The 71,417-nt window shown below is 40.8% G+C and overlaps 2 protein-coding genes across 6 annotated transcripts in view; both read left to right on the top strand.

Annotated features, from left to right (window-relative positions):
* septin3 (septin 3) overlaps nucleotides 1-10,014 on the top strand; it is an 11,827-nt gene extending 1,813 nt beyond the window's left edge. The window contains exons 1-10 of one of the 2 annotated variants that reach the window (XM_053418945.1): nucleotides 1-71; nucleotides 2,660-3,058; nucleotides 3,195-3,323; nucleotides 5,091-5,172; nucleotides 5,351-5,488; nucleotides 6,025-6,142; nucleotides 7,075-7,170; nucleotides 7,332-7,428; nucleotides 7,538-7,589; nucleotides 8,018-10,014. The exon at nucleotides 1-71 is cut by the window's left edge and continues 102 nt beyond it. In XM_053418945.1, coding sequence (XP_053274920.1) covers nucleotides 2,662-3,058; nucleotides 3,195-3,323; nucleotides 5,091-5,172; nucleotides 5,351-5,488; nucleotides 6,025-6,142; nucleotides 7,075-7,170; nucleotides 7,332-7,428; nucleotides 7,538-7,589; nucleotides 8,018-8,147 — 1,239 coding nt within the window. In that variant the 5' untranslated portion in view covers nucleotides 1-71; nucleotides 2,660-2,661 and the 3' untranslated portion in view covers nucleotides 8,148-10,014. The remainder of the gene's footprint in view (nucleotides 72-2,659; nucleotides 3,059-3,194; nucleotides 3,324-5,090; nucleotides 5,173-5,350; nucleotides 5,489-6,024; nucleotides 6,143-7,074; nucleotides 7,171-7,331; nucleotides 7,429-7,537; nucleotides 7,590-8,017) is intronic. The other variant, XM_053418944.1, reaches the window with a different exon arrangement.
* Nucleotides 10,015-19,526: 9,512 nt separating this feature from the next.
* Nucleotides 19,527-47,868, top strand: atf7ip (activating transcription factor 7 interacting protein). 4 transcript variants are annotated; one of them, XM_053418554.1, is made up of 15 exons: nucleotides 19,527-20,111; nucleotides 37,481-37,533; nucleotides 38,449-38,964; nucleotides 39,117-39,174; nucleotides 39,364-39,579; nucleotides 40,469-40,647; nucleotides 40,785-40,922; nucleotides 41,070-41,141; nucleotides 41,246-41,304; nucleotides 44,270-44,331; nucleotides 45,388-46,053; nucleotides 46,291-46,368; nucleotides 46,501-46,578; nucleotides 46,750-46,814; nucleotides 47,000-47,868. In XM_053418554.1, the coding sequence occupies exons 3-15, from the start codon at nucleotides 38,455-38,457 to the stop codon at nucleotides 47,450-47,452; spliced, it is 2,634 nt and encodes an 877-aa protein (XP_053274529.1). In that variant the 5' UTR covers nucleotides 19,527-20,111; nucleotides 37,481-37,533; nucleotides 38,449-38,454; the 3' UTR covers nucleotides 47,453-47,868. The 4 variants fall into 4 exon arrangements, with proteins under 4 accessions (XP_053274529.1, XP_053274525.1, XP_053274526.1 ...); XM_053418550.1 differs by having other exon boundaries at nucleotides 19,529-20,111; nucleotides 39,117-39,579; XM_053418551.1 differs by lacking the exon at nucleotides 19,527-20,111 and adding an exon at nucleotides 34,568-34,635 and having other exon boundaries at nucleotides 39,117-39,579.
* Nucleotides 47,869-71,417: the final 23,549 nt, after the last annotated feature.

The raw sequence follows: 71,417 nt of genomic DNA, 5'->3' as shown, positions 1-71,417 counted from the left end.
GGTCGGTGAAGAAGCAGAAGCAGCTCGTCCTCACCTCCAGCACATTTCTACCGTCGGTTGACCGGGGGTCGGTGAGTGTGACGTCTTTACGTGCCGAGCCCACCGCCGCAGCTAGCAGCTAACGTGGGGCTGCTGCTGCTGCTAGCGGCTGTTACACAGCATGGCTGCGCGGAGACAATGGGGTCGACAGGCTGGGATGGAGACAACCCAGTGTTTTCTAGCATAATACAAACAAGCTGCTGAGGAGCGTCTGCTATGAGGGAAACAGGTTCAGCAGAGCACCAGCAGCTGGAGTCCGCCTCAGCCCTCTTGGTCTCTGCAGTGCAAAATGAACGATGCTCTAATTCTGTCCATGTGTGAATGTGCATGTGAAGCAGGGAGGGATTAGAAAGTGTAAAATAAGGTGAGGTCAGACAGATGTAAATGTGCTAAGCATGGCTGCAGCTAATGTTTATTCTCATGATCAACAAATCATTTCCCCCATTGATTGTTGATCAGGTCTATAAAACAGAAAATCCCCATCATAATATCCCTGAGCAGCTTAAATGTCTTGTTTTGTCCAGTCGACTGTCCAAACCTCCAGTCTATGGTCCAAACCCTTAAATATACAGTTTGATTTATAAGACTGAATGCAACACAGAGATTTATCACGTCGGAGTAATCAAGTTATTGACGTTTTTAACTTAACATGTGAGGTAAACAAGGCCTCACGGAGACTGACACATAGCAGAGCGCAGACTGTACCTCCACCGAGGGCCCAGAGATATCACGTTCACCGTGATCAGTCCTCTAGACCTGACTGATTCTCTCCTTCAAGATCCATGAATTATTCCCTGGGAGATTGGGGGAAAATGCATCTCACCATGTTAAAGAAAGGGATGTGCAGATCTGCGACTAAATGGAATGGGCTCTCTCTTGGCCCATGTCCCATCCCTCCACCAATTTATATGGAAATCCATTCCGTAGTTTTTGTGTAACCCTGCTGACAAACAAATGGACAGGGGCAAAGACATATCCTCATTGGTGGAGGTTATTATCAAAACAGTTGCTCGTGGACTTACCATAATTCAATGTTGCAGCTCTAGTGTCAAGACTGTCGAGACTAATAGTTGCTCTTTGTAACACACTTTTCTCTTAAACAAATGTATTTTTGTGGTCATTTTGCATCTATTTTTGGTTGTATTGTGTCTCTTTGTAGACGTATTATGTCTCTTTGTGTCTGTTGTTGTTTTGAGTCTATATTGGTTGTATTGTGTCTGTTTGTGGGTGTATAATGCCTCTTTGCAGTTATTTTTTTCTCCTTTTTGTTGTTTTGTGTCTTGTGTTTTGAGTCTCTTTTGGTTGTATTGTGTTCCTTTGTGGTCGTACCCTGTCTGTTTATGGTTGTATCCTTTCTCTTTGTGGTTCTTTTGAGTCTCTGTGGGTGTATCCTGCCTCTTTGTGTTTGTATCCTGCCTCTTTGTGAGTCTTTTTCAGTTGTATAGTGTCTGTCTGTTGTGCATCTTACTGTGGGCTGTTGATGTGACTTTCCAACAAGACGTATTTCCCAGTCCCTTCATATGGGGGCGGTGCACTGAGCGGAGCTGAAGGTCTGCTGTAGTGAATCAAAGTGACAGCCATTTCTTCAGGACTGTGGCTGGGCTGCAGTGACTTGGAGCGTGGCAGCAGGCTGCTCTCTGTGTAGAGCCTGGAGGGCCGAGGCTATCCACAACCTGCCTCATCCTCACGTCTGTTCCTGTTACCATCTGTCTGCACCGCTTGCTTCACTTGAAGAGCTGATTTAGAAAAAAAAATGCTGTGGTGTCAAACAGGAGTGTCAGAATCTTCTCAGAGCAGTTGACTTCATATGAGAACAGTAACAGTGGCTGAACAAGTATCTGCTGATTGAATATTTGATTAATAGACAAATTGTTGCAGCTCTACTGATCACAGTCGGAAGAAGTTACAATGAACTGACCTACATTGGATTTTAGAGGACGATACTGAGATAAAAAAAAAATCGTACAATGATATATTGACTGATTTGTTTCATGAAACCTCTTCAAGTATTTTCATACAGGCTTTTTAAACTGTGACTAAGATATAGTCTTATCACACAATTGCAGTGAAACTTGTAATTGCTCTTTGTAGGACAGATTATATAATGCTGAAAGTTAATAATTATCTCTATCTATAATGAAAGCATATTGTATATAATCCTTATGCACTGTGCAAGCACGGTGAGGAGATATAATTGATCTACGTCAGATGTGTTAAATGTTTTGTTGTTTATCAAGTGTTGCCATTCTGTGCCGGTACAGCAGAGTTTAAAACTACAACCTTCACTCATAAGCAAATATTAGTCTTTATACTTAAAAGCAATGTATCGGTTGATACTTAAAAGAAGTATGGGATTAGATTACTAAAATCAGGATCTTCACCAATTTCTTTATCCAGTTATGTACAAAAGTTCAACAGTATCTGTTTTTAGAAACAAGGAATATACATGAGTAAACGTGTATTATTGTAATAATAAGCCAGCTGCAACAACCCACTTCTCGAATGTAGAGCGTAAAAGGAGGAGAGGCTTCAGCCGCTCTTCTGACCTACTTCTACTAATGAAGCAGATTTTTCTGGTCATGAGAAAGTCCTATTATCGTCTTCTCTATTTTCTCCATAGACATGTCAGACGTGGTTCCTCCAGAAGTGAGACCTAAACCTGCCGTCCCTGCCAAGCCCCCAAATGTGGGGGCTCCTTCCCCCTCCAGCCCCTTCCCACCCCAGGGGCTGGGCATCGGAGGAGGCGTGGGCGTCCCTGCTCCCCTTCCAAGTGGTATTCCAGTTCCCATCGGGAGTCATGGCCCCGTAGCCAGTCATGTTATTGGTCATAGCGTGGGCCACGATGCGGCCAATAGAGGGGGTCACGCTGCAGCGCACAGTGGAGGTCATGGCCACACTGGCTCCCACAGCTCTGGTGGGGGGTCCACACTGCTGGGATACATTGGTATCGACACCATCATTGAGCAGATGAGGAAGAAAACCATGAAGACAGGATTTGACTTCAACATCATGATGGTTGGTAAGTCACAGTGGGATTTGTCTCGCGATCTTGTTCTTGGTGGAAAGAAAAGAAAGAAAAATAAGTTCTTCCTTTACACCTGCACTGTTTCACGTCTCATTTTCTCTCACCTGTGGGGCCCTCCCTCTCGTCTCAGGTAACAGCGGTCTGGGAAAGTCGACTCTTGTCAACACCTTATTCAAGTCCCAGGTGAGCAGGAGGAGCGCAGGATGGTCCCGTGATGACAAGATCCCCAAAACTGTGGAGATAAAATCAGTGTCTCATGGTGAGTAAACGGGGGGGAGAGAGAGAGAGAGAGAGAGAGAGAGAGAGAGATTCACAACATTTGTGTGTTTGTGTGTGGAGAGTTGTGTTAACATATTCCAATACGTTTATCTTGTCAAATTTGTAAACATGTCATAGAATCTGTTTACATGTGCTGAGATTTGCAAAAGCATATAGGAATCTGTAATGAGGTTTAAAGTGTATAGGCTAAGTGAAATGTTACCAAGGGGCATACGTGAGCGTTCCCCTGAATTTCTTGTATCTTGTAGGGGGGTCCTTGGTTGAGTAAAAACGGAGAACCTCTACATAAAGACATGGCTGTCGACATCCGCTGTGATTTATAGCATTCGGTTGAGTGAAATTACGAATATTGACATTCTGTAGCGTTATTTGTTCAAACTCCATCATGACTAATGATAGATTTTACTCAGCTGTCAGTACAGATTGTTCTTGGACCTACCGATTGGATTGCTGACAGCTTTGACTTGATGTAAATGAATCAGTCCTGGGAGTCACACAGAACCCATCGTGTGTATTCACACATACAGTAAACTATAGGTGCATCAGAAAGTCTTTTAATGACCTTTATTTAATTTACATTTGGAAATGGTCTCTTCTGGCTCCGATTTTCCTCACCTACTTTCTCAGACTGGAGACTTTAACCCAGCAAGTCTACGTTTGTCAATCTGTTCCATTAAAATAGGGCTTTTTAAATGAAAAACACATTCAGCAGTTGGTAAAAGGAGGCGCACCTTATCTCCATTATGCAAATAGAGGCTAGTTTCACAAAGAAATTAGAGATTGGTTTGTAGATTTAAGCTTTGTTAGTTTGTCTTGTCTTATACAAGTTGGACATTTTCATAATGGGGAAGATTTAAAGCCTGAAGCGTTGACAGTTTATTGAGAATGGTGTGAGGAATCACGATTGTTGAACACACGACACACAAAAATTCTTCCATGAAACACGAGCTTCCTGCTGGAATAAACAGAGCCAAGCAGCAGCACTCAAAGTCCAGGGTTCTTAACTAGCCGCCATTGTTTAGTAATCCATTTTAAAGCTATTGTGTGTCACATTTTTCGACAGTGGCCCCCCCTCCCCCTATGCAACACTTTGGCATACAGCTTTGTACGACATTTAAGATATCAGCTGGTGACTGTTCTCTGTGTCACACAGTGTTGTGCTTATCATGACATCTGGGACTGCTAATGTGGCAGATCTGGCATTCCAGTTGGGAGAGATTTAACAAATTTAACAATAAGGGGGCGGGACTGTGAATCTAGAATAGAACCCCCCCCCCCCCCCCCAGGGTCAAGACAATGGTGGTGGTTGATGGAATAGAGAGAACACTGAAGATCTGAATGGGACGATGACTGGACTGGCTGATTTGGTTTGTGGCGAAAATCTGATCTAATTAACAAAAGCACATAGAGTGAGCTGACCAGAATAAAGCCAGGTGATCGAGACAGAGAATTGTGAATAAATGAGTAATAGAGGAGACTCACGCTGTTGGCGTAATTAACATACAGTATGTCCTTTATGATTTATCTGATTTGATCTGCATTTGTTTGTTTGTTTTATCTGTGTTTCAAGGACTGATATTTATGACTGTGTGACCTTTGGTTTGGATCCAAAATATGGTTTCATAAGGGGACCGTTGGGCCTTGGCAGAGTGAGCAGTGCTCTGAGTGCCTTTCTAGTTTTTCACTGTGTGGAAGTGTCCAATATCAAATACACATTAAATACAGATGTGTTTTCTTTTTGTTACAGTTATTGAGGAGGGTGGTGTGAAGATGAAGCTGACTCTCGTTGACACTCCAGGCTTTGGGGACCAAATCAACAACGACAACTGGTGGGTTCTCAAACTCCTGGATCAATAAAGCCTCAGAAATATCATCATTATTAACTTATTACATTACTATTTTTCTGTTTACATCTTTCAAAACTTTATTTTTAGTTCAATTTCCCCAAAACGACTTTCTTAACCAACCTTTATGTCCCACGCTCACTTGTTTCTCATGTATCTGAAGCTGGGAGCCCATTTCCAAATACATCAATGAGCAGTATGAGAAGTTCCTGAAGGAGGAAGTGAACATCACCAGGAAAAAACGCATACCCGACTTCAGGGTGCACTGCTGTCTCTACTTCATCTCCCCAACTGGACACTCGTGAGTCGAATAATCTTAATGTCAGAGCTAGAGATGAGTAGACTAGAGATTCCACACACGCACACACACCCATTTACTTGAATGCCCAAAAGCCTGATGTCACGTCTTTGTATTAGAGACAACACACACCTCTATGTCTCCTCTGAACACTTTACAATTAGATGTGGCTGACAACTGTTAAATTGCTTTTTAATGGATAAACGGATACAGTCTGTTGTGAGTTACGGCCGCTGTATCTGATCCCTCTTAGCCAGGGGTAATCGAGACAGACAGGAGGTTTTGTGTGCTGTCAAACTAGAACTGCGATATAACCTTTCTGGAGTTATAAGCCCCACTCTTCCAAAGCATCCATGCTGTAAATCTTTTGTAATTGCTACAAGACCAGGGAAAGGTATGAGACATGTCAAATAAAATGGGCCTCCGTCTGCTATTTGTTACCCTGCGTTCAAGCTCTAGAGGAGAAACGGGGGGGGGGGGGGGTTCATAAATCTACCTGCTAACTCACTTCCCTGTCTCCTCTATCATCTCTCTCTTAGTCTTCGGCAGCTAGACCTGGAGTTCATGAAGCGCTTGAGTCACTCGGTCAACATTATCCCCGTCATCGCCAAAGCAGACACGATGACCATTGAGGAGCGACAGGAATTCAAACAGCGGGTGAGTTCCATCGAAGATTGTCCCACTATAGCTAGATGGTAATAATTCAGCTTATTGCAGGGAAACTAGATTCAGTGTAAACTTCCTCTGATGAGTAAACCACAAAAGTCCAGAAAATGTTTCCATTACTTTGTTTAACCAGAAAACTGTCAAGGTTTTCTTGGTCTTAGTCTTTACAGCTTCTTTAATCAATGTATGAAGCAAAAATGTACAATATATTAACAATAGCTCTAATGACAATATACAATATGAAATGAGCAGCTACAGAGAATAACCACCTATGGCTACAGTTTCCCTCAGCTCTACAGAGCTACTATTAACTCCTTTTTTTAATTCTACAGGTCAAGACTAAAACCAATTTCAGATTAGAGTGAAGATTAGATTACATTTTTTCAGTTAACTAGAAAAATGAATCCATTTGAATGCTAATGTTACTCTGCAGCCACTGGATGTGTAAATAAGCCTCGGTTTGTTCATCATATTGACTTAACAAGGTTGATTATATTTCAATGCTGTGTTTTCACTGCCCTCAAGTGTCCAAAAATATAATTTAATGCAAGTTAATAAACAGTTTAATTGATCTTTATATTAAATGTTGGTTTTGTCTATGTACAAAATATCAACAGATATCAGCTTATTGTATTAATTAATTCTGAGTTATCAGTATCAAAATGGATTTGTACAGGTGTCAGATGAAGATAATAATAATAATAATAATAATAATAACTTTTTTAATTGAGCCGCTTCTAGAACCTGATTCTGTTACAAGTGCTTTACAAAGAATGGGAACTTAAAATAACAAGTGAACAAAATATCAACTAAACCAACTAATACAACATTTGCAATCGAAGACAAATAGCGATAAAGCACATAAAACAGTTGAAAGTAAAGGGATGAGGATTAAGATTTTTTTGCGTTGTGTCTTTCTCTAGGTAAGAAAGGAGTTGGAGATGAGTGGGATTGAGTTTTACCCCCAGAAAGAGTTTGATGAGGACATGGAGGACAAGAGCGACAATGACAAGATCAGAGTAAGTGGTTCTGTTGGTTCTTCTTCTCTCTCTCAGCCGCATGCCCTGCTTCCTCTGAACATAATGTCAGGGCTGTGGGAAATGTTGTGCGTCTGTTTCATTTCATGAACCTTGTGCGACTCTCTTCAGCCCAATGAACAGTGTTGAACGTCTGTCCACAGGAGGCGATGCCCTTTGCTGTGGTCGGCAGTGACAAAGAATATCAAGTGAATGGCAAACGGGTTCTGGGAAGGAAGACAGCATGGGGAATCGTGGAAGGTGGGTGACGTGGAAGAAGTCCCATACAGTCATGATATTGTTTATCTGAGGTAAAACACGTGAAATAAGATATGATATTTGATTCCACGTCTTTTTGTTGTTGTTGCAGTTGAAAATCCCAACCATTGTGAGTTTGCTCAGATGAGAGATTTCCTGATCAGGTAAGAAAAAGTGTTTTAAGTGGTAAGTATTGAAATCTCAAATTAAATCGGTAAACCGGAAGAAATGAGCAAATTAGAAGCTATGACATTTAATTAGGATTTGACTGATACATTGATCTTTTTTCTTCTTCCTAAATGTCAATCATTCCTTAGATGACCACATAATTTATAGCTATAAATTAATTTTGAAAACATAACGTATAGTTGTTGGCTTGTGAGAGGGTATGAATTATATATTTGACCCTTTTACAAATTCCCTTGGTTCATATTATTTCCTAAATCCAGATCTTCTTTTGGAGTTGAATTTCAGCACTGTAATAAACTATAAACTATATTTAAAAAACACATTAACACAGATGCCTCTCTGGTCCAAATAGATCAAAACTAGTAACATGCTCCCTCTGTGTTTATGTATTTCTTTCTCTCAGGTCCCACCTCCAGGATCTGAAGGAGGTCACCCATAACATCCACTATGAAACTTACCGCGCCAAGAGACTGAACGAGAATGGAGGTCTTCACCCCATCACCTCTAACGGCACCCAAGAAAGCAACCTGTAGTCAGTCAGGGGAAGAGTTAAGGCAGAGTGAAAATTATGTTGTGCAATGAAGCTCATAGATGAAGCCACTGAATAATATCCTCACATAGATTAGTGTCACTTAATTAGTTTTTTCTCCAAACTTCCAAACCATCAATTTACTCCTGAAACATATCCAAACCCTTCAGCTCGATTTCAGAGTCATTCCCCCAGAATATTTGAATGAAATGTGATTCCCACACAGAGATTTAGTGCCATTATAAAGAGGAACATTTTATCTACTGCCAAAGTATTTTCACTCATCATTGTCTGGGTAACATGAGCTTAGAAAGTGCCACTTTATTGTGTGTATAAGAGGCTTATTTTTATGTTTTTGTGTTGTGAAGCAAATGATGTCTAAATTCAGACACATGATCTACTTTGCTCTCAATATGAAAAATCATAATTCCTGTGTAGCCAGTTGACTCTATACTTAGGTGTTTTTTCAATCCTCATTTAGCCACTGCTCATTTGAAGAAACCCTGCGGCTCTGTTGTCATGACGACTTAACAAACGTTGCAAGCTCGGCTCCTTCTGTATTCAGATGGGTTTTCTCTAATCAATGTTTCCCCGTGCTGTTGGATTTTATCATTTTGAAATAGTTTGTGCAGACCTGCGAAATATGACTAGAGACAGCTGGAACGAGGCCGCAGTGTGCGTGACTGAGCTCACTCCAGATTCTGTGACTCCATGATTCTCCACAATAGAGCAAAACGTGAAGAGTTTGGGACAGAGGAGTCGTCAAATGCATTTATGCTGTGTTCACCTGGATTATTTGGTGATTTGTTTTAACACTGATGATTGAGAATAATTATACAACGAATCAGTTGTTTTATTATTATAAAATTTTAACTTTTTAGACAGACTAGAATGAGCTATTTTATCACTTAAATGAACTACATGCACCCAGTTTTGATGTTGATTTAAAAGCCTGTTGTAGTTTCGTTAAAATTATTTTATTAATATGAATAAATAATAGCATGGCTAATAAAATTCTAATTTCACATAAAAACTCATCCAACAAGAATTGTCATATATAGTGAAAATGAATGAAAAATTGTTGCTCAATTTTATTTAAGTTTGCTGTCAAGTGCCATGCAAAGTTTTACTGAACGCAACGGGATTCTGACGCAGTCACAAGGACAGTGTTGTGCTTGGTTTGGTGTTGAGGCCAGTTTAAACTTCCTCCTGTTCACCACTTGGTGGCAGCACTCTGCCGCATAAAAGCAGTGACTGAACAGAACAACAAACGGGTTTTCAAATCCAGCTTTGATTCATGCTGATTCAACTACTTATTTTCTCTGCATTTTTTCATATATGAAACCTGATTTCATTTCCCAGTGATATTTACAGAGTTTTGGTCCTTGGTTGCTGTCCGCAAAAAACTACTATCCCTCTCCAGGTCCTTGTTTACATAAAGCTTTAAGCTTTAACCCAATGGTATGCACTCACACCGCAGGTAATAAACACGTTTACCAAATTTTCACACAACATTGACACTTTTCTGCCACGTGCAGCCTGCAGTACAGCGCAAAGGTGCCAAAACTATTCGTTATTTAATCTTTTCAATACCTATCAACGTTTTTGTTTGAAGTTGAATCTTGATTTTATACAATCATACACGTTTGTGCGATTTTGACATGAAGTGTTGTGTCTGCAACAAAAACACTGTAGTCGTCTGTGGTTTTAGTGCAGTCAAAAGTTTTCAAGCAGAAATTTGAAAGTGTTTATGTGTGCATGCGTGTATCCATGTTGCCTGTTTGCCTATACAGCCAATGTGTTCACATATCAATGCAACTTATCAACTATTTCTGAGTGTGTGACGTGTACATTAAATTGTTACATCATAAGTTTGGGCGCTGCTGTCTTAACTCGTGTAACTACACCGACGGCTCACCAGCCACATATCACCCATCCCTTTGAATCAGTAGAACCTCACAGTGCACATTTGTTCAATTACCACTTTTGTCAAAGTTGCTGCGACACATTTAGAGATAACTTCCGGTGTCACAATGAGTTATTTATACATGAATGTTTTATTGTAATTTATTCTTTATTTAATAAAAACACATATCCATGTTTCTTTGAAATAATTGTGTCATGGATTGAAAAATTATAAATTTACATTCAGTATAATACAAACATTCACATCATACCATTAAAATGATGGAATAAATATGTGTGATATTTCTCTGCAGTTATGAGAAATATTCATCTCAATTTGTCATAAATAATCAGAATTATAAACTTTTTTTGAACCATTTTTGTGTTTGTATGCAAAGAAGTAACTTTCTCTCTAGTGTCAAGGGAAATAACTCCTCAGAGATGCACCAAACTGCTTTAATGTGTAATGAAGACATATATCAACAGGTTATTGTGGGTAAACAGCTCATAGCTGCCTGGATGCAGAAATATCCTATAAAATGTCATATATAAAAATAAAGATTCTAGTTGTTTTAATTGGATGCACTCCACTGGCTTGTTGTGGAGTGATAACATGATAGTCCATGTTTTTATAACAAAGAGGGTGATTATTATTTGACCTCATCACTGCTTTCCAATGAGGTAGAATTGGGGGGGGGGGGGGGGGGGGGATTTTAGGAAAGATCTTCAAGTGAGTTATAGGGGATTTTTTTGATTTGACACTGGTATAGCGGCACAGACAGGGTTTTTTCACGCCTGTCTGTGTGTGTGTTTGTGTCTGTGCGTGTGAGTGTGTGTGTGTGTGTGTGTGTGTGTGTGCACAAAATAACTCAATGCATTGATGGAATTTCACCAAACTTGATGGGAAAATTACTTGGGAGGGTGTCTCTCGATGATTAACCTTTGAACCTGAACAGTCTATCTAAGTGATATAATTAGAAAGTAAAAAAGAAGTAATGAAAACATGCATGTCTATATAACTATAGACATGGACCAAAGCATTTATGGATCGACAAATAATTAATGATCATATTGTAAATATGATTTCATCAGGATGTCACAACTTTACAAACACTAACATTAAAGACAAAATCTACAGCTTATTTAGTTTAACCAACCATCCTTCATCATATGGTATAAATTATGTTATTATGAAATTTAATGTTTCATAAGAGCTAGCATTGCCTGGTGGGTATGAAGTGTGTACAGAGGCGCTGCATTACCCCCTCTGATGTTTGTCATTACTTTTGTGCTATTATAGTTTCTTTTGTGGTGTTCCACAGGGTTCCATCTTTGGACCGATACATCTTTTCCCATATACAGTTGCAATCAGAAATATTCAACCCCCCAAAGATTTTAAGGATTTATCAATTAAAGTTGACAGAATCTTGCTCTTTGAGCAAGATTCTGCTTCGGATGACTTCTTTATGAGTTGAGTGATACAGAAAATCAACACGGAAAATGCATGATGTAGTATTTGTGTGTAGCAGTATATTTTGTTAAGATAGCCATGTCACAATTATTCAACCCCTATATAATATTGTTGTTTTTAAAGCTGTCTGACAGTTTTTTTTGTCCTGAAAGTTGAGTTGAAACATTATTAAGCCTTTGGGAAATCTATACAGATCCTTCATCTGCTTCCGCTGTGATGCATATATAAACCCCACCCATGAAGGTATTCAAGGTGAGTTGCAATCATGGGAAAGACAAAGGAGCTTCCACAAAAGCTGCGAGAGGAGATTATTTCATCACACCTGAAAGGCCTTGGGTAGAAGAAGATTTCCCCCAAAAATTATATTCCAAGAGACACAATTGGGAACATTATAAGGAAGTTTAAAACTGATGGAGCAGCTTCAAACCTGCCTGGCTATGGAAGAAAGTCCAACATTTCGTCAAGGACCCTCAGCAACTTAGTCAGAACAACTCAGATAAACCCCTGTGTGACTGCAAGACACCTACAGGATGACCTGATGAAGGCTGGTACAAGTGCGTCAGTGGCAACTATAAGACGTGCACTGAATAAAAAAGGACTTCATGGCCGGCTTCAAGACACACTCAGCTCTTGACCACAAGGAACATCAAAACTCGACTAGAATATGCCAGGACGAATTTGGATAAGACTACTGAGTTTTGGGTGACAGTTCTATGGACTGATGAAACCAAACTGGAACTGTTTGGACGTATCGACCAGCGGAATGTCTGGCATGTGAAAGGCCAGGCTTATGACCAGAAGAATACCATCCCCACAGTCCAGCATGGAGGTTAGTCAAAGATGATGTTGGGCTGTTTTTCTGCGGCAGGAACTAGCAATCTTTATTGTGTACATGGCATCATGGATTCACAGAAATACCAGGCCGTTTTGAAGAGGAATGTGATGCCTTCTGTTGACAAATTAAACCTTGGTGATCATTAGACTTTCCAGCAAGACAATGATCCAAAGCAAAACCTACAAGTCCACCAAAGCTTGGTTGAGAAAAAGATCCTGGAACGTCCTGGAGTGGCATTCACAGTCACCAGATTCAAATTTGATTGAAAATCTTTGGTGGGATTTAAAGAAGGCAGTTGCAGCATGGAAGCCATCAAACATCACTGATCTAGAGGCTTTTGCACTTGAAAAGTGGGCAAAGATTCCAATCGAGAGGTGTAAGAAGCTTGTCCGCACTTACCGAAAACATTTTTTAGAAGTTATAAAAGCTAGAGGATGCGCCACAAAGTACTGAAGCTGGGGAGTTGAATAATACTGAACATGCACATGTGTTGAAAGAGTTACATTTTTCATTTGAACTTCAAAGTTAAGTCAAATTCTGTTGTCAAAATAACTAAAATACGAATCAATAAATATCTTTTGTTGTTTGATGAGGTTTTTTTGTCATTTATTGTCATTATCTGTCATCCACATCACTATAATGTCTATTGAGGTGAGGGGGTTGAATATTTCTGATCGCAACTGTACATTTAAACTTTAAAGGGATAGTTTGGCTGCAATAATCTTTACACCTGAGACTCCAACTGTGTTTTGTGGACTCAAACACTTCACCCACCCTTCATCAGTGGGGAGTAGATAATGAGTGAATTCTCATTTTTCATTGAACTATCCCTTTCAGATAAATTTGAAGGCAGCAGTTCGTGGAGCTGTTAAGCTTTATCTAATTATGTAGTTTTTCTATTACTGAGCCCACCCCAGTGATGTAAATAAGATACGGTGTTGTACACCTGCTAAGTTGGGTTAGTGATTTTGGACAAACAGATTGTCCTTGTGAATTGAAGCAAGCAAAAATACTGTTGAATCAAGAGTTGTTACACACATCATTATGCATTTTTGTTTTAGTTTTATGTCAGTATAGTAGGCTACTTACTGTAGGCCCTGTGGAACCACAGTGCTGCATATTTTTCATTTCTGTCCTCACTGTATTGGAGTCAGAGCAGCGTTTTCAGTTGAACAAGAGATGGTTCCCTCTAAGTGAACCAGCTAATGTGGTGTCGAGGTTCACCAGGATCAGGAGTGAGTACCACTTGTTGGGATTTTAAATCTACAGCCGTGGCCAAAAGTTTTGAGAATGACACAAGTATTGGTTTTCAGAAAGTGTGTTGCTTCAGTGTTTTTAGATCTTTTTATAAGATGTTACTATGATATACTGAAGTATAATTACAGGCATTTCATAAGTGTCAAAATATTGTATTGACAATTACATTGAGTTCATGCAAAGAGTCAATATTTGCAGTGTTGACCCTTCCTTTTCAAGACCTCTGAAATTCAACCTGGCATGCAGTCAATTAAATTCTAAGCCACCTCCAGACTGATGGTAGCTAATTCTTGCATAATCAATGCTTGGACTTTGTCAGAATTTGTGGGTTTTTGTTTGTCCACCCGCCTCTTGAGGATTGACCACAAGTTCTCAGTGGGATTAAGGTCTGGGGAGTTTCCTGGCCATGGCCTTCCCCGAGCCACTTAGTTATCACTTTTGCCTTATGGCAAGGTGCTCCATCATGCTGGGAAAGGCATTGTTTGTCACCAAACTGTTCTTGGATGGTTGGGAGAAGTTGCTCTCAGAGGACGTTTTGGTACCATTCTTTATTCATGGCGGTGTTCTTAGGCAAAATTGTGAGTGAGCCCACTCCATTGGCTGAGAAGCAACCCCACACATGATGGTCTCAGGATGCTTTGCTGTTTGCAAGACACAGGACTGATGGTAGCGCTCACCTTTTCTTCTCCGGACAAGCTTTCGTCCAGATGCCCGAAACAATCTGAAAGGGGATTCATCAGAGAAAATGACTTTACCCCAGTCCTCAGCAGTCCAAAACCTGTACCTTTGGCAAAATATCAGTCTGTCCCTGATGTTTTTCCTGAGGAGAAGTGGCTTTTTTGATGCCCTTCTTGACACCAGGCCATCCTCCAAAAGTCTTCGCCTCACTGTGTGTGCAGATGCACTCACACCTTCCTGCTGCCATTCCTGAGCAAGCTCTGCACTAGTGGTGCCCCGATCCCGCAGCTGAATCAACTTTTGGGGACGGTCCTGGCACTTGCTGGACTTTCTTGGGCGCCCTGAGGCCTTCTTCACAACAATTGAACAGCTCTCCTTGAAGTTCTTGATGATCCGATAAATGGTAGATTTAGGTGCAATCTTACTAGCAGCAATATCCTGGCCTGAGAAAGCCCTTTTTGTGCAAAACAAACCATGGTTAACAGAGGAAGAACAATGATTTCAAGCACCACCCTCAGTTTAAAGCTTCCAGTCTGCAATTCTGTCATCAGCATGACAGAGTGATCTCCAGTCTTGTCCCGGTCAACACTCTCCACTGTGTTAACAAGAGAATCACTGACATGATATCAGCTGGTCCTTTTGTGGCAGGGCTGAAATGCAGTGGAAATGTTTTTTTGGAGATAAAGTTAATTTTCTCAAAACTTTTGGCCACGGCTGTATGTTCGTCTGTGTGTGTGTGTCTGTGAAGATGGCAATAGAACTGAACTCTAAACAAATGCAGGAGGTAGGGGGCAGGAGCAGTTTGGGCCAGATATATGGCCTTCACACAATGACTTATAATAACCATTGCTGCTTGGTGTTAATCTTGAAGTTAGTTAGAGTGTGTGTGTGTGCGTCATCGCTGTACAATCTCACACCTGTCTTGTTAAAAGTTCTCTGATAAGAGCCGCTGCCTGTTGTGGAGGCTGTTAATCTGTGGCATTCGATACACTGTACTTTAACTTGTTCTCATACCTAACTTTTCTGTATTAAAGCATAACTCCCTTAGCTGTAGTCAACATCGCACAGTGTTCAAGCAGCTGCCCCAGGTTCTGGGGGGTAGATAGAAAGGCGTTGTTTTGTTTGGAGGATGTGAATGTTTGCACAAACAGAACATACAGCCGATAGAGCAGAAACATAATATTCTTTACTCCAATGAACAACAACACCGACCCACAAGGTGTCAGCTGAGTCAAGGCTTGTTTATGTGAAAATTTGCCCAGCAACTTTGATGAGGAGCTCCGGCTCCTGTCATTTCCTGATTCCAGTGCCAAGAGGCTGGAACTCCGCCTGTGCACCATCGAGGAAGAACCAAGTCTCGACTCCCCTTCATTATTGACCAATCAAATTCTACCTACTGTTATAAAATATTACAACTGCCGTCGTGCGGTGCGACTCTTGACTGCCCTGTGCTGCGCGTTGGGTGCCCATTGCTTTGCTGTAAATTTTCATATCTTTTCATTGCTTCTTAATAAATACTTGATTGTACCAAACCGAGACCGGCCTTTCTCATATTTGGGATAAAGGAACACAACACACTGCATTGCATGATCGATATTCAGAGCCACACGGTGCTGCACTGAGGTCCAATGCGGGCCACATCAAATGGGCCTGTAGTATATCACAAGATCCTTCACTTCTCGTAGTGGCAGTTTATTTTTAATGTGGCTCATCAGACCTCAGTACTGGTTCTAAGGCATCAAGAAAACCTTTTAACCACAGGTCTTTATGCCATGTAGCCATCAGATCTCAGGCATCAGGTCTTCAAGCTTGGGTGTCTGTTAGCGTTAACCTTGGTCAAACCATAGAGATGATGTGAAGATGACATGACTGCTCCTCAAAAGTGAAGCCAAAGCGTCTTGATCGCCACCTGGTGGCTGGCTGCAGTTCAAGTCATAATCACCTCCTCCTCCATGTTAGTGGATGGGACATGGACAAAAATAAAAAAGTTTAAGTACATTTCAAACTAATGTTTCCAATTTCTGACATTTCAGGTGGTTCTTATCCCACTGATGTATGTTAGATTAAAATTTTTCTCCCCAAATTTCGGTTTTAATTAGTTATCTGATGCTATAAAAATAGGGTGAAACATTGTGATTGACAGCTGAGACTGACTCACGATTGGTTAAACATGTGAAAAGTTGTCACAGCTCCAAACCCCAATCGCTACTGCGCAGAATATGCCTCCAATGGCGTGAAATGGCAGTTTGGCTTAAACTTTGAGAAAGTGGAGATGTGAAATTATCATGAAGCATCTTACCATAAAACCCACAGAGATCTCATTCAATTAGCCTTGTTTGGAGAAACAGTCCTAATATCAGCTTGATACTATCTTTACATGTGGGTTATTGTCAGTGTCATGAAACAACAAAATGCCCACCACTGCCTCTGGATGTCACTAAACCAAGTAATTCTAAGCATTTCTGTCTATAAGCATTTCACTTTTTTTTTTTATAGAAAAACCATCAAGTCAAAATCTGACACAGAATTTTCTTGCTTATGTGGTAATGTGTAATAAGGTAACCGGGCTGTACTTCTTTATTCATAAACAGTAGATTTTTTTTCTGGTCAAATGGATGAGGTAAATATGACGGTAATGAAAAGTGACACATTCATTTAAGTCTAAGTTAAAGAGATCAAGTCATACGTTCAGAAGAGGCCAACTGGAGAGGGAAACCAGCTGCATGTCTCAACGAGTACCAAGACCAAAATATTTTCATCCCTAAACAAACAATGAAGACACAGCTCAAGGTTTGGAACAGGATGGAGTAACAGACGCTGTATTTATTTCTGTATGTCCATAAAAATCTTTATTTGACTTTCACTAGGAAGATTGTTGTTTATTTTAGCAGTCTAGCAGGAGGCTATCCTTTTCAGCATGGAAACTTGTTTGATTTAATTCGTTGTGCAACATTCATAAATACGAATACTTTTTTTTATTTCTGTGTCATGTGGCATTTGGTGGATCCCATTCTGTGATAAGAAGACAGAAAGTTAACAAAACAATATACATCTTCCTCTTTATTACATTTAAAATATTTAGAAACATACACAGAAAGTAAAGTCAATAGATATCCCCAATGAACGTATCGCATACTGAACTATTATATATACTTGATAATGAGCTTTTCTCCTCTTCTTCTTCTTTCGGGCTTTATCGGGATAACTAGCTACTTCTTATGTTTCGTACGTAATCAGCTAACTCTTTCTTTGCCCGTCATTCAAATTCACAAAAATCAATATCTTTTTTATCCCACAGCTCCTAAACATGGATAAGTCAATATTGACATTGTAATTACATTCAGAAATTGAACATCTTGTACAATTACAAAGATTTTACTTACAGTGGGTGAGCATGTTTAAAGGCAGAACAAATGTCACTGGCATTTTGTTATTTAGTACTGTTGTGCCCTCTGCTGTTCTGGTGGTAAATTATTTTCTTTTCTTTTCTTTTCTTTTTTTTGAGATGTGGGAGTTTCCTGCTTTTACTGAAAGCCCTGAAATTCATGGTAACATTGATTGCACTGTTGTGAAACGTTGCGTGTAGGTTTGTGGTGTGACTATCTCAGTTGTAACTACTCTGCTCTTATCAGTAGTTGATTCATTATGTTGAACTGGCAGTCTGTCTCTCAGCCGGCTGCTCAGCATGGCTACTTTTTTAGTACGATTTCTCCCTATTCTTCACGTCAACCTTTTTACTTCTCCTACCAAAAGTAAAAACTTGGCATGGCCGCTTGATCTGATCTTATATTCTGATCGTACACCAATATTTTTTACATATTTTGCTGACACGTGGAATAGAGAATACTTACTGTAACAACGATTTCTCCTCCAAGTTTATGTGCATGTCAGTTGCCAATATACTGTGGTCTTATAAATTAATAAATGTGAGACATCATACTGTAATTTCAAATAATTAGTATGAGCAGACTGCCTTTGACTGGGTCGATTAGACAGGGTAGATCGCTTTGGTAAATGTTTGGTAAATGTTTGGTAAACATGCTTCCTTCCTCACATTACACCATGTTGCACAAAACACTATCACATTGTTGGCTATATTAAAAAACGTGCGTACGAATTCTTATTCAACCATTGCGATAAATTTGTTTCCTTAATTGGATTTTTATCGTGATTTACTGACGATTCGAAAAAAATAAAAAAAAACACATAGGGTTTTGTAGCAGCTCCTGTTGTATCATTGGTATCACCGGCTGTATCTTGTGATCATCACGCCGGTTGTATTGTCTGTGATCTGCAAAAAGCTGTCATATAGAGTAATGCACATTGCCATTGATTCCATGGAAGAGATGCATTACAGCATATCCTGGCTGGATTTCACCACGTGTAGGTGACAAGAGGGACTCTAGCGTCTTTCTGTTAGACCAGCTCTCCAGAACTTGTTTGATGTGTGCGGGTGTGTGAGAGGAGAGAAGAAGAGCCCAGGGTAAGGGAGCGCACGGCTTTCCTAGCAACCCCCTCTCCTGATCACATGGATGTTTATTTCATGTTATGAGCGCACAACATGTAAGAGTACTAGCCATGATGACACACACGACAGTGGGAGCACAGGCTATCCCTTGTGGCCAGGGTCATACATATAGCTCTCGAAGATCAGACCATCACCATGGCGAGCCCTCTGCTGGCCAGCTGGGGAACGACAAGTTTCAAGCTCACAAGTGAGTTAACAAAATGGCTGACATGTTTAATGTTCCATGTCAGGAGACCACTAGAGATTATAAGCTCTTCATTAATGTAATGGGGTTTTTCAGGAAGTTGAGAAGGACAGATCATTCTGTCTCCCTCATTCTGTGTTATAATCCATTCATAAAAGTGTCACTAACAAAAAAGCTGCGCTGTAAAATCTGACTAAAATGTATTTTACATTATAATTTGAATTATTTATATCGAAGGCTCTTTAAATAGGCTGGTATTCTCCCTATTAACCTTTGGTTTGCCTGTTTCTAGTTTCAAATGAGCCATTTTTTTGTGCACCATCATTAAAGCCCTACCATCAGAGGAAACTGAGATGTTGTCTGTAGTGGCTCACAGACAGCACCGCGCTCACACATCAGCAATAAGACCCGCACTGACGCCAGTGTCGGTGCGGAAGTTTGCAGACACCGACGGTTCAGTCTGTTGTTGCTCTGGCTCCTCCTCCTCCTCCGTCTAACCCCTCCCCCCTCAGCCCGATTCTCTGTCGGCCGTGGTTGAATCAAACACCCCTCCCTCTCCATGCTAATGGTCCCTGCTCCATACCGTCGCCTGTGTGCGGTTGTTTCCTCCACGCTGCTGCAGTTAGTCTACACCGGTCTGAGGTGCTGCTGCTGCCTGAACCACACACACACCGACCCAGCCCGTCCAGTAGCGGTGGATACCTACCTTACCGCCTCCAGCCTGTGGAGAGACCGAGAGGAAGAACTTAGTGTTAGATCGCGACGGCGGATCGACGCGACTGCTCTGCGTCTGTGGACCAGCCTCCCCCTTTCTTCCTCCTGCCGCCACCACCGACGCTGACGTACGTCCGTGGTGCACATTTTGAGTACGAAAGGAGGAGGAGTCTGTCTGTGAGCGCAAGGGGAGAACAGCCGCCGTGGATGCACAACTACACAGTTGTTGTCGGGGACCAGCTCACTAGTTTTCCCGGTGTTTTCGATCCGGTGGATTTGATGCAGCGCTGATTCCACATCCTGATCGCGACGGATCCCAGCACAGCAGCGGTGTGTGCAGCAGGAGGAGCCCGGTGGTCACAGCCGGATAATCGCGGGAACATCGCTCGGCGAGCGGTAAGTCATGGTATTGCAGCTAGCATGCTAGCTTAGTAGCTCTGACTTGCCATTTTATATAACCTAAATAGAAAATTAACTTTTTGCAATCTTGGCTCATGAATATGAACAGGTGGCTATGAAATACTCAAAAGCGTCTTTCCCTCTGTCTTTGTTTCATGTGGGTACAGTTAGCCCGCACTGGTTGAGGCTGTAGCAGAAAGCGATGTTAGCTAGCACTTGCGATGTTAGCTGAACGGCTACTGCACAAGTGAATAAAAAGTTAATAAATATGTAATATTTGTTTGTTTTTTTACTTTTCTACCTTAACAAAGACTTTCACAAAGCAGAAACGCTCTTTAAATTTAAGTTTTATGGAAATGGTTTTCGCCATTACGTAAATTGGTCTCGTAGAAATGTCTGGATCGCCTATTGGGTATAAGTTCTTATTGACATTACCCTACAACTCCCATTTAGGTGTTTTTTTTCTTCGTATTACGCTGGTATGGTGCCCCACATTTTTTTTTGTTTAATGTAAAAAATAAAGCAACTCACACATAGCTGCTCTTTAGACGTAACTCCACGTTGTTATATTGTGGAGGACGAATGCTCCCACACAAATTTATACACAATCCATGTGACTCTACCTCAGTCCATTTTCTGTTCAGGTGTGAGAAACCCTCACACCAGTCATGTTGGCTGCAGTGTGACCTAAGACATCAAATACTTTCTTCATGTAAATCAGTGACTTCCTCGTAAGGCGACTTGTGAAGCAGGTTTTGGTTTTGGATGTATTTGTTCTTCACTAAAGTTTCTGAAGTGGCCCAACTGTACCATGTGGCTGAAGCGGCCATGTTGTGTTGTGCACAGCAAGCATACTGCAGAGGTGTCAGATTGGGGGACGGGCAGGAAGGACAATAGATTATGATTAGAAGTAGTTTTCACTGAGAAAATATGAAAAGTAGTTTGTGTTTGAAATACTACATTTGTTTTATTACTTTATAATCACCCTTAAGTGAGCTTTATAAAATGCTTTTGCTTCATTTTATATACTTCTGTGATTTGAAACAAATAATGAGAGGGAGTGTTTCTTAAATGAAACTCATCACTAAGTGGGGGCCTAAATAGCAAAGAAGACTAAAATGGTCAATAGTGATAAAGAATCTGCTGCATTCACTTCAATGCAGCTTAAACCCCCCTCTTGGTGTAAAGTGGTACGGCCCAGTAATTTTCCATGCGCCACCCTGCTCTAGGATGTGGGTGTGGCCTAATGTCAGTGGTAATACAAGAGTTCAGTTGTTTTTGACCCTGTCTTGTGGGTTTCTGAAAGAGGGAAAAAATCTGGATCTGTTTTGATTTAGGTAAATTGACGTACAGATAACTGATCAATGATTGTTCTTTCAAACTGAGCGGGATCATTCAGCCACAGCACGGGGATTTCAGGCAGTCTGCAGAAACTGAAAATGTTCAGTTTATTTATGATGTTTTAAAAAGTTAACTTTATTCAGTCCATAAAGAAGTGAGGTGTTTCAGGTTTGCATTTACCTCATGGATTATGGTACAGCCCTCTTTATAGCTTCCCCTCCCCCCTTCACCCAGTGGGAGCGCTCATGTTGTGCTCTTGTAATTCATTACAGCGTGTTCTTTTCTCTGCTGAAGAGGAAGCAGCCTTGAGAGGCTCCACCCACATTTTTCAAGAAGCATTCGTGTAGATTTTAGGATTTTTTTTTTCTTCTCATTGGCTGAAGCTCTCATCCAGGACTATTGATGAGAACTTCCTATTGACCCTTCACCTTAAACAACAATTTGCTTAGCTAAGCTCTTCTAGTTGATAATGAGGAAGTAGGAAATATTTAGGTTCCCATTGGCAATCATTTAAAAGCAAGACCTCCAAATGTCCTCCACATGGAGAACAATGACAGTGTATGTGCTTGGTAGTTGAATTCTCTCAATCCTGCTTTAAAAAGGTTTGTTGCAGAGCGTTTGTGAGTGCGGTGCAAAGTGTGGATCCATGACCCCCACCGGGTTCATTAAAAGGAAATAAAAAAAAAGAAGGGTTTATTCAGCTATAAATGCTAATGGTGAATTCTACCACATAGCTGAGATGCTTGTGACTGTTTGGGGTTCAGGAAGGATTGTTAAAGGGGAAGAGGCAATGCTAATAATTTCAGCTGCATCTTTGTCACTTATGCTCATTGGTATTGTATATTGGAGAACATATGGATATCCTGCCCAGATGTTTTGTAACTGTAATTTATATGATAAGAAATTGTCACACACAATGGCTGAGTGGGGAACCAGCCACTTGATAAAACAGCTGCAATATGCACACACTTAAGGGAATCTATGACCATGGTCTCTAATCCGCCATTGCAGCTTTTCATTGTTTCGCACACGTAACAAACTGTACTGTCTGAATACTGTTGGTTTTGAAACTCAGCCTGGGTTATTTTTATTTATGAACAAAGGGTTCATATTATGCAATACAAACACTTGTTGCGCTATTGGTATATAAATACTGATTAAAATGTTAATAAGGCTCTGACCATATAACTTGGAGCAGGATACAAGCCGCAATTTGTTGGTGTCTGATCTTATCTTTGTTGCAGGATTTTACGTTGTTTTATCGCCATTTTACAAAAACTGTAGATGTTAATCAGTTAAGGGGTGATAGCTGGTTCCAATTCTCGTTTTATTGTAGAAAGTTCGTTTTTTCTCTTGTTGAAATTGTCTATCTCTAAGTTTTTCCAAGAATGCCAAGTCAACAAGAACCAGTTTCAACCAGTTCCAGCCGGTTCCTTTGCTTGCGCTGAACATGAGAGAGATAAGAAATAAGAGCTCGGTTTACTCTCCATATGTCCTTGTTTGTTATTCTTCATTTATATCTTTTCATGCTGATAATTAGTCAATCATTAAAAAGTGTTTTTCATTCTGTACATAGGCCATTATATATAAGACAAGCCCCTCTATATTGAAATATAGAGGGGCCTGTCTTGTAGCACAGATTTGATCCTGATATTAGATTTTATTGGACTACAGTGACGCTTGCAACATGTATGTGTTACACATCAACAATTCAATTATGTTGGAGAGTGGTTGTCTTCAAAATGTGTTCAACATTTTCTCAAATGTTTTAAGCCACTCTAAAAGACAACGGTTTTCCAGTGTTTGTACTTTTAGTGATAGGTTTGGACAAGAGCAGATATATGTGCAGGCGTGCACACATGACCACCTCCAGTTCTCCAACCACTCTCATTGCCTAAGGCTTTATAGAACCAGCTTTGCTTTCTTGAGTGTGTAGATACCTGGTTGTGTCAGTCCATGTTTGGGATGGTGGTCTTCTCAAGGGTTGGGAATGCTTGAAACAAACGAAAAGAAAGGTGTTCTAAATGGCCACACTTGAAGGCATGGCAAAAATCCAGTCGTTAACGGGTCTTCCGTGTTGCAGCACTCTGCTCTCCTGATCTCTTTTCATTGTGGCTTTAGGAGACCTATGTTGTCTTTACGCGTATTGTTCACATGTGAATAAACATTCCTTCCACCCTTCCTCCTCAAAGGTGTAGCGCTGCTCTTAATTTAATCCATAAAAAGAGTCAGAAGTAGGTACAGTTTGTGAACAAGAAAACAAGAAAACAATTTCAGTCATATCAGAATTGGCTGCTCAATACTTTTTCATATGCACTATCAAGCAATACTTGAACAATGGGGGATGGGGTTCAGCAGGACATTCAGGGATGACATTAAAGACCTAATATGAACCAGAGACTGTATTATATTATGTTACTGTTGGTTAGAAATTCACTACTTTTGAGCAGAAGGAAGAAGATGACTTTTTCGTGGAGACAGATTGAGCAAGGCCTGTAATTAAGTGGGTTATGTTGGAGTTGGAACTAATAAACCTTCCACAATAACTTCTACTGATATTATTGCAACACAGACATGGAAAGATATTGGACAAGATCATATGTACAACCAATGAACTTATTAAGGCCACAGGAGTAGATTTGTGTAATTGTCTGGACAATGAGAGACATGAACGAGACATGCTACCAAACTTTGATTCGTACGCATGGTACTTCTGGTATATGGCAGATGCCCCTGACAAAAAGTGCTTTTACACTCAATAGCAAAAAGATATGCCACACAGTCCTCTAAGTGACAGTAGCCAGTCACTGAAGGAGAAAGAATTTCTATGGTTTTGTCAGAGTAGAGCATTTAATCATGGCTTGGCGAGGGAAAATAGGGTTGCAGCAGTTGACATATAATTGGTGTTGCGCAGGGTTCAGGCAAACACCGATTACATAACTTGCCCACCAGCCCTACTGTCTATTCCATTTAAAGGTATAAAACCCATTTTGCTAATACTCATGAATCATTGGTCGTGCCCACATTCAATAGGTCCTTCTCTTAGCAACAGCAGAGCAGAACCGTATCACAGAATGGGGGAGTTGACCTATTAGGAGGAGAATTTTGTTTCAACGCGAAAACCAAAAGATAAACTTTGTTTAATGAATGTGGCAGATTCTGAATACATGCTCTCATTAGCACCAAAAGGATGGTCTAAACAAGGCAGGTAGTAGGGACGGGAATCGTCAGGGACCTCCCGATACGATACTTAGGTGGCGATACGATATTGCGATTCTGTGGGTAATGCGATTATATAAGTATTGCGATTCGATATTACAATTTCCTTTTTTTTGGAACCATGGAAAACAGTTGTATCATACCTTCAAATACAACACAGTCAAATTCACTTAGAGCGTGAAGTCGTCCAGGGGGAGGGGCGTAGCGTGGCGTAGGGTAAAAAATGCGGTGGGGTACGAAGCCATTATGCTATGTTTTAGTGGTCTGGCCCACTTGAGATCAAAGTGGGCAGTATGTGGCCCCATAACTAAAATGAGTTTGACACCCCTGATGTAGGCTATGCAAAGCTAGTGCTTGGTATGTTTAGATTCTTGTGCAAAAACAAGAGCTGGTCAACATGCTCTGGGGTGAGGTTGCTCCTCCCCCCCATATATCCCCCCCACCCCCCCCTGTATAAAACGCCAAAATATATGTTTAAAAACTAAAATAATAATTATTTGGGAGACAGCGTCGCGATTTAGAATTCGTCATTCACAAGAATTGTGATTCGTAACTGAATCGATTTTTCCACCCATCCCTAGCAGGTAATATTGTGAGTTCTGCCTCTATCCCATGTATGATAGTGTGACACTCTGCAGTTCCATTCACTGCCATGAAGACTAGCACCAGAAATTCATGCGAGCTGCAACATGAAGCCAGCAAGCTAAATAGGGCTGCAACTAACGACTATTCTGATAGGCGATTTATCTATCGGTTATTGAAACGATTAGTCGACTAATCGGATTATGAATGACAGAAATTCTTAATTGCTCTTATTTAGCCAACAGCTTTTTAATTTAGCTTGAGGTTGTATGATGTGATGACTGAAAATAAAGACAATAAAGATCGATACTACTATTGATAAAAAACAAAGAAAAAATAAGTTTTTGTCCATTTAACACCAAGGACGGGCCACGTGCCATGTTTTGTCGCTATTGCACATGCGCGACTTTCAGACATAGGAAGGGAGCGAGATGGCTCACTCCTCAGCAACTTCCATCAGCACCTCCGGTAAATTAACATTTAGTTCAGCTTAGGGATGGGCATAATTAATCGACGATCGATTAATTGATCATTAAGAATTTCCTCGATGAAATAATTTTTTCAGCGAGGAATTCGCTAATTACACATTTGACCACGGGAGAAGGGAGGTCAGAAAAGAAAACTGGAGAGCGAGACTGAGGTGGTGACAGAGTCTCCCTCATCCTGGACTCTGCAGCCGCTCATAGTGAAGAGAGTAGTTGCTAATCCTGCAAAAAAAAAAAAAAAAAAGTAGACTGTCAAACTAAAGACATCTGCCTGGATATTTTTGGACCACTCCTGTGTTATTTCATGATTTAGCCCAGACGCTCCCTTATTTTTTCCTTTTTAAGATCATTTAGTTTTAAGAACTTGGGCAGTGTTTGAAAAAAAACGCCACAGTCCTACTCAGTTACCTGCGACTGGCTGCGAGTTACCGTGTAGTTCCATTTCCAAAGTAAACATGAAGAGGTCACAGCGAAGTGTTGCATGGGACCATTTTGAGTTAAAAAATGACTTGGTTCACTGCCAACAAGGCGAAGCTATCCCAGAGGCTGGGGGAGACAAGGAGCCTGCGTTGTCTGACACGGACGAGGGGAGCGCAAACACCGGAGCCGCGGCCAGGCTAGCCAAGTTAGCACGGAGCTACTTGTGTATCACGGCGACGTCAGTCCCCTCAGAGCGGGTTTTTCGGCGGCTGGACTGACGCTCACCAGGCTGCGTTCGCGTCTGACCCCAGAGCATGTTAACAAGCTTATCTTTCTCAACACAAATCCGTAGGCTGATGCTGAAGTTGTATGTGAGTTACTGGTTATTTTTATGAAGCTTTCTCGACTCGGTACCTTGTTTGATAGTTTTGAGTTACATTTGGCAAAACCTGTCAGACCTAGGTATTATATATTTGTAGTTGTTGTTTAACATTGTTTTTTTATATTATTATTATTTTATTTTGGAGGGGAAAAAAACGAGGGTCAGTTGTGTTGAGTAGCATCGGCTTCTAGCTGTCGGCTCCGCTGCTTAAGATTACGGCAGCGCATATTTTGTTCATCTTGTAATAAATATCTCAATGAGGAAACACGCTTTTTTTTCCCACTGCATTTTAATGTAGCTTATAAATAGTGAATTTATTAACTTGAAAATCTTAATGATTAATCGAAAATTCGTCATTAACTCTCCCGACGATCAACGAAGACAATTTAATCGAACGCCCATCCCTAGTTCAGCTACACGGCACGAAAAACACGCAATATGACGTAACCAACGAATCATCGACGATTAAATTTGTCGGCGACAATTTTTGTTTTAAATTTGTCGACTACGTTGATTAATCGTTGCACCCCTAATGCTAAATAGGAAAGGTTTGCAAAAAAATGTATGGGCACCAATATTCTGGACAAGTTCAAAGTGGTACGCCCTGTGTCATATCCAAGTACTCATAAGGGCGGAGTTGGATTGGTCAAGGTATGAGCTGCATGAAGTGCAAGAGCACCTGGCTGGATCACTATTGCCCCATTCTCTGCTAAGAAAGGGAAACTGGCAGTTATTTGTAGGTCTAGTGATTCTACGGTCATCTCCAGTTCTGATCAGGAGGGATGTAAACATGACACACCGGTCGACACGCTAGTTTATCTTTTCTTGCACAATGTTATGATATGCATCATGGTAAAAGGGAGTTGTGTCACCTACTTTCCTTACCAATGCATCATTAGCTACTTTGAGTTGCTGCACTTACTGCAGCTTGACTGTCCTCATAGCTACCTTTTTAGCTTCATCACTGATCCGCAATTTATGCTGGGATCAGTTGCTCCAAGAAGGCCTGAACCCCCTCAGGAATGGAAGGACTCATATGTCAGCCACATTTGAAGGCGCCCTCAAAGTTGGAAAGCCTTGTCTTGCTACTGTGAAACAATCTGGCATGAAATGCAGCCTTCAAAAGGTGCAGCCCCTGAATTGGGACACAGTTTTTGTCCTCTTAGCCATATACTCAAGCAATGCTTGAACATTGTGGACTTGATCATTGTTTAAAGAGATTTAAGTACAAGATATAAAACAAATATCTCTGTAACATAGTCTACACCCTAACCCCCCTGCCGTTTTCATCTGTTTATATCCATTTTTTTTGCATAATGAGGACAGATTATATAGCAAACATAGTTGATTTTGTTTATCCATGCAAGGCAACTATTGTAAGCTAGCAAATTACAGATATTATTTCTGATACTAAGCTAACACGTTTAACTGTATAGAGATTGTTTTCATTTGAAAAGAAGTGTATTGGACATGAGGACATAGCTTCTGTCCTACTTAATAGCAAGAGAAGAAGATTTTGACAATCATAGATCCCAAATCTTTTCCCCTTGCCGTCACCTCGAAAATAATATATCGCAAGCAGGGATGATTGACCAGTTTGTCATTTCAAGAGACAGTAGCAATACCTTGATTTTGTATCGCTTGCACCACTCCTTACCACTTCGATATTCAGGTATTGTTCATGTGTCGCAGGTGATTGAAATGTGACATTTAATAGTATAATTTCAGCCCTAAGCAGTAATATTAACGAGTAGAGCAAATCATGGCACTTCTGGATGAAACAAATAGCGTGTGTATGCATTCCACTGTAAATGGGAGGGATGGCCTTGCCTCCAGATCTCCATACTTCTCCAACCCACAGACTGCAATATAGATATTGGATTTATTTTCTATGATGTCCAAAATGTTCATTACTTTTATGTAGAAGATGGTAGCACAGTTGTACCCAGAGCTGAAAGTCTTAATTAATATTCAACAAGTGCTGTAGATAAAATAAATCTTCCTCAGATACACAAATATGTTACCCTATGAAGATCAAAAGAGTCACGCAGGCAAAGTCAGCCGTGTTCCTGCTAAAAGGGATCCTGTCTGCTCTTACTGCGTACTGCAGCAGCCATTTTGAGCTAGAGCATTCACTGCAAGCAATCCATCAAAGGGAAAGGAGTGGGGGAGGGGAATGTGTGTGGTAGGCTAGCTTGTTGACTAATTTAAATCATTAATTTAAGGAAATGTTTTTGCCATTTGTTATGATGAAAATCATAGTAACTCTCTACTCTACCCAAATGTGTGCTTTAGGCAGTTAGGGAGAAGGCAGCTTGTAGCATTGGATTTCAATTTCCAGGATAAATGTGATGTCTTTCTTATCTGGATTTTCATGTAATAAACTTCTTAATTATGTGCCACAAACAGAGAGAAAATCTAAGATGAGTAACTGCAACAGAGACAGAGATACTATTTTGTCAAATTGCTCCTTTTCGTGACCAGGGTGGAATATTCATCAATATAAGAGAACAAGAAAAAACAAGAGAAGTTTCCCTGCTTAACAGAGGCTAATTTAGTTTTGAACGTCTAGCTACAGAGCTTGAATTGCTTGCAACGTCTAGCTCCCTCCCTTGTTGGTGAGAACACCTTTCTACTGCAATGGTTTGATCCATGCTTGGCTGTAAAACTCAGTCTGGAACAGCCTGCTGGTGTGGGGGAAGGGCTGTTGGCGCTCTGTGTCAGGCTGTGGACTTAGATCTGACAGTGTGGTGCTAGCTATAGCTCATGCAATACTTTTTGTGGAGCACAGTATATTCGGGAATGGCTTCTAGGATTACATTTTTACCTGACATGCAGCAAATGCATACAAATGAATTCAGTTCTGAAATTGACCGAAGGTGTTTTCTAACTATAATCTCATAGAACATTGCTGGATTTTTTTTCTGTTATTTGTTATAAGTTTGACAAATTTTTGAAGCCATGGAACGAGTCTCACCATGTGCTTGCTTTCTTCACAGGGAAACACTTGGTTGCGTCCCCTACCCAACCCCCCCTCCCCCCTATTTTTCTTCCCCCGTTTTCCTTCTACTCAGTCTTTGCTAGTCTCCACTCATGTAAGGGAAAGAAAAAACTAATCACGCGTACAGCGTCTGGGCAATGGTTGGCTAAGGATCACTGCTTTTAGACCATTGCTGATCAGTTTAAAATATGTTTGGAAAATAATTTTTTGCTAATTTAATAGGAAGAGGAAATGCCCACACCTGGCTGCGTGGAAAATGTGACACAAACAGACATATATGAACAAATGTCAGGGGGAAGATCAATAATCAGCTGTAGCTTATAATAACACAAAGTGTTTGATCTATGCAGGTTCTTAGTTGTCAGATAGCAGCAAACTTAAGGAGTCTGGTCTTACAGAGAAAGCATAAAAAGGACTGCAGTAGGTTAAATGGTATGTTGTGTGGTCCAAGTTTTTTCTTTATGCCATGAGTGCAGTTAATATCAAGCGCACAGTTCACATGATTAATGTTTTTCCAGTTAGTTCATTGAATTTGTTTACATGTCTCTGAATTGTTCAAACTTGATTAATGGAGCTCTGGTACAGATTACGTCTGCTTGCGTCATTGCACAAATGTGTAAATCTTTGACTTTTAGAATATCAAGGATGTTTTATCCCAGTTAATACATCTGTAGAATTACGTTTCACTTGACTCACGTGATATAATTAATATACAACTACCACACTGTATCTGTTAGTTTTATAGTTTTAGAATAGTCTAAGCTATATGCTTGTGGGGTTTCACATTTGAGTGATTAGTTGAATAATAGTTTTGATATCTCTTACCGTGTTCAAGGTCATAAGAAACTGTATTCCCTCGTTGAACGTAAAGGGAGATAGACAGGGTACCGTCTTCTGCTGGTTGTCAGTTGCACAGAGATAATCTATTACTAAAAGATTTAAATATCCTCACATTCCTGCGCAATTCAGAGTTTTCAGTCCATCTATTGACAATGGAGCTCAGAGAGAGAAATTAACAAAACAAAAGAGGTGAAGATCATGCAAAAGGAAGGTCCGATGTGGCTAAATCTAAAAGACGCTCAGCAAGCATCTCCCTTAACATTTAAACTCATAGCTGGATTTTGAAAAAAAAAGAAAAATAATCTCATTGCTAACAAACCAAAAGAGGCCATGCATATTCACCGATCTGATCAGTGTAAACAGAGATGATACTGACCATAATAATGTTTGTTAGAAACAGCCTTTACAATAAAGACAATGTATAATTAAACAAGGCAGTCTTACTAATAGGGATTTTGTGGTCAAAATAGGAAATGCAAATAGCCTTGTAGCATCTTACAGCGTGAAACTGACGATGTTTGGGTCAGCCCTTTACAAACCCTTAAAATAGACGGTCGGATAGGTGTGACACCCACATAAGCTAGCTGCTAGAAGCATTGTGTAAAATGTGTTTTTATTTCATTCAGCAAAAAATATGGTGGGTCCAATCTCCTTTTTGAGAATAATGCCTATTGGAGTTATTTCCACTGATGTGGTGCTGACGTAACATGAGAGGATGGTGTAGGAGAAGTAGCACTCGCCAAAGGCTCAGTGTGGCTGCAAACAGCAGACCAGGTGGCCATTTTGAGTTTCAGTGGATCCAGATGCAGGCAGGGAGGCTGGGAAAGGTTGGAATGCGGGCTCTGCTCTCACAGGCTGACATCTTGTTTATCTCTCAGTGTTTAGCATCTACAGAAAATGTCTCATAACTCATAACTGTTCATTTTTTGTGAATAAGTAATTTTGACCAACAGCATCCTCGATCTGACGAAGTGTCAGGCGTAACGATCACAGTATTTTAGAAAGCCTGACGGAGGAAAGGAATGTGGATTTAAATTCCTAAGACATGCAGCACAATAGATCTTATTGCAGGGGAAATTTCTGTTAACTATTCTGTTACAAGCTCAGGATGTTGCTGAACAGTGAACACAAGACATTAGTGAAAACCTGAACCAGGACTAAAGTGACAGAGATTAAATCCTCTAAAATAAATGTGCTGCGGTAGAAGATGGCTTTTGTTCAGTTGTCCCTCAAGATTCCCGCACAAGTATGGAGCTTTCTGCAGTCACTCGGTACTTGTTTTTTTCTCAAGTAGGCGGAGTTTGTTATAGGATCTGCTCATGCCTGTGCTCAGCATGCTTCTCGCAGCAGCGCTGGTGGCCATTTTGTGTTTCTGCAGTAGCAGAAAGGGGGGATGGGCAGACAACGCACAGCAAGGTTTTAGTTGTTCTCACAACAGGGTTTTAGATGAAGACAGGTAATGTTTTAGAATAAAAGTTAAATGTCATCACAAATCACATTTCATGTCTACTACTACCTGTGCTATTTATCTTTTGGTTTTTAATCTCAACTAGTCAAATCAGGAAACTGCTTTTATATGATAATAAAAGAAAGTGTTTGGTGCAATCATTAAAAGGAAGATATTGGAGTATATATATTTTGTAGCTTGTAAGTGGGTGTTCTTTGTTACTCTTGTGTAGAAAAACACCCCCCTGCCGGAATGGTTCAGTCTGTTTAACAGCAGCCCTCCTTACTGCGGGAGAGGCTGGGTGGATAGAGGCTGCTGACTGTGACAGCCTGTGCTCTAATTTCTTGATTTGCGCAGCTAGCATGGGACTGTGACTTCTTGCATTTTATGAAGACTACTTTATACAAAGATTTGATTGACAAATCTATCAGTCTACAATGTGGTAATTTTTGTTAATTTTTAAAATTCGTTATATTTTTGTTTCTAAAAAAGTTCTTATTTGGCTTATACTGACTTATATTAAGAAAAACATCAAAGCACCACACCCCAAAAAAAAAACTTAACAGTAGCATTTCACATTTTACGTGGAATTTTTTAATTTTTGTACTCTTTTGTTAAATCTGTACCTGCATTTCACTGTTAAAATACATTTTGTACTTGCCTTTTCTTTTCAATGCTCCCACACCCACTCCCCCACCTCATCATAATGGTTCAGTCCATGCTTGACTAAGAGAAGCCCGTCCAGAGAGTGAAAGAGGGCGACAATGTGTGTGTGTGTGTGTGTGTGTATGTGTGTGAGAGAGAGAAGGAGAAGGAGATGGGGGAGGGGGGGTGCAGCTGTTTCTAGGTTGAGTGTGCTGTGGGTATGCAGTTTAGCGCTGGCTGAACGCTGCTAGCTAGGCACTGACTACAGTTCATGTTTGGCTGTTTTTCAGGTTTTAAAGTGGTTTTATTTGATGTGTGTCTTGCTGGTTGTTATGTGATAGAACATATAATTAGATAGTTAAATTATTTGGTTTGTCATTGTTGCCACAGAAAGGCGTTTTTGGAGGCATCGTTGTTTAAAAAAGGATATTCTGGCTTTTAGTTGAATGGAACCATGTAACAGTGGCTCACTTCCCTAAACCTTTGAGCTTCTCTGGCTTGTTAGCCACGTGGTCAATTGATAAGCTGAACAGATTGGTTATCTTACATCTTAGGGATGGTTGTAGTCTCTTACGTCTTCTTGTCAAACGTGAACGTTTTATCATTTATTTAAGATATTTTCCACCGTTATTATTTTACGTTGAGTTTCTTTTTCTGTCATTAATTTGCTCTAAGCCTTTGCAGGACTGGGAGACAGAGCCGCTTGAAACCTTACGGAAAACTCTGTCGATTAGATTTCAAGACATAATATTCTACTTACTCAGAAAGTAAAAACTAAACTTTATCATGTGTTTGTTTTGAAAGTGGTAACTTAACTTGACTTGGTAAATCAAACAAGAATAACCTAGGATGTGCAGCGGGACGAGCAGGATAAAAGAGGATGTTTTTATGCCGTGGAACATTCGAATTAAGCTGTAAAACCATCTGTGCCATCAATTTTCCTGAGTTCTACTGAGACATAGTGACTTACCAGACCCTTGTCCAGAAAACACCACAGTGGCCAGATAGGGATCCTTATTAACAATTCCACAGTTTAGAGACTGTATGATTTAGTTCTTCCAGGTCTAGTGACAAAGCATTCATTTAACTTATTAATTATAATTTTTTTAATTCTTCACTTCACATAACCGTCGTTGAATGGGATAAATATGAGAGATCCTATTACAGCCTTAGGTTGGTCCTCTGCAGTCCACACTGGTCAAGTTTTAGGGGGATAACAGCAGGCTGAGGCTAACGAAGTACTGACTTTAGTTCTCGTAGTTCCACGGGTAACCATGTATGCAGTACAGATCGAATCTGTCAAAGATTGAGCCGAAAGAGTAAGAGGAGATAGTGTTAACTCTAGTGAAGTGGTTAATTTAAAGTTATTTCAGGGTTTCTAGTCGCATCTTTTTTTGACTATGCAGAAAAATAAACTCTTGCTTGACCGGAAAAAATATCTTAAAACAATTACATTGAAACAAAAGAAATACAGTTCAACATTTGTAACTGAGTTTTTTGAGAATGTTCGCACAAAAAGCACTGTACTCATTAAAATGTTCTGTGTTACAGTGTCCTTGACCTTTTTTTATCAATCAGAACACTTTGTTTGCCTATGGTGTTATGTAGAAAGGACAACCCCCCTCCATCCTTAGTCAGAATGGTTTAGTCCGTGCTGGCTGTAGATTTCCATACTGTGGACTAGTTTGTGCTAGAGTTGGGGGAAGGGTGTTGCCTAGCAACAGCTTGTGCAGTGTACTTCCCCTCTGTCTGTGCGCTGCTAGCTAGGGTTGGTATTGTACACCACGCTGTGCTTGAGAATGTTGACACAAACATTGATTTGTGTGTATTTGTTGTACCTGCAAGTTATCATGCACTTGATAGATGTTATCAGACAGAAAATAAAAAATTAATTGAAAAACGATTTTTCATAGTATGCTTTACAGCACACTGCTTTGTCAGGAGTTAAAGTATCTTTTTAGAAGGTTTATTTATAGGTTATAGACGCAGGTAGACTAGAAACACTTTTATAGAGCATACCTTTGCAAGAAACAAGATGGATTAGCCCTAATCGAGCCCCTCCTCCCTTCCTCTATGTTCTCCTGCTGGTCTTTCAGCTGTTCTCGGCTCCCTCAATCAGCAAATACGTGGAAGGCCCAAACCCACACATCCTGCCTAAGGTCACCATTTCTTCTTTTTCAAGCATGTTTCACATTTCTATCTCTCTTGGCATCTGTGTAAGCGTCACTCATTTTCTCAAGGTTGGCTTTTGATACATGAAGAGGATGTTATGCTAGTTGAAGAAAGCAGAGGTTTGGCTTATATTTCATTGGTTTGGTTTGGTTTTTCAATAAGAAACACTCGTGTCAGGGAGTTTGCCGACAATTCTCAGAAACTAACTGCAACAATATCCCAAGAGGCTTTCTGTCCCCTGCATGATGTCAGGAGGAACCATGCTGTCTTAAACATCACTGTAACTGCTGGCATTCACATTGGGATCAATAATTGAAGTCATTGCTTCGAGTCTTCATGCACACAGGAAATTCTACATGTATATATTTATAGCAATGTCAACACATTTGTTTTGGTGCGATATTCGCTCTTTTTGTAAATTTCACAAATATCCTCCTGGTATAAAATAATTCCAGTGCGTGCGATCATAATGTTGGCCATTCATTCTCTTATTTGTCTCATATAATCCTTATGCAGTTCTGTTGGGCTCCATATTAAATCCACAAAATCGCACTCACTCATTTAGATAGACGCCCATTTGCTACCCTAGTTCTTTAATGGGATGTCATGGTGGTAGATTTATTGTGTGAGTGTTAGATACCAGTGTGTTGCGGTGGAAATCTTTGACGAAGATGCAGGAAACCTCTCATAACTTGTGAGATGGACAAACTGGAGAAAACACCTGCAGTTTTCACAAAACCACACGTCAGAGCTACAATTCACCTTTAAAATGGTGCTCGATTTTATTTCAGGCAAAACTGGCCTTAATTGATCGGTCGGTGACATGCAGTTAGTGTGGACATCAATGAACCTTTGGGATGCTCTTTATTTGTTCAGGCCACACCGCGGTTCACTCATACTCAGAGAGATCTGCGTGCTCGTAACTCGTTCCATTGGTTTATAATAAATCAAGATTGGAAAAGTATCCACAGGTCCGAGACTCAGTCATTGAAATGGTCTAATTTGTACCGGTACCTCTTTAACCTGTTAGCCATGGGAAACAACCCGACCAACCTTTCTTGGTTGCAAGTTGTAAATGCAATCAAACAGGTTTTTAAATAAATAATGAAAACATCCAGAAAGGTTGGTAAGCCTCCTATTCTGTGTGTTACTGTCGTCACATTGTTGTTCGACCAGTCAGGTTCAGCGGAGGACTCACTGACGTAGCTGCACAAAACTCTATTTGTGATTATGGGCTTATGAAGTGGTAATTTGATGTAAGCTCAATTTCAAAGGAGGTCACTATGGTTTCATAGCTAATGAACATTGTATAAATAAATCATATAAAAACTGATTTATACTGCACCTGTCAACTTGGAAAAATACTGGTTGTGGCTTAACTGCAGCTTGTATTATAATATTAGACAGATGAACATTTATGATTGTTATTTGTAGAATTGTAACATCGCTTATAATCATATTTTGTTTAGTATTATTAAGTTTACATTCATTCTTCACTTTGTTTACCCTGCGAGCTTGGTGAAGCTTCGGGTTCAACAGCAAAATTCTAATTTAGCAGGGTGCTGCGGCCACCTGATACATCTGATGGAGAATCCTTCTCAGCTAGCTACAGAGACCTCAGGCTGGCAGCAAAAAGCAGAGCTGACGGCCATTTTGAGTTTCTGCACTGAATCCAGGCGCAGTAAATGAGGCCGTAGGATGGGGGAGGGGGGATTGGGCTCTGCGCAGTGTGCAATAACATTGGAATGTGGAGTGTAGCAGAGATCGTGCTCGCCTTTTGCACAGTTGACTTTGCATGATGCTTTTTCAGGTTCCATTATTTCATGCAATAAATTTAGTCTCACTTGTTTTTTTACAATAAGGAATTTTAAGGACACTGCAGGGAGCCTACTTACTGATATGAAAGCAGAGTAGGGAGGTTGTGTGTATGCACCCAGCTTTACAGTGCCAGCATACACCCAGTCCATCTCTTCTCAGTTAATGTTGCCTTGTTTTTCATCGCGCATGTCAAGGCCTGCTAAGTTGCAGAATACACATGCTAAATGAAACATTGTTGGACATAGGTGCCTTTACAGGTGGTCTACTCTAGTCTTGCGGGTAAAGCATGCTGTAAAAGTAAAGCTAACTAACTTGACAGTGTGAGACTGAGGCAGCTTATTGCTCTCAGCAGATACGATTTCATAGATCGCTAGAGTAACCACTGGTGCCTGATTTGTCTTATTACATTTTGGGAGTATCATTAGACAGACTGTTGAAATACCACAGCCAACATGTTATCAGATGAAAAACAAACCTTCTTCTTCTTCTTCTTCTTCATCTTCTTCTTCTTTGTCTTCTTCTTCTTCGTCTTCTGGTTTATTGGCGGTGGCAACCAACATCAAGGTGCATTACCACACTGTATCATCAAACCCCTGTGGCTGCACATTTATGAGGTTAAATTCAATGAAATATGGTTAAAGTGATTTGTGTGAAAGATTCTATGATCTTTGTTTCTGCTCAAGAGAAATACGAATGAGTCCTTGTTTAATGTGTTGTTTGCAAAACTCAGTTGTGACACTTTGTAAGCAATGCCTAATTCCTGTAGTCCAATGTGTTTTAGCCTGAATTGACATATTTTATTGTCATCAACAGAATTGAATGTCCAGTTTGATTAAATGTGTAGTTGCACTTCAAATATATATATATATCTGTCTTTGAAGTTTAGGGCTCTTTTTTTTTTTAAAGTTAATGGCTCAGTTGCTAAATATAGGGCAACACTTTGATTTGGTTGGTCTGGTGGTTTTATACCTACTTGATACTGTTGTCAATTTTCCATTTTTTCTCTTTTTTTAGGTTGTCAAAGAATTCTCATCTAAATCTATGACTGCGGTCCTTTCAGCTTGACGGTGAGTTATTCATGAATGTTTTAATTAGTTTACATACTGAATGTTACTTAATATCATAGCCCTTTTCTTGAGTGGTGCTGAACTTAGAAATTATATTTTTTTGGCAGTTAAGCACAGTCCCTTACAGCACACGTGCTCCCTTGATATAAATACTTTATACATGAAATGAATGATTACACTTAAAACAGGAGACCTAGCCTCAACACTGCAGTTTGTGCAACCACCAGAACTCTGTACGGAAAATCCTTCCATGCTTTGCATAACCTCTTTACTGCTGCCAACACGGTCCGTGTTGGTCCACTCTGATTTGCTGGGGATTACACCAATAGGAAGGTGGGGGGATGGGAGAAAGGTCGGGTTGCTGCTGCTGTTAACTTCAATGTCATTTCTGTTCTCTGGATCGGGGCTTAGGTAAACATGAAATCAATGAGTTCAACCAGAAAATGAAGGCAAGGGGAATTTGTCAGACCAGTTGCAGTTTTTCAGACTGACATGAAAAAGGGTCTTTTGGCAAACTGAGCTGCACCTTGACTGTGCTCACCTCAGGACAGAAACAGCATTCTGTAATCAGGCAGTAAAGATCTGGCTGATCTGGCTCAATTACAGAGTCAAATTTTTGGTAAAGAAACAGGTTTTTGGGGAACCGACCAGTTTGGTATGCAGGTAACTGAGAAGGAAGAACGTTCTAGAAAAGAAAAAAACAAGGAAGCCACAGTGCTCTACAGTGACCTCTAGTGTTTCCTCAGAAACTCTGCAGCCATTTCTGTGCTTTGCAGTGCGTAACGTCCAGGACAGGTTTCTAAGTGGTAGATACTGTGCTGTCTAGTCTTGCAGCTCTATTTGGGGGAGTTTTAGATCTTTTCCAGACTAATCAAGCCCTTTGATGGCATGTAATCTCTCCTTGTCGCTTTGCAGGCAGCAATGGAAGTCGTTGTAACAGAAGAGAAGAAGAAAATCTTCCGCGCCAGGAAAACCATGAAGATCAGTGATCGGCAGCAGCTGGAGAGTCTTCACAGCACTTTGTTGTCAGCAGCTCCGGGATTGTCCAACCCATCTCCGCCACCACTAATGAACGGCACTCACAAAGAGGACGGACAAAAAGCAGGGGATAAAGAGCAAAACAACATCTCGGACTCAAACTCCCCTAATGCAACATCACCTGCCTCTCCTGCTCCTTTCCTGTCCCTGAACCTGTCACCCTCCCCTGGCTCTTCACAAAGTCCCACAACAAAGGATGAAACTCCCGCCACATCTCCTACATCACCTTTCCACTCACTAAACTTTGAACTGAAACAGATGGAGGATAAGGAAGAGGAGACAAAAGGGTCTCTGTTGCCATCGTTAAGTGATGCTGTTACACTAGCACCGACGAAATCAAAGGAAACCCAGGAAAAAGACACTGAAATGATTCCAGAGGTGAAAAAGAAAGAGGTAAATGCCAAAAATGTTTAGGAAAGAATTCCTCTTCATGTTAAACAAAGCAATATTGTTTTCAGTTGTTCAATCTAGTTGGTTTTTAATGAAGTTGTTCAGACTGAGAGTCTCAAATTTTACAATAATTATCTATTTATTCTCATCTCCAGGAGAAACAGACTATAGCAGAGAACCCAGCTGTGGATTCGAAGAAGGATTCCACTAAAGGTCTGGTTCCATGTTCGCCTGTGCCACCTCCAGTTTCTGACTGCTCAAAACCAGTGGATACAGATAGCGACGCTACAAAGGCCGCGGACCCTGAGGCCCCCGCAGCCAAAATGAAAGATGAAAAGCCTTCTTCACCTAGATCTATAACTTCCGATTCCTCTCCTTCTTGTTCCTCCTCGTCTCATCCAGCTTCCTCCTCTGGTGCGGAACTTACAAAAATCAAAGAAATCAAAAAGGATAACATAAAAGTAGAGAAGGACAAGAAAGAAGATGTGGAGAAAGAATCCGTCGGTGAGGAAAAGATGGAGGTGGACTCAGTAAAAGTGGAGACCAAAGCGAAAAAATCGAGCATCGGAAAAATCACAAAACCATCTCGACCATCATCCACTCCGCCATTGAATACAGGTATGAGAGGGCGAAAAAAATTCACATACGCAATGTTCAGTAGAAATGTACAAAAATAATCAGAAATATTAGATATGTCATTCAATATGGTTCTTATTTAAAATTTTGGCTGATGTAGTTATGAAATCAAAGGCCAGGGAAACAGTTGTAGGCTGTGTTACATGTTACAACTCGCAAGAGGACACAGACAATTTGTTATTGCAAGGTGGTTGGCCACGAGAGATGGATTTAATGGACAAACCAAATAATCCACATGACCCCTGCATGGATCAAACTGCCATTTTTGTCACATTGTACACGTTTCATTGAGGGTGATACACATCTGTTTTCGGGTAACGCCTTTTTTGAATGCGACTCTACTTTGAATTGACTTTGATGTGTACTATCGAATTCCACATTAAGATGCTACAAAGGAAGCTTACAGTTCGTAAGACTTAATGTTTAATAGATATTAGTGTAAGGATAACTAGAGTACTTTCATGCAATATTAAATTATGAATTATTATATGGTGCAGGGAAATAAGGTAAAATCAAGTGCGGAAGTGCTTGAAGGTGGAAGTTGGACAACATTTTATTACCCCAAAATTTTGATTTTTTTAATAGGGACAGTACATATTGATAAACATTGGTGTAAAGGCGAAAGTTAGCAGGTAGCTATGACGTCATCCTTAAAAAGACAAAACTAACAAAGTGGTCCATAAAATCGAAATAACATATCTATAATTCGTTTTGAAGGTGAACTGATGTAGAAATGTAGTAATACACGGACTGAAAACCCATGTTAACACAAGAAATCCATCAGATGTTAATGTGGCCTAAATTCTTTGTTCAGATTTAGGACATTGAACATGTAAGTAAACAGGTCTTTGTCTTATTTTTTTCCTCCTAGTGCAAGAGGACAAGGGCTCAACCTCGGGTGTGAAACGCACTTTATCAGAGGGTTCAGAAAAAGATGGACAAACGGTGAAAAGAGAGGGGAAGAGGCCGAAGGTGGAGCGTGAGGAGTTGGAGGCTCAGTTGGAATTTAAAATCACTGCAAAAGCTGGTAGCCACCACAAACTTGAAAAGGTTGGTTTGCAACTATGAACTGCTGCTTTTCAAACTTGATCCTACAGTCTAAGCTAACTGGATGACCTCTGTTTCGGTGGCAATGGAAATTAACAGTTGTGCTTGTCTTGCCTCCTCTACATGATCTTCTTTTTCAGATTGTGCAGCAGCTAGTGGATGAACGGTTGAGGGTCTTGGAGATGACAATCTTCGACAAGCATTTCCAAGAACTCAAGGACAGAGTAGACAAGCTCGACTGTGCCACCAAACACCAAACTGTCATTAACACACTCCAAGTAAGTAGATAACATTGTTCTCTGAAGTAGATTTCACATGCAGCATCGTAAGATGTGTTTTTAATGATAAGTTGTATGTAGTTGTAATTCTCTCCTTACAGTTAGCAAGGATCAATTCTAAAGCCCACCTTTCTACATTTTTTTTAGGCCAAAATAGCTCGATTAGCCAAAAAGTTTGGTGAAGCTAATCAGGCATCGGAGAACAAAAGGAAACAAGAGGTACAACACTTCATTTTTTTGGGGGGGGGTTGTTATGTCTGAAAAATCTTTCTATCTGGTTAGCCAGCGACGTTTTCTGAAAAAAACTCATCTGATTTCCTCAGGCACTTGCCGCTGCTGCTGCCAAAACTGCCGCAGTTGCGAACAACCCTCAAGTTCAGCGGTAAGTGTCCATGCCTAGAGCAGCCTCATTCCTAGTTCCCTTTCAACCAGTATATTCTTAAACACACATTAACAGGGTTTATTTGGAAGTGATTCTGATCACTTCACTGCAAGTTCCCGTTTGACAGATCCTTACAACATGTCATAAAATAATTTGAGTTTTCGAAGTTCACAGCATGTGTTTGAACATGTTTTTCTTTGAATACAGCAGTGTGTGCTCTTTGGTATTGTGTGAATATAATTTGGCCTTTGTATGAACGTGACAATACCGGACTGAAGCCAGAAATACACACTGAGCGGTTCACAACGTGTCTAGTTGACATTGTCCCAGGGTTGCTATCTGTAATCACTAAAGGCTGAATTTAAAACTAAAGGATAGAATAAAGAATCCTTACATCCTCAAAATCCATACCTTTTTGGAAACCCAAGATTCCGTGTCTGTGGTTCGATTTTTTCAGGATCAGCTTTTTTTTAAACTCTTACGCTCACTCCGAATATTTCTTAAGACTGGTTTGGAATAAACAAACACACACCCCAGTTTGTGTTTTGCACCTGCAAAATAACCACGCGTGGGTCCAGGTCCTGAGTCTTGTGACGTTCTACAATGTGAAGCCTGAGCGTGTCCTCAGGCAGTGCAGAGTGTAGTTAAAACTGCACCTCTCCTCCCAACAGCGTGCTCCGTCGGCAGACAGTAGAACCACAGCCTGTGCCCCGTGGAAGAGTGGCGCCATCTGTTGGTAAGACTGCTGCACTGTCTATTCAGAAGAAGATCAAAGAAGAAAAAATGGAGGAGGAAGAGGACATAGATAAGTCACATCAAATGGTCATGGCAAAAAAGCTGTCAGACTTCAGTGAGGGGAAATGCAGAGCTGACATTTTTCTCCGCACGATCAATACCCAGTTGGAAAAAGTGCTTTACAACAACTGCAAACGGAGCTCAGGACATCCCAGGGCTGACCGCTACGCATCATACATATTCCGCACCATAGTACCCTATGACGTCTACTGTGACTGGGTGGCTAGAGTCAACTACGTTGGATTATTGGGCAAGGAGGCGCTCCCCAGGAACTTAAGGAGGACTATGAGGATGCTGATCGAACGACGATTCCCTCATCTAACCTGTACCAACTGGAGAGAGATTCGCGATGTTATCAATGAAATACTGCGAGTGAAGAGAAGACCCGAATTTTTTCAAGAAAACAGTAGCATCTACTAACAATATCGCACCTGACCATCAATCAGGTTTCAATAAAAAATACTGACAATTACAGCGGCCTTAAGAGCGGTGAATGATTTTGCAGCCCTTGTTATGAACCTATTTGACGCTTTGGACATGGACCATGCAACATTGAGACAGTTTAGGACTGTCAGGACAAACTGTCCTTTGGTTTGAAAAGTTTCTACCAAGCACTTATCAGTCCGGCTGGCAGGTATCACTTCCCCTAGGGTATCAAATTTAACTCCCATTCATTACATGTATTGGCGGTCTTGTATCAATAATGTTTCCAACGCAAATATCCACTTTTATGTGGATGATACTGTGATATTCTGCTCTGACCTAAATCAAACCGGCCTTTTTGTGAGCAACGACTAGCTCTTAATGTTAGAACATACTTTGTGTGATTTAAAAGTTATGATTGCTGATGAAACACAACTCTGGATGTTATCAAATGCAAAATGAAAGGAACTGAATCTTTCATCTATCACTACACTTTAGGGCTCTGGGATTTGCTTGTTTGCTTTCATTGGATTGTCTGCCTTGTTCCCGTGTAGACTAAACCATCGGGAAATTCTTATTTGTAAGCCGATATTCTCAGTCTACTTCCGTCGTACTTAAACTTCTTAATCCTTCAAAAAAGGACTGGAAGTTCATTTCTTTGCTGCTTTCTCTCTGTCCCTGAAGCTGTTACTGAATTGGGAAGAATAACGTTTAAGTTTGCTGCTCCCTCTGTTGGAATAGGTAAAAAAGTTAGCTGAATCCCAATGGATGCATTTAAAGCAATTTTGAATTACCTTGATTTAGGCTGGTTATTTTGCAGGTGTGCAAATGTGACTGCTCTCTGATTCACATTGTCCCCGACTTATCCGTGATGTTCATGACTTGTGTCGAATATTTTATTATTCTGTGGTGTATTCTTTATTTGTATTAGTAATAGTTATACATTTGTCTGCAAGCCTGTTCATTTAGCTGCTGCCGGTCCTGGCCAGGACACTCTTGTAAAAGTGATGTTTAATCTCAATGAGACTTTTCCTGGTTTAATAAAGGTTGAATACAAAAAAAAAGTGTTATGGTTCAGCAACAGAAGCATACTGGGACAATTGTCATTATGGGTCATTTAAATATTCAAATTATCAAAATATCACCCTTAGAGGACAGATGTTCCTTTTTTTAAATGAAGTGTGTCCTTGGTGAGTTTGAGACAAAAAAAAACTTAGAGATGTACTTAAATAATGAGACACCAAAATTTGTTTGAAGATTACTGTGTGAAAATGAATTAAATTGAAGTGTCCTCACTGTAACACATTCACTTGTCTTCCTGTCATGTACTTAAAGGTCCAGTGTGTAAGATTTAGGTGAAAGGATGCCTTTCACACAAATGCCCTTAATGGTAGGAATTGAATATAAAATAATGCTAGTGAGGTTTTCACTAGTGTGTAATTTTCTAAATTTTATGAATTGTTATTTTCTTTTCACTAGGATAGGCCCTTTATATCTAAATACTTTTTATTTGCATTGGGAGCGGGTCCTCTCTATGGAGGCCACCATGTTTTTTACAGTAGCCTAGACTTGAAAAACACCAGAGTTTTTATGACGACTGAAGTCTACCACAGGTTCTCTTTCATGTTTGGAAGGGGAGGCTGAGGTGAGGGGTATTACGCTAAAATATGCAACTTCACTAGATGGCACTAAATTCTTCACACTGAACCTTTAAACCACTCTAAGTATAAGCAATTTTTCTGAACAGGCCGATCCGGACTTCCATGGAGTTAAAGCAGATATCAACAGTTTCTTCCTCCACCCCAGCTGGTGAGTAGTATTTTTATTTCAAGTCGGATGTTGCGTTGGTCCGAAATAAATACAGTGGAACAATTTTCAGCTGCGTCACAAACTACAAATTTAAGGGATTTACTCGTAATCCTGTTTATTTACTTTTGGAATTTGCATGTTCTCTCTGTGTTCATGTAATTGTATCTGTATGCTGTAGTTTCCTTCCCCAGCACAGAGATATATTTTAAAGACCCAAATCCACTATCATATTGTTGAACCACAGTGTGTTGCCTTTTTTAATGTAAGAGTACATAATTGAGACATTATGTAAATAATTCTGTTTTTGTAGAAACAAATTGAAAATAAAAAATATTGCCTTAAGTGTTTTTATTGAATTTGTCTGCATGCGAGTACTGCAATGCTGGGATAGGTTTTTCACTTTCGGGATCCTTGCCAAAAATATACATGACATAATTCCCCACTGTCTGTATTTGAAACGCATGTCCTGCGAACCGTTCACCTTCTGTACTTCACAGTTGGCTTTTGTATTGTGAATCTCCGGGAAAAAAGGGAAGTGCTGATTTTAATGAAATATTAATATTAATGAAAATAGAATAAAGTGGCGACCAGTGCTCTGTTGTGCGGGGGGGCAGTGTGCCTTCAGTCTGTGGACAGAATTGAATATGTCTTATTCTACATTATCTGATAAACTATGGCAGTGGTGCAACAATCTGAAACTGCAGGTCAAAATCTGCTAGATCATTTTGATAATCTTTCAAAGTTCACTGCACCGTAGACTGTTTATAAAAAGCTCTGCACACAACGTCCAGCACACAAACAATAAGAACGATCTGAGGAGGACTCACTAATGACATGGAATAATTCTGAAGTAGCTCGAGAGCATTAGCATAAGCCAAAGAAAACAGCCCATTCCAAAAAGACAGGTTTAGAATATGCGTGGCGAAATGACAAATAATTTGCGTCAGGTTTAACACTTCTTAGTTGTCTATAAGTTACTTGAGTTTAAAAAACAAAAGATCACAGCGATACTTCCTGCCGCCTTCTAAAACAAGCCATCTTTCTTTTTTCCCCCAGTGAATCCAGCTCAGACAGCCCTGTCAGCCTCGGTCCCAGCTTCAGTCACAACATCCACCTCCACAACTATGGTTCAGCAGGCACCCATCCTCCAGCTGATCACCTCGTCTGCTAATGCTGCCAACACCTTGGCTGCTGGCATTACCACTCAGAGTCCCACAGGCACCCTGCTACTGAAGGCAGGCCCTGGGAACAGCATGATGGCTTCGGGCCAGCCGCTCCTCATCCAGCTGCCTTTATCAGTGGCTAATGGTCAGGCAGGAACACTGGTCAACTTCCCCGTCTCCTCCTTGTCCGCAGCCAATTCACTCAACAAGGCCAAAAACACTGCTTCTACCACCACGTATATACTCAAGCCCACTCCCATCATCACGACGACATCAGCTTCTAGCCCAGCTGCTGCTACTGTCTCAGCGCTCCATGCCTCCACCGGCCAGTTTCCCTCTACCCAGATCTCTCTGGCCCGAGCCGTGTATCATGGGGGTGCAGGGGGGATAACTACTCCCAATGCTGGTATGTCCTTAACCACGGCCAGGACGCCAGCTCAGTCCATCTCTATAGCCGGAGCGATGTCGTCTGCCTCCTCTCCTGCAACGTCTGGGCCAGCAGCTACAGGTTCCACTGCTCCAGGACCTCCACAGGGGACATCTCTGACGTCAAAGACAGGTGGGGGTTTGCTGTGATTATTATTATGATTGCTGTAGTGTGTTTAAAAAGTGTAATTTCCGCTGTCAGCGATAAAACGCCATGACAACATGAGGCTTTCACTTCAAATGTGCATTATCATTGTTTAAACAGCAGCGTGCTTTCTCTACCTTTTGGTGATTGTGTTGTTGAGCTGCTGCCTTTTTCTTTTGCTGAATTTCTCAACTTTTACCCCCCCCCCCCCCCCCCCCTTTCCAGACAACCAAGCTAAAGCAGCCACGGCACGACCCAAAGGCTCCTTCATAGATCTCACTGAGGATGATGATGATGTGCAAGGTAGGGCTGAAGTGTACCCCCCCCATAGAATAAAATACACGTTCAACTCATTGAATTGGTCTTTATGTGCTAACAGATACTGTATTGAAAAGCAGTTGTGAGTCTAATAGTATTGTGCTCTATGCTCTCCAGTGACAGGAGTGAAAAATGCCACTGTTGCCGCCCCCTCACCGACCCAGCGTCCACTTCCAACCGTCAGCCTTGTCAACAGTAAGAACACCTTTTTATATGTAGAGCATGAAAGGAGGATTTGAGCCAAATGACAAATGACAAACACATAAACCAGTGCTTTACATTTCATCATGGCCGTTGGTTGCAATCAGTTGATCTAGTTTTAAAATAAACCGCACGTCTAATTCTCATGTCTGCTCTTTTCCTCAGGTACAGGAGCAAGGTTGTCTCCACACAGCAGTCCTCAGTTGACTGTCCACCACCGCCCCCCACTGGTGAGGATTTAGAAATACATTTGTCCGATTTTTTAGGAATTTAAGTTACACACTTTCAACACACTTTCCACACACACTCTCTCTTTGCATGATTATTTAATTATTCAAGAAATTGTGATGTCCGGATCATATTCAGCCCATTTTGCCAGCGGACCAACTTATGACAATAGTTTTCTCTTTCATAGGACTCGCCATTGAAACCCCGCCCTGTAACCACTACTACCCCGAGCCGGGTTTCAGTGCTGCCCCCTCTCCCTGTGGCACCCGCACCGTCACGTTTACCCCCAGAGGCTGAGCGGACCACACTTCCTCAGCAACCCCAGCTGAAGCTGGTGCCAAGTCAGACTGGTATAGTTCTGTCCTGGTGTGTGTCAGAAACTGACCGGACCTGTGCAGCTGTAGACAGTTATCACCTCTATGCCTTCCACCAAGACAACTCCAGCAGCAATGTGTTGCAGCAGCACTGGAAGAAGATTGGGGAGGTGAAGGCCCTTCCTCTGCCCATGGCCTGTACACTGACACAGTTCCAGTCTGGCTCCACTTATCATTTTGCTGTTCGAGCCAGAGACATCTACGGGCGCTTTGGCTCTTTCTGTGAACCTCAGTGCACAAACGTCATCAGCGCCAGCTCAAGTTGAGCAGTTAAGGAAAGGAAACACAGTTTTGCATTTGAAAGTTCGGGACTTCCTTTACTTCATTATTGTACGTTGTACACAAACAGTATATGTAAATATCTCTACATTGACAGCTAGACTTCTGAATGACTTGTAAAACAAGCAGCAATCGGTTGGTTTGTCTGGTTAATGTATGTATTGTATTTTTTGTGACCGTTGAATATGATCGAATTTCTTTGCCTCTCCCCCAAGTCAGATATTTATGTTGACTCCTGTTACTCTGGCCTGGATGTGTTTTGCTTTACTTGAGAAACGGATTATTCGTGTATACTCAAGAATTGCACAGAAATGTATTATATGTGGTAGAAACTGAATGATAACTTTTGTAAATGTTGTCTGGTAACCAGACTTTGACAAACTCAATAAAAGGTTTTATTAAAGTCTTGGCTCTTTTTATCTGCTGTTTTTTACTTCAAAATTCCATGTTTTACCAGTTTAAATTGATATATAGTACTTAAGCACACAACCATTCAATTCAAGATAATTGGACTGATCTCCCGAAACCCGCTACCCTATAAATCTGGCAGCCGGTCAATCAGCTACGACATTCATTTTCAGTTCTCATCTTCAAGTCATTCCAGAAAGCCCACAAGAGGACACCTGTGTTACATTGTGCTGCATTTCAAATTTGTTACAGCCGAGAAAAGTTAAAATTAGTAGCTCAATGTAGAACAATAAAGCTGCCATTCATAGAACCACAGCAGTTTGGCAAGGTAGCCGTCATGTCTAATTCAAGATGTACATCCACTCTGACCTGCTAGTTACATCATCACTGATCAAGCTTACTGTTCCTGGCAGGCCACAGCAACCCTCAGGGAAATGTCCCGGTCCTCCTCAAGGACTGTCCGGTGCGACCTGTCGTTGCGTGGTCGTTTATCCTAAATATGAGAAGATGAGCCGAACTCGGTTTGTTCAATCAAGTATTTATTTAGAAAGCCATGAAAGATATCAATCAGCAAAGCAATGGGCATCCAACACACTGTCCGGCACTCTAGCAGTCCCGGACAGTCTCGAGTCGTATCCTAACACATCAAACAGCCAGCACCTGTCTATTTTATAACAGGAGGTCCCTCCTCGAAGTGCACAGGCGTAATCCACGCCTCTTGGCACTGGAATCCAGGAAGTGACAAGGAGCAAAGTCTCCCAGTCTCGCCTCCTCTGAAAGTTGCTAGGTAAAATGTTCATCTCTTGACCAGCCTTGACACAGCTGATGCTATGTAGGTCAGTGGTGTTGACAATTGGAGAAAAGATTGTGTTCCTGCTATATCAAAACAATGTTCTGTTTGTACAGACATTCAAAACAACTTAACCAAAACAACGAAACCAAAAATGTGACGCACATACATTCTAATTTCAAGATTAAACACTAGGAAAGAAAAGGTTATTATTAATCATTTGTATGAATTTATCTGGCCCAAACTGTTCATACCCCCCCCCCCCCCCCCCCCCCTCCTGTCTTTATTCGTTAAGAGTTCAGTCAGACCCACAATAGCTTAAATTTGAATTCCTAACGGACCCGGTTGTGTGTTAGAGTAGGAGGTGGAGGAGGACTGGAAGACCAAGGAATTTAGTGAAGCTGGACTGGGAATGTCTTGTTAAGACCTGGACAAATGTTTTGTCCCTTCCAGGGGATGTTGGGGACATGAAATCCAAGTGGGTCACATCCAAAGCCTCAATCTCACAGGTAAGTGGTTTAGAAACCAAACTCACTGAAGTTCTGACACACCTTCAGATGAATTGTGGTAAAGGAGGCTGGCTTCCGCAGGAATCACCACTGATCAGACGGAGGAAGGAGAACTGAAATAGATCTGAACCCATGGATCATGGCATCTGTAGATGGAGCGTAGTTGATCGGATAAATTGAACTCATGTTTCTTGGTGAAGTGTCTTACATTGTCAATAAACTACAGTAGAAAAGTTTTGAATTGACCACCGATATTAAAGTCATGTTGTGGTACGGTATAGTTCTACTTAGTGTACAGTAAAACAAAGATGGGCTTAGTGAACCTTGCTGCTCAGCCTTGCCTCATTGTCCGACTGTCACAAAATATTTCTGTCACCAAAATCATAGATAAGTTTAGTCTGATGACTTGAAAGATTTATTAAAACACCCTTTTTGGGCAGGATTTACTTTCTGATGGTTTAATAGTGTTTACATTTGTTTTTTATCCTAGTTTATCCAAACTGGCCCTGGTGTGACTGGTGTTTCCACTGAGGCCTGTAGGTTCATGCTGAACTGGCTGCAGGTCTCTTCATTGGAGATAAAGCACAGACCCAGTGGTTGGTTTTCAACCTGTAATGATGTCAATTTGACTCAGATGAAGTTCTGCTTCACTGAAAAACAACGAGAAGCCACAACAACAGGTGAGTTTGTTTACCACGTGTCCGGCTGCAGCTAGCTGCGGCTAACAACAGTTAGCTTAACAACAGTTAGCTTAACAATAGTTAGCTTAACAATAGTTAGCTTAACAACAGTTAGCTTAACAATAGTTAGCTTAACAACAGTTAACTTAACAACAGTTACTTTAGGACCTCCCTGACTACCTACATACTGAATATCAACGAGTTTTACTGAATATATTTGGAGATTTTTCAAAGTAAAGTCCAACATTTTCACTGTTTACTATTTTTCAAAGTGAAGTCCAACATTTTCACTGTGGCATAGATCATTTCAGGAAACTTCAAAGTACTGTAAAAAAGCTTTGCTCAATAAGTTCAGAGAGAGACTGATATGCCTGTGTTCAGGACCTCCCTGACTACCTACATACTGAATATCAACGAGTTGGACTTTACATTGAAAAATGTCATAATCTATACAGTAAATATGTTTGATATTCAGTATGTAGGTAGTCTGGGAGGTCCTGAACAAAGGCATATCAGTCTCTCTCTGAACTTATTGAGCAAAGTACTTTATAGAACTTTGAAATATTCACAAATTTAATTGTACACATGTTCGACATTACTTACAGAAATCTCTTAATCTATAATAATTTAATTTATAACAAATCATATGTCAGAGGCAGGTGTATAAGGGTGTGAACTTTAATTGACTATTGTTCAGTAGGCTACGAAATATAGTGCCTTTCTAATAGAGGTATTACTTTTAAATTTGATTATCTCCTTGTAACAATAGAGGAATGCAACAAAGTTTATTTACTTAAGTATGAATTTGAGGTACATGTACATGACTTAGGTATTTTTCATGTAAAACTCGCTATACACTTCTGCTGCACTACACCTCAGAGAGTATTATTATACTTTTTACTTCATTACATTTGACAGTCAAGATTGTAAACATACAAACAAACACACATATGATGATCTTACACAATAAGATGCATCATTATGAATACAAATATCCAGTCAAAGCGGACATTTTAAGATCATTAATCCATCATTGATTGACGATTTCCTAATCAGGTTACTTTTCAAGAACAATATTAATGGTTGCAGTTTATTAATCAAGGAAAATTATCTGTTGATTAATATGTAATGGAAATAATCATTTGTTTGAGACACTAAAAACTTTTGATTAAAAATCAAGTCTACCTAAGTAACTACAGGGAGTATAATCAAATTTGCAAATTAATAATCTGTAGGAATATATAGTTATGTTAACGAGGTTATGTTTTTTTTCAACCCCTGTCTGTTGTTCTGTTTGTAAGATTACACAAAAACAAATGAACATTTTTCTCTGAAACTTGGTGAAAGAATATGGTATAAGTCAGGGAAGAAGCTATTGAACTTTGGTGTGGATCCAGAATTGTTTTCACTTTCTTAAATATTGTGAGAAATGGCGTTTTTTGGCAATTTCACTGATTTCTGAGGAAATACTTCACAGAACTTGATGAGAAAAATCTGGCATGTTAAGAGTACTGATATATTTATGAGTGTGTGTACATGTGTTGCAGTAGAAATCTGGATTTAGTCAATTTAAATGTGGTTAAATAAAGGGACTGTTTTTTTTTACTTTTGATCGTTTAATAATGCTAATGTATTTTCACTGAAGTTATGTATTCAATTCAGGATTTTTACTCATGAGTGAAAGAGTAAATACATACTCCTTTTACTTCTTATAGATTAAATATTTGAATACTTTTTCCACCACTGCATTTCCTCAGGTTATTTTCATTTTATTTTCTGAGCTCGGGGCGACAGTAGAGGGAGCCAATGCTTTTCTTAGTAGAGACAGTTTTCTTGACAATTGTTGCAGCAGCCCATTCTTACTGTCGCATCTCTCTCTAATGCACAATACTACAGAGGAACCCACCTCCACACAACGCTCTGTCTGTCTGTTCCTTCCACCCCCTCCTTTTTTCTCTCTCTCTCTCTCTCTCTCTCTCTCTCTCTCTCTCTCTCTCTCTAGATGAGGGGGAGGAGAGCGAGTGACTGCAGTTGGAGTTGTGCTCTGCTGCGCTCTCCGCCAGCCAGAGGTGTGTTGTCGGCTCCACACTCTTGTATCTCTGGGTACACAGGCAGCAGCACCCCGCCATGCGAGCCAGCATGAGTGCCATGTCTCACAGCTGTGTTGGCAGAGGGTCGCGGCTCATCTGAAGGGAAGGTAGCATCTTGCTTTGAGGAGGACGGAAGACACAAGAAGACCAGTTGCAGAGAGAGAGAGAGAGAGAGAGAGAGAGAGGGGGTCTAACTGAAAGCCTCCCACTCTCGCCCGCACTAAACAGAGCAAAAACGGAAGGCTTTGGAGTATTCAATTTTTTCTTTCGTTTTATATTTTTCGTATTCCTCATCGCGGTGCTGGGAGGTGCTTCATCTTTTCATATAGTCTCTCTCTCCATCATTTGCCTCCTCATCTACTTCTCCATCTACCTTGTGTATAATTTTCTCTGTTCATGAGTGAGAGAAAAGAGAAAGGAGGGAGTTTTTCTTATCCATTTTTTTGGTCATTTCTTTCCTCCCCTCTCACCAAACCCCATCATCACCTGTCGATCCCTCCTTGTCATTTAATCTCTGCTGCTGCTGCTGCTGCTGCTGCCATCACTCTCCCCTCATCCCACGCCTCTCTCTGTCTCTAAACTCTGATTTTATATGAACTTGGATGAATTTTCTTCAGCGATAATCCAAAAAAACCCCTCCATGAATGACTCTTTTTTTTCCCTTTTCTTTCTCTTTTGGTCCCTCCACACCCATTTTCTTTGCATCACACTCTTGTGGGATTCTTAAATTTTACTCTAGGTAGGTTAACTATTGTTTAGTGTCTGTCTATCTGTCTGTCCGTGTGTGTATTTGTGTGTGCTTTACGTATACATAAAACACACATTAACACACAAATGCACTCGCACACTAAACTATGCCTTAAAGGACAGTATTCAGTGAGTCGATATTCGTCTGGTCTCGCATTGTTTTCACATCCTCCTGCTCCTCATCTGTCCTCATCATGGCAAAGTGCTCCCATTTTTAATTGTCGTCTTTGAGGAATCTTTATTCACACGTAATGTCCCCTTTTCTGTTTAATAAAGATGTCAATATGCTTTATTTATTTCATAGTTTCATATGTTAATTTGGCAAAGTTTGGGAAATTGACTCTTTAAGTACATTATATTCAATCTCTGTTATTTAGTGAGCTGCGTTCAAAGTTGGTAGCTAATGGCCATCTCCACTCATTAGGATGGTATCCCATTTCATGCTTGATTTGTGCTTACATTCATCCTGCCAGTCTATCAACAGCCATTAGCACTCAAACTGCCCCCCCCCCCCCCCCCCGCTTAAACACACAGACACACACATGCCTAAAACCTCTATTCGCTTCTTATTGATTTTCAAAATAGTCGTCAGAATTGAATTCTCCTGCCCCCTGCATGTTTTCAATCTTCCCCTTCCCTCCCTTCGATCGGTCTTCATCCAGAGCTGGCTGGTTCTTCATCCCTGAAGCTCTTTCCCCCCCTCCACTTGTCTTCATTCTCATCCTCTATCAGGCAAGAGCGAGAGTTGGCATTAGTTGGATGTCGAGCAGTGGATTAGGCGGGTAATGCCTCGCTGTGGATTTGAGATGTAGCAGCCACTGTGTGCAGGTCCTAGATAGAGACAGACTGATAGACAGATAAAAAAACCAAAACATATATATATATATATAGAGAGAGAACATAATTCCCCATCTCATCCCTACCCTTCTCTCCTCCTCAGTCACATTTTTCCTCTTTTCTTTACATTGTGTTCGGTGCCTCGTCTCTACTTCACACTGCCACACCTTTTTGGGAGCGCTGTTTTAAAGCATTACCACTGCTCAAATGTTCTCAGTAAGTTTTTAGCCCTTACATATATATATATATATATCTATATATATATAGATATATATATCTGGGACATGAGGCTGAAACTGGCTGTGCAATTGAAAAATTACACCATAGCGTAGGCCCACGACAGCCACTTCAGTCTGTTGTCCTCCCCCTTTTTCTTATGGACTGACAAAGGGGCTTAATTAAACAGCTCGTTCTTGACTGTTGTGAGAGTGGGATCTCGTCATGATGGAATATGAAGGACCACTCGTTTTGCTCGGTCTTTTGCTTTTGTGTCTCAACTCTGCTCCTCTGTAAAACGTCTCCACTACAGTCAATAAATTATGTGTTACAGAAAAGAGTTAATTAGGTGAGTAGTGAATTAATATAGCACCCACTTCTCCTCCGCAACCTTAGTGTGTGCACATGCATGAGCAGTCGCCGTGTTTCAGGGAATGCAGTTAATCGAGCGTGTGCATGTGTGTGTGTGTGTGTGTCAGTGTGTCAGTGTGTGTGCATGCTGCTGATGGTAGTGTATTCTGCACGAACTTTCATCAGCAGGTTCTCGGTAAAGGGTGCTCTTTCTATTTTTCGCTCCCTCTGTTAAACCTTTCTTCACCCTGCTGTGACTAATTGCTTGTTAATCAGGCCGTTTCTTTTGATCTTAATCAATTTTTTCCTATATTTACTCTTCTACCTCTATAAAAGTTATTCATCATCAATTCTTTAACCTCCTTCTAGAAAGCACTACTTTTAGTTCAGGTCCAAAGTATCAAAGCGGTTAACATCTCGCTAGGTGACTCGCTCAATTAGTCCAGTGCAGTGTGCAGGTGCATGGCATTTAACAAGCGCTCATTTAAAACCCCTTTCTTCTCCTTATTGTGCATTTTGTTTTAGTTATGGTTTGTTAACCAGGGTTGATGCCCTCCTCCTCCTCCTCCTCCTCTTCCTCCTCCTCCATTACATCCCTCATTGTTTCCTGCTCGACGGATCTGCTACAGATCTCCCAAAATGCCCAGATCTCTGGAAAATTAATCATAGATCTAATGTGACTCATGCACCAGCTTTAATGTATGAGACTCGTCAGCATGACCTTCATGAGCACATATCTGCACTACAGTTGACATGCTTATAGGCTGTGTGTCTCAGAGAGCATCATGTATCGTGTCTATGGAATTCACTGCTGTGTTAGCTTTTCCTGGTGAATTCAAATTGTTAACAAACTCTCTAATCAACTTAAATAGCCAATTGGCAGCGGCGTAATTCTCCCAACGACGATTAAAGCAAATCATTTCCCGAACTGAAGTATGAATTCAGTCCTGTGTCTTTAGCCTGAAACCTTCCTAAATAACGTGATTCCTGTCACAACACAAAATACTGCGGGTGTTCCCAGGCATTTTGAGGTCTCTTCACATTGAAATTTATCCTTTGCTTTTAAATTCCTCTTGAATATTCCCCCAAAACGGCCTTTTAAATATTCCCTGTTAACAGAGCGAGAGAGTGGGGCCCTGACCTTAAAGTTTCAACTCGCTTTTAAATGAGCGTCTCTTACCACAAACACTGTAAATGATTTACGACATGTTTTAAAAGAGTGGCTTAATGTCGCCCAGCTGAAAATACAAAATAGTTTAAATATAAAAAACGTAAAAGGGCCTGATTACCTCCAGGGTCTAATGAGGGATTTATGTTCAGAAGAGTAATCAGTAAGATTTTGTTCACTTAGTTTAAATGGTTGATTTAACATCGTGCACATAAACTACTTCACATCACACCATGATTTTAACAATAAAAGCAGAACATACGGAAAATTCATTAAAAACGTCCCAGCGTAAGAAACTGACGATATCCATTTGTTTAAAAAGAAAATGCATTTAGAAATGCTTTTTGACGATGAACAGTTGAGTGCATAAAAGATGTCTCACTAGAATAAATCAAACCGAAAAACTATATTTGAAAAGCAGTTATAAATTAACAAACAAATAAGCATTATTCAATTTTATGCACATTGTTATTCAAGGAAATACAGTGTTTTTATTATGCACTATTCAATGTAACTGTGTCATTTCAATACTACAGCGAGAGTCAGAGAAAAAGGTAATTCTTTGGAACCAACATTTTTTTTTAATGAATTATTCATTACGGTGCCAGACAGGATTAACATTCTACACATGCAGATATCCTCTGACAATTTTCCTAAGGCTAAATTGTTTATACCTACACACTTGACTTCCTCAAAACACACACACACACACACAAACACACACACACATTCCCAGATACAGACGGGAATATGATACATGTTAAAAGGAAGACTGTAAATGCAGAACAAACATTGGCTTAGTGCACATAAACGTTGGCATGTGTCCGTAGATACTGTGATATGCAAAGAAAACAAAAAAGCGTAAATGATTAATAATTTGGTCGATAAACATCAGTTACGGTAGAAAATTGCGCGATTACACATCTTGTTTTTTCCAAGCTGCAGTGTGAAATGGAAAAGATATCCAATGGTGACCTATACTTAGAAAACCAAGAGCCCTCAGCAGAGAACATACCTCCACCAAGGCCAAACAATCCTTTACACGATTGTGTTGTTCTTGTAGTAGAAATATTACAAATCTGTGCATTATTCCCTGAAAAAAAGGCATTGCCTTAGCAATTCACTGACTCTATTGAAATATTTGCTGGTAAATTTTCTGTTGATTGACCAATCAACTAATTGTTTCACTGCTGGACAGGTTACCACTGCAGATAAATAGTGGGCTTGTTTTACTCCCTACCATTAAATGATGTCAAGATATCAAACATACATTTTTAATAATAATGTATAATAGCATCTGATAAAAATTATTATGGTATCAAAATAAAATCTTTGAAACCTCAGTTGATTAATTGTTTCAAGATAAAATGACCTGCCAGTAATTTCCAGTAAATGCAGCAAAGTGAGAACCTGACACATCAAGGTATAAAATTAAAGAAGAGACACTTTGATATGAACAGAATCACAGACTCTGTGACCAACGTTGTCAGGAGCCATTTACAAAAACACACCAAGATAAAACAAAAGCACTCTGAGCATCTTATGTTGAAAAAACGCAAAAAAACACAGTAACATAAGTGGGCAACAGCATTCTCCACATTCAGATGGCAGTGAAAGGGGGCAAGTAGAGCTGCTTGGTTGAGTTTAACCTTGACCTCAGAAGCAGTTGTCTTGTGTACAGAGTGACATTCAGCCTTCATCACAACCATCCACAGCCACTCTCTAATGTCTCACTCTGCCCATCTCTTCTCTCTCCTCTTCAGACTGAGAAAGAGGCGAGCGCAGCCCGGCCCAGCAAACCCATGATCATGACTGGCTAGAGCAAGGCAAGGCACAGAGTGAAGGAAAGCCAAACAAGAAGGAGAGAAGGAAGAAAGGAAGGAAAGAAGAAGAAGAAGAGGAGGAAGAGGAGGAGTACCCCCACACACATACGTACTGCTCTGCTCTCTTCTCCTTATCTCCACGGCAACCGTGTTCACACGCTTGCAGACTTTTTCGACGAGACCTCGGCGAGCTGCATCAGCAACGTGTGAAGAAAGGGAAAGAAGAATCCGATGGAAAGAAGCACATGAAAGTCCCTCCATCACTTTCCATCCTCCATCCTATTTTACTTTCCTTTGTTGAGTTCACGCTGATGTTTTGAGTTGATGGTCAACTTTCAAATTCCAGAACCCTCATCTGCCTCGCCGCAGATTCGTATTTTTCTTGGCACCTTGCATGAAAAAAAAAACAGTTTCTAAGCAACTCACTGCACTCACCGCAACTCTACTTTCAAAACACCACATCCCCACACTTCTATCGCCCCACCACTGCCCACCTCCAGCCCCTGTCGACCCTCACCCTGCGGGACCCCATCTCTGTCTTCCGTGCGTGACTTCATCTGTCTACTATCCCTTCATCTGAGGCTATGAGAGGAGGAGTCGAATCCCAGATCACTCCATCATGCCAGTTCTGAAGAGCAGAGAGGAGATCCGGGCTGGCAATGTTCAAGGTAGGCCACTGATTTCTGTAACTGGGTGGCATTTGTGTAACCATGTGCATTTCCTGTGATGTGTCCACCACAATGTTTATATACTGAAGTGAATTTCAGCTTCGAACTTCGAACAAACATTAAGTGTTATTTTTAGCCAATCACTAGTTTCCTCAATTTAATTTGTTTTCAAAAAGTTTGTTTTGGCATACCAACAGGACAGAACGCAAGATATTTCATTTTAAATGACTCTTGGAATTCTCACGTTTGAGAAGCTGGAAACTGAGAATTTGTGCTATTTGTTGCTTAATAATCGACCGAGTGATGTACTGATAAACAGTTATTTATCGAGGTATTTACTGAATACAGATATTCTCCTCACATTTTTCAGAGTGGCTGTATGTCAGAAAGCAAAAGGGAGTTTATCTTGCCAGCCCCTAACTAAAATGTTATTTGAGTGAGCCAGGACATAAAAGGATGAAAAAGAGGTGACGGCATTTTGCTGACGCAGACAAAGATGTCAAGTTGTAATGACAACGAGGTTCGAGAGCTTTTGGTGATAAGGGCCGATGCTGGAGTTGATGTGCTGTGAACAAAAACATGATGTCTACCTCGTGCACGCTCTACCCAGACGCCACCCCTCACCTGGATGCTCCAAACCTTTTCCCATCGTGACTCGGAGAATCTCCTTGTTCATATGTAAAAGGCGCAGTTTTCTGGACATTTTCCAGAGTTCATGTCTGAAAACTGCTTTGTTGTAAGATTACAATACCCCTCAACTTACCCTCCCTTTTCGAAGTGTGTAGGAGAACACACAGGGGCCCTCCAGTAAAATAAAAACATGAAAGACCCTCTCTAGAGCCAACATGGCGGACTCTGTGGAAAGGGACCTGTTCCCTATGTAGATATAAAGGGCTCATTCGAAGGTAATGAATTCACAATGAGTTTCGGTTTCAGGTCATTAAACAAGATTCAAAACATCATTGTGAATATTATCATCAATTTCTCCTGATAGGTTCCCCTTTAAATCCTACACAGTGGACCTGTAACATCCAGCGGCTGATGTGTGTTTCATTTCAATTGATTTCTATTTATTCACCACAGAAATCGTGCTCACTTGTGGTCAAATTTGAGAGGAGGTGGAAATAATGGGTCTGCAGCTGTTCGTCCTGGATATTTGATGATGAACATGAAATTGTGTAATTTGTGATGACACATCTGGTGCTTTTTGATATAACTGCTTGGAGGGTGTGCTTCATGGTTTGCTTTGGTCAAATGAGGGAGTGGCAGGGATTTGTTTTTCATGAAAACCATGACATAGGGAGCAGTTCACTGGGCTGTACAATGTTGTGATAATGATAGGCTACTGTACATCACCCCATGATTTTAAATTCCGGAAATTGGCTGTAAATAGAAAGTCGCAGAGAAATGTCTGAGATCTTGCGAGTAATTTATTTTGTAAATAAAACCTAGTGTCTTTATCTAAGTTTTTTGTAAAAGCTCATCGCCAGTCATGATTCGTTTTCCTTTAGAGCAAGAGAGGACGGGAATGAGAAGGACAAGAGGATGAGGGAATAAAAACATTCGAACTGCAAATGAACAAAAGAGAAATTAACTTTTTTTTGCGGTGCTTTGGGAGGGAGCCCAGTGTTGAGATAAGGGATAACGAGGCACCAGTTTCAATGAGCCCATCAAAACGACGAGTTGTGCTGCTTCACAAGGGAAAACAGGTCCAGACAATAGTCACTGCACAAAGCGAGAGAGCGGAGAAGCTGGAGCCTGTTTTATTGCTGAGCTTGTGCTCCTTTGTTATAGAGTTTGACTGATAAAACACGCATTTAAAAGTGGAAGGGCCGTGTAAAGATAATTGAAAGAGCTGCATTAGAGGCAGAATGACAGAAGATGGAGGAAAATACGCTCGGGCGAATTCAAGAGTGACCGTCCACCTGTAGGAAGCGTGTCTGGACTGTTATCGCTGTTTCCCTCATGTATGTGAACAGTTTTGAAACAAAAAAAAAGCCAAATCCTGTCTTTCTGTCACAGTGTCCAGCTCCTGCCAATGGAGCAGTTCCAGGGTTTGTCTCCCAGTGGCATTGTGGATTAGATTCTTGGCCGGTTTCTTATTGGAGCTTTGGCGGAGAGGAGTTTTGCGATCACAAATCACAACAGAGCTTTTCTACGTTTGCATTCACGAGACACAGGATCTGATGTAACTGTCTAATTACGATGCGCCTCTTTGTCGAAGCCTGACTTAGAGGAGGTGTTTGACAGCTGGTGTGTGCACCTCCCTCCCTCACAACGCAACAGCCTCAGCACCGAACAGACCCACTGTATTCTGCTCACTTCATCACATATGCAGCACAGACCCCCAATAATATTTCAATCAAAACTCCATCATTCCTTTCAACAGCTGAATGAAATGGCTGCATTGTAAACTGTTTTTCTAGGGCAGATTTTCCACATAAAAAACCCCGAAAAAACATGGAAGAGATCATGACAGAGCAAACGTGGGGCTAAGGCGTGGAAGACGGAAAAAGAGACAGACAGGCAAAGATCCAGGATCAAGGTGGTAAATCCAGAGGGATCTTCACTGACAGTGGATGAAGGAGGCAGACGCAGAGCTGTGAGTGTGCGTAAGCAGCGAGGCCTCCGAGGGGCGTGATGCTGCTGCGTCGTGACGGTGCATGTTGTTGGAGAGTGGGTCGGGCAGAGGGGATTACCTGATGCGAACGCTGGCTTTCTTTGTCAGTCGGGCAGCTCCCGCTTTGATGGGTGTGAACTGAGTGGAGACAGTAAAGGGCGAGGGAATGAACAGGAGAGGAGATGTTGACGCCGGGACTCGCAGACAGCAGGCGGGATCAGATTTGGATGCGAGCCTCATGCGACCAGCTCTGCAAATGTTGATTAAGTCGTTGAAGGATTACAGGTGCCGAGCAGCCTGGTGTTTATTGTTTACTCAGAGCCAGAGAGAGAGGAGCGCAAAGCAGTCGCAAAATTTATCAGAAATGCCACTGTTAGCTATGAATTAAAAAAAATTGTTTAAAGAATAAGAATGTTGCCTCACTTATTTGCCAGTTTTAAACTGCAAGTAGAACGTAGAGGTCTCCAGGAAATCCCATATCTGTTTCTTTTAGACTTGTTCCTGCAACTGAAGTATTATTTGTATTTTTCTCTTTCAATGTTTTGAACCCATTTCTTGACAGGAGTTGGTTACCTATAACATTCGAAAATTGAAATCATACGTCTCAGTCCTCACTCTGTACTTCATCTGACTCAAATCATTCAAATCCCAGACATTTCCAGTCACTACTGGTGTTCCCCAGGGTTTTGTCCTGGGCCCCTTATATTTATCATCTACGTACTTCATATTGGCCATATACTTAAATGCAACAATACCTTTCAACCATCACTATCCAAAAATCAAGCCAAATTACATCATATACGTCATTGGAGCCAGAGTCTGCACAGTAGTGATCTAAGTATGGAGCCACGCTCGACAAATCAGCTATCATTCCTGATGAAACACCAATTTTTATAACATCAAATTATTAAATTAATAACAATTTGAGCAAATATCAGTTTGATGAGAACTACCTAAAATGAATCCACCTTTATTTATTTATTCATTCATTTGACATGTAATTCTACTTTGGTCCATGTCCCATGCACTAATATGGATGTGGTTGGGCTTTATAACCTATACTTCAGTCAGTCACCAGGGGGTGATCAAGCCGCACTTGCTTCACTGTCTTTCATCTTTAAAGTGTGGGGATGGACAGTGCCTCTTACACCCCCCCCCCCCCCCCCACACACACACTACAAGTCAAAACCTATTGCACTTCAAAACTGTGGATTTTGAATTCAAACTTGTTATTACAGATGTGATTGTTCAAATTATTGTTTAAAAAACAACACAAACAGTTCAGACAGACATTGGTATTTAATATATAACCATCCTATTTTTGTCAGAGGCAGAAACTCCACATGGGTTTTTTGCATCTACCATGTGTGACTGTGTAAGAAGGAGGAAGAGCTAAGAATAGAGTAAAGGGGGGCCGACACTGTGATGCTGCCTCTACCCACATTTCTTCTTCTGTTTCTGAAGTCGGTATGCACTCAACCAGTTTTTGCTGATATCAGACTCTGCTGAGAAACAGCACAACCGTTCTGCGTCCGTTGCGACTATAAGTCATTTTCTTTTTCGTGGAGGTTTTGGACGCAGTATTGGAGGCTCAGATAAGTCTCCCACCCTCTATGTGTTCACCTTTAACATGATCAGAACGCCTGGGCCGGTACATACAGAAATGTCATCAGAAACTGTCACTCTTCATGTCATGACAAAGGGAGGCCTTTTGAAGCTCCGACACTGACAGAAAGGCAGGAGAGGATTTTTTTCTTCTTCATATGATGTTTCATGTGTGAATGGAATAGAGGGAGGCTGAACAAAAGACTGAGTCTGAGGGCTGAGAGAAGGGTCGAGGCTTCGGGAGACGAGAGGAACTGATTGCGGGATCGATAGCTGAGCGAGATGGGATAATATTTGATGATAGTGTCCTCAAAAGGCTTGCATGAAACGGGTGTCACCAAATCATCGCTCCCGAGAAAATCATGTCCTCCTGATGGCTCTGCTCGAGGGAATGAGAAGCTGATGATTATGTTTTCAAAGACGGAGATTGGAACGTTAAAAGGAAATGAGGAAGAAAAATCTTTGATAAAATTACAAGCGGTATAAAGTATACGTATGTGCTGCTCATCAACAACTTTATTTAGCAGTCTGTGTGCAGTAGCGTTGGGGGGGATGGTCACAAGTCATTCTCTGCTGGCAATCATTTTCATAGCAGCAGTTAATTATCTATAACCAATATTACCTTACTATAAAAATGAGCACTTGAACAAACATCAGTGCGATAAGAACGACCGAGGAAAATTGAGGAAAAAAAACGATTTGATGTGTACTATCAATTTTCAGTTTGATCCAGGTCCCATCCACTAACATGTAGGAGGCGGGTTTATGATCCAGCAGGTCGTGACACTTTGGCTTCACTCTTAGAAAACTGTTATGTCATCCATCTTTGTATACAGTCGGTTAATCAACAGTGCATTTTATGTAAGCACCCTGCTGGAGTACACTTTATGTTTCAGAAGTGGGGTGGTACGGTGATGCAGTGGTTACCACTTAAATAACATGAATGTGTCTGTCTGGATGCTCACAGGCTCCTGACCACCTGACAATCAAAGGATAAGTGGTATAGATAATGGGTGGAGTCTCAGTACATGTCTTTGTCATAAGGGTTTGATAACTGCATCTTGGGAATTATTATTTAAAAAAACTTATACTGTATATTGGCTGATATCTTTATCGCTTAATATCCCAGCATCAGGATCAGCATCACCCCCCAAAGTAATTATCGGTCAGGTTCTCGTACAATAACCATTTTCATCCTTTATAAAAGACACACTTGAAAATCTATTATAAAGTAAAAATCTGTTTTCTGCCATGCTGTCTTGTTGATTCACCTTTCTCAGCCTTTTAGCACTGCTAATAGCAGATGTTATCTGTTTCAAGTTTGCACCTGTTCCAAGTGTCACGAATCTGTCTCCATTTGACCCTCAGTGGGGGCGACTTGTCAATTAATTAGTTGTGACTTGAGACTGGCAGACAGCAGCGGAGGTGAGGAGGAAATTGACCCTCCTCGTTTACAGTCCCCAACATGAAGGAACAACAGAAGCTCAGTGGGGAAGAGGTAACTGTATTTGTCACAGTTTTTTTTTCTTAACGATGCAGAGGAAGAGGTTATCAGTGAGACGGAGGCCCGGCCGAAAGGTAGAGCTTAACCTCTCCGGGGGTTAAATTGGAAGGTGAGGTAAGAGGAAAAGAGGACGTGTGTGTCTGCAGGGCTCTGCTGCCACATTTAGAACCTAAGTGGAGGAGAGTGTGTGGGCTTATAATGCTGAGATTTATTTGTTGGGGATTAGAGCTGTGCAATCTTGAAATGATTTGTTCCAGGTTCATGTTGGATGACGAGCGGAGATGAGACGTTTGATTAATCAGTTGAATTATTTGGCAGCTATTTAGATACTTATCATCACCCAGTTCCAGCGTGTCAGCTGTCAGCGTTTTCCGCTGTTTTCCATTTGTATATCTGTGTTTCACTGTAATTTGAATATCTTCAGGTTGTGGACTGATGGTTGGAAACAGCCACCGAAGTAAAGATGCCACATTAGAAAAGTGTAACAGGTGTTCGACTATTTTGGACATTTTATAAACATAATTTCCACTATGTCACAAGCCAGCAGTTTAAGATGCCTTATTTGGATGAAAATGTATTTATTATTAACTTTATTAGGAAAACCTGTATATCCATATCCTGGTAATCACGTGCAAACTATACAACAGCTATAAACTTCAAGATCATAAGAATTGAGTATGAAGCAGAGCTGTTGTATTAGATTTTTTTTAGGTGTACCTAATGAAGTGGACACAGTCTACATATGGAGGTATAGACAATGAAAACACACTAAAGCTACAAAGAGAATAGGCAAACATTTTTTTTCTAATGTTTGTAATAATTTCTTTAGGCATTAGAAATGGCTTTTGGTCTTCTGTTGTTCTGCTTCTGGCTCCATGTATAAGGATTTATTCTTACAAATGGAGCTTTGAGATATAAAAAAAAAGTTACAGGAGTTGAGTTCCCTGGTGTTGTTCAATTATTACTTAAATATTGGTTGGAAGAAGTTGGAACTTAATAACCATAAAGAATTTCATAAGACCTCTAAAAAAAGGACCTTATAAAAAGTGATACAATCACTAATCACTCTAATTTCCACAAGGCCTATTTAATTTTTATCTAAAAGCTTTTCTAGATGTGGCAGATGAAGGAGACAATCAATGGATCCACTTATATTCAAATGAAAGTCTAAAATCAGAGCCAGACTCACTTCTCATACAATCTTATATGAAAAAGGTTCTGAATGTTGGTAATGAATGAGACAGACAAATTATCTTTGAGCCCTGACGTAGAGCAGAGAATCAGGACCAGCTGCTGGTGATGATGGTCCAGAGATGGATGCTCTACTTTATCTGATTGAGTGTGAGAGGTTATCATAGAATTGATTATAGATAAAATACTTAAAACGACATCACAATATGCGTCTAATGCTGAAACTAGAATGCCCGTAGAGCACATTCCTCTGCCAAGGCCCAACAGTCCTCTTATGAAACAACATTTAAATCCACGAGATCCAGATTTTGTTGAAAAATCGGCTAACTAGTTTTTACATATTCCTGCTAAAGTATTAGTATTATGCAGTTCATCACTCACAGCTCTGTTCTCAGAGAAACGTCACATTTTAAGTGATAAAGCAGTTTGTCTCTTCTTCACCTGCAGAATCGAGTCTTCTCTTCTGTTAGTGGCAGAGATTTTCAACGACCACACTTCAGATAATCGCATAATAAAACAAACATAACACTAGGTCACATGCTGAAGGTCAATCAGAACATAGCCAAGCTCACAGGCCTATTTAGCTCAAATAAACACAAAGCACACTGTGAGTAGATGGGTGAGTTGAGTGCAATATAATTATTAATATTTAATTCTCAGCCAGTCACATTACTTGTCAGACCATTTAAAAAAGCTGTGTGGATTACAGTGCTGAGCCTTGTGTGACTCACCCAGTGGAGACGAGCGTGCGAAACCAGGTTTTCTAAGCAGGAAAATCCTCAGCCTGAAAATACAGCACCAAAGATATGAAGCTAAAAAAGCAGGTTGTGTTTAATTTTTAAGACTAATTTGGGGAATTCTTAAACAGAATTTTCTTTTTTTGTGTGATGATAAATTGGGGTTATGTTGTAACACAGTGATGCAGAAGTAGTGGTAACATACACTCATCAATCTTCAGTGCAGATTTGTCTGGAGTCAGTACTATAATAATATGAACTTTATTTACAATGTAGGTCTAAATATGTATAATAAATGAAGTATCCGTAAATGTTATCACCTTGTTATGTAGATGTCAAAATCTGGATTATATGTGCGATGATATTTGATATATATATATATATATATCATATTACAAATTTTCAAGAATCTAAGTTATTGTTTGATTATACAGGCGTTAATGGAAAAATTCATCTTTTACTTCTGTATGTGTGTGGTGCTGTGTTCTGGCCAAATCATCTAATATGTGCGTATTGAAGATTATAAAATAAAAATCAGTTTAATCTGTCATTATGACTGAGGTCTCCGATGTTTCTAACATTGGTTGCATGTTTGAAAAACCTCTAGTTTGCAGCCACCATTAGAATTTGAGTATATCAGTGAGTAACAGCCTGGGTATATTATTTGCTAACCACTTAAATACATTTAACAAAATGACTAGGCCTTTCACAGAAGGCTTGCTCGCAGGCAGGGCAGCTGCAGGTGCTGGCAGAGGTGTGTGGATGCCCTGTGGGAGACTCTGGTCCTGGGTCTTGGTGCAGGGCCTCGGGTAATTAAGAGGAATTAGCGGAGAGACAGTGGATATTGGGTTCGTCATTACAAGGACTCCCAAGAGTTTCAGGCGCCACAGGCGAGCTATCAAAACCTCAAGAGAGCTGCAGCAGCTGAATGCTCAAATTGTTAGACCAGTGAATTTGTGGGAACCACATTGAGTTAGGATGAGAACAGAAAACTGTCGGGTTACAGCTTTTTAAGATCACTGAAGGAAACCTGATAAAATAAATTATGGGTGTTGAGTGAATAGAGGTTGCTACTGGCTCTTTGTAGACTGTGCTACTTCACATGAACGTATTGCATCAGGGTGAGTTATAATAGCCTTTAAAAAAACAGGGAAAAGACTAGCTACATACCCACAATATCCAGCATGGTCTCTTGTGACGGCGACATGTGGGTCTACACGCACTCTGTGGCTATGAAACAGAGGGGGTCCAAACCCTCTGAGGCTCCCAGGGCCCCTTCATAGCTGCAGAGAGGGACATGCCACGTTGGTGCTAAATTAAGTCCAGAGCAGGAGAAACAACCTCAGTGGAATAAATGGCTTCAATGAGTTAATGAAGACCCGGGGGGAAAGAAGGATCCTGCCTCAACCCCGCATTTCCCTCATTCCTGTGCCTCTCGGTGGATGTGTTGGCTATGTGTGTGTGTGTGTGTGTGTTGCACTTGAGCGGTCATGTGCGTGTGTGGTGTCCGTCTCGATTATTCTACTTCCCTCCGATAAGGAGAGACTATACCGTGTTATTAAGAGAGCTGAGACGCAGATCCGTAGTGCATCTCATTGTAAGTGCAATTAGCATAGTGAGGATTCTCCAACAGACTGAAGGGCACTCAATGTAACACCCAAGACCCTCTTCAATGAACTAGTGATTTTTTTTTCTGCCAGTTCGGCCCTTCTGCAAGACACTAGTGAGGTGACACACCTTTCAATGGGGAAGACGATATATGAAGATAACTGAAGGACTCCAACACTATTATGTTACAAGCTTTCCGGATGTACACGGGGGGTTACTGCCCCCATCATTCTCTCTATCACGTCTCCTTCACTGCTTTCTCTTGCTTCCTCCACTTATCTCATCCTGCAACAACAACTTCCTGTCTTTTCCCTCCATGTTGCCAAATTAAACTTCTCTCATCATCCAGGCACATCCGCATGATTTACAGGATAAGGCTCCTAATGTTCTATTTTTCTCTTGTTGCCGACGATGCCCACGAAAAAAATTCCAAAACCAATAATATCAATGTCGTCAAAGCCTGTTTACTCACGCAGCCACAGAGCTCCACTGTTATTCAAAAACTATTGCAGAGGGTGACATGTTTTTTCATTATGATGAAAATAGGCGCAATATTTTCGTTCTGCTCACAACAACCGTCGTACTGACGTGCTGCAAATACTCCACCACCAGCTCTATTAATCCACAAGTGAAAATAGTCCACGGCAACTGCTCTATTGATATTGGTGTTTGAGTAACTTTGGCCAAGCATTTGGAAAAATATGACAAGGTGCTGTATAAAATACTTCTAATATCCCGATTAAGTGCTCAGCTTTTGTCCTTTTTTACATTAAACTTCTCAGGGAATTTGTGACTTATACATCTTTTGAAACCTTTAATGTCTTAAGTATGCCACAGAAATAAGTGCCTTTAACTGAACTAATTTACAAATTTCTAAGGTCATACCATCTCTTTTATTTGTGTATGTTATATAACTGCCCTGGTGTACAACAGCAGCACAGCTCCTATGTTTTCACCTAACACTCACAGTTGACTTTGAGAAAGTGAATTGAATAATTACAGAGGATGTAAATAGAAGTTGTGTTGGCTTCCATCACCCCTGGGTAGTCATTATAGCTGCATGATGTCTGATTACCTGACTGAACACAGTCACACATTACTGAGTGATGGAGTAGGGTAAACGTCACCCCCTCCTTTCGGTTATGTTGTATATCCAATCAAAACTTGATTTCATTAGAAAGACACAAGGCTGTCAGATCTTCATTCAGAAAGAGCAAAAACTGTAGTTTTTAGGGGGGTTATTGTGTCATTAAAGGCCACACACAGTTTCACAGATGAGGGACTTAACTCTCAGATACAATAAAATGTTTTTTATCATCCTCCAATTGAATTATTGAATGATTCTTTTTGGCCAGTTTGGCCCATTCCAAACACATCAACATATTTTAACCTTTAAAAACTGTGTTGAGCATGTTAGCAAACAGCTTGACATTAGCATTAATGTGGAGTTGTGTTTCTGGTTACTTTGGAGGAAATATTTTGTCGTGGAGGTTATGTTTTCACCTATTTGTATTGCTGGTTTGAAAGCAAGATACTTACGAAACTTGGATGGGACATGATCCGGACAAAGGAATTTTATGTATCACTTTCTTCACATTGAGGGATTGGCATTTTTTTATTTGATAAAAACAGGAACGTTTAGAGTGTGTGCAATTTGGTGCAGATTCCAATAATATCTGGCTCTATTTAATCTAAATGTTGTTTCATAAGGGGACAGTTGGACCTTGGGGAGGTATGTGCTCTACTCAGGGCCATTCTAGTTCTCTGTGGTTTTGTGAGTTTAACCAACAGATTACAGTCATCTGATCCATTGTCAATATAAAATGTTGATCAGATCAGCTTTAAATGCACAGTATGATGTGTTCAGAGAAAGGGAGATCTAAAAGACCTTTTTGGATTAAAGTCAATTTTCTTTTTCTCTGCTCCCTCTTGTAGCCAAAGCTCGCCCTGCAAGTCAATTTAAATATCAGTGACGTTGTTTTTACTCTGTAGACTGTTCGATAGATGTTGATTTCAAAGAAACCACACAATTTTGTCCTGCAGTTATTGTAAATCACTCTTTAAGAACTATGATAAAGCCCTTGTTTTGGCAGTTGTTCATTCTTTTTAACGAAGAACAGAACATTTGTCACTTGATCTAGGAAAAAAATTGTCCACCTGTCTCTAGTTAACAAAATACAGTCAGTTTGTAAATTATTGATGATACATTGTAGTTGTGACGGTAAAAACAAATGTTAAACATAACCGCCTGCTGTTGCCTCTCTCGGGGGGGGTGGGAGATCCAGGCCTTCAAATTAAATACAAAAGACTTTTCTCCTCATCGTCCTTTTCATTCTGATCCAACAGTGGATTGAAATGCCTTTTATTATTCATAACTGCAGAGTGTTAAGTGTGATTTGTTGGTATTTATGAATCATGTCTGATGCATGCAGATCACAGCAGCACGACTCTCACCTGTTACTGACCACCCACTGAACGGGAAAAGGCTCTCTTACAGGTATGCCTGTCAGCTTACGTTGTCCACACTGCCGATCAGACGCAGAGCAGCGCAGCCCACCTCCTCACGTCCCCGGGGATAGAGTAGACAGGGATAATGATGGCCTACGTGTGTTTTAAATAGCCGTGGAAAAGATTCAGTTTTAACGTCTCTCAGGCGGCTGCTCGAAGCCTGGTCTGTAATCCACCGCAATGTTCAGCAAAAACACGTGACCGCTTCAAAGTCCAGTCGAGGCACACACACTCCCTTGCTCCGTGGATCCTGTGGAATCATTCCTGGCAGATTGGAAGTCGCCGTTTGTGTGTGTGAGTGTGTGTGGTCGGTGGTCAACGCTCTTGTTAAATGTTCAGAGACAAATGTCTGATGTCTCGGCCTTTTTAGGATGGTGTTGTTGATAAGACTGGATATGGTAAATGTTCTGTATTTATATCTGGTCTTGATGACCACTCAAAGCACTTTGCTGTTTTTTGCCATCAACCCACATTTATACTGCGGATCTACTGTATGTGCTATGTTCTCTATCACACATCACACTACAGCCGTCAGGGGCAATTTGGGTTCAGTGTCTTGCCTGAGGTCACGTCAGCAAATTGAATTGAGGAACCAGGAATCGAACCACTGCCCTACTAGTTAGTGGACGACCCGCTTCATCTCTTGAGCCACAGCCCGCCAGAAGCATTTACCGTTTACAAGGGCTGTCACTTTTTCAAAAAAAAACTTGTTTGAATGCATTGGACATGACAAGCAATTCATTTGTATTTATTCAGATGCCCCCCCCGCACACGTCAGACCTAGACGAACACTCGACGTTGCGTCAGCCACTGCCCCACTTTGGTGGAGAACTTTCAGGTGATTCCACTGTACCAGACCAAACAGCCTGGCCTAGAACCTAGAACTCATTAACGTCCACATGACACTTCTCAGATGCTTTGCTGTCGTGAGTGTCTGTTCAGGACGGCTTTGTTTGCTAGCGTCGCAAAACAACGTAAAATTACTGGCTTACTTTACAGATGGGACCAGAGGGCATGCAATAGGTCAAGCTGAAGGTGAGCGCCCTGTACTGGATCAGTAGTTTGCCTCTGTTTGTCCCACTGTTTATTTTGAATGCAAGCGGGAATTCAAGAGGGACAGCCCTACCATTTTACCAGAGTCGGGTATGAGCAGATGAGCATGTCTGTGTGTGTGTGATTAGTTTCCAGCCTGTAGGACGACATATATGTATTTTTATGTTGGAAAAACAGAGGCCGTCACCCGCAGATCACGAGGACTCATATGTCTGTACGCCGGGACCCAAACAGCGCTTGACCTCAAGTGCTCACGGTCAAACCATTTGCATGGCTGGCTCTGTGTTCATGCATGTGTGTCGTGTTTCTGAGCACCGGGGGAGAAGGTTACAGTCGCATCTGCAGCAAATTGCTGGATACAAACAATGCACACATGTGGGTGTGTTTGTGTTGCCGTTCATCGCCACTTATCCGTGTTGTCCCCTGTGCTGCATATGTTGTTGTAATAGCTATGTGAGTGCTGTAATGGGTGCAGAAGTGCACTTAAATACATGTGTCAGCTCGGTCTCGTTGACGCATCGTTGGACGGTTTACTTTTGTTCTATAATGTTGCGAGTAAACGATCCACTCTTGACACCCTCCATTTAAATGTTATTAATTGGGGACTGTTAGTGACGGGGTGGGGGGGGGGGGGGATCTTGTAAACGGCCTTATTACGAATGAGATAGCAGCTCCTGCTCGGGTGGATGCAGCTCCTTCCATCGTGCTATTCCTGTTTATTCGCCTGTAGCACATCTTGGGATATTTATTTTTAATGTGAGGTATGCTAAAAGACGGAGCCCTGGATCAGCTCTATCTGCAGGAGTGCCTAAACTCACCTCCCCATGTGTGCATGTGGG

The sequence above is a fragment of the Pleuronectes platessa genome, chromosome 3, assembly GCF_947347685.1.
Source record: "Pleuronectes platessa chromosome 3, fPlePla1.1, whole genome shotgun sequence".
Classification (NCBI taxonomy): domain Eukaryota; kingdom Metazoa; phylum Chordata; class Actinopteri; order Pleuronectiformes; family Pleuronectidae; genus Pleuronectes; species Pleuronectes platessa.
Note: the sequence above shows the minus strand (reverse complement) of the source record. Positions and strands in the feature narration are given on the sequence as shown.

What these genes read in the sequence shown, in the direction of transcription:
- atf7ip (XM_053418550.1), top strand. Translation starts at nt 38,455, where the DNA reads ATGGAAGTCGTTGTAACAGAAGAGAAGAAGAAAATCTTCCGCGCCAGG. An exon ending in CAGAGGTGAAAAAGAAAGAG is followed by an intron (nt 38,965 to 39,116) that starts GTAAATGCCAAA and finishes TCTCATCTCCAG; the next exon opens with GAGAAACAGACTATAGCAGA. An exon ending in GGATGATGATGATGTGCAAG is followed by an intron (nt 46,369 to 46,500) that starts GTAGGGCTGAAG and finishes TATGCTCTCCAG; the next exon opens with TGACAGGAGTGAAAAATGCC.